At 35.9% G+C, this 72089-nt stretch overlaps 4 protein-coding genes and 2 pseudogenes across 4 annotated transcripts; 1 reads left to right on the forward strand and 5 right to left on the reverse strand.

Annotated features, from left to right (window-relative positions):
• Positions 1-16395: 16395 nt before the first annotated feature.
• LOC129251129 (uncharacterized) lies at positions 16396-18077 on the reverse strand. Its single transcript, XM_054890501.1, has 4 exons — positions 17624-18077; positions 17375-17540; positions 16752-17277; positions 16396-16681 (listed from the first exon to the last, which is right to left on the reverse strand). The coding sequence occupies exons 1-4, from the start codon at positions 18013-18015 to the stop codon at positions 16500-16502; spliced, it is 1266 nt and encodes a 421-aa protein (XP_054746476.1). The 5' UTR covers positions 18016-18077; the 3' UTR covers positions 16396-16499.
• Positions 18078-29942: 11865 nt separating this feature from the next.
• LOC129251130 (uncharacterized) lies at positions 29943-31612 on the reverse strand. The gene is made up of 4 exons (XM_054890502.1): positions 31210-31612; positions 30951-31116; positions 30335-30860; positions 29943-30209 (listed from the first exon to the last, which is right to left on the reverse strand). Exons 1-4 carry the CDS (start codon positions 31593-31595, stop codon positions 30031-30033), a joined length of 1257 nt encoding a protein of 418 aa, XP_054746477.1. The 5' UTR covers positions 31596-31612; the 3' UTR covers positions 29943-30030.
• A 6524-nt stretch (positions 31613-38136) lies between these two features.
• On the reverse strand, positions 38137-38275 carry LOC129251162 (U2 spliceosomal RNA; annotated as a pseudogene).
• Positions 38276-39013: 738 nt separating this feature from the next.
• On the reverse strand, positions 39014-39199 carry LOC129251160 (U2 spliceosomal RNA; annotated as a pseudogene).
• A 3565-nt stretch (positions 39200-42764) lies between these two features.
• Positions 42765-51162, reverse strand: LOC129251132 (uncharacterized). The gene is made up of 8 exons (XM_054890505.1): positions 50737-51162; positions 50471-50636; positions 49855-50380; positions 49554-49729; positions 44031-44419; positions 43765-43930; positions 43149-43674; positions 42765-43023 (listed from the first exon to the last, which is right to left on the reverse strand). The coding sequence occupies exons 1-8, from the start codon at positions 51120-51122 to the stop codon at positions 42845-42847; spliced, it is 2514 nt and encodes an 837-aa protein (XP_054746480.1). The 5' UTR covers positions 51123-51162; the 3' UTR covers positions 42765-42844.
• On the forward strand, positions 51156-54083 carry LOC129251133 (uncharacterized). Its single transcript, XM_054890506.1, has 3 exons — positions 51156-51185; positions 53254-53779; positions 53905-54083. The coding sequence occupies exons 1-3, from the start codon at positions 51156-51158 to the stop codon at positions 54081-54083; spliced, it is 735 nt and encodes a 244-aa protein (XP_054746481.1).
• Positions 54084-72089: the final 18006 nt, after the last annotated feature.

The raw sequence follows: 72089 nt of genomic DNA on the forward strand, positions 1-72089 counted from the left end.
CTCCAGCTAATCGCAGATATTATTGCGTTGTTTGCTGCTTAACTGTAAGTGAAGATTTTCACATTGAAGTTAAAGAGCGCAAATTAGCTGCCATCACAGCCGTTTCAGTTGTGGTGTAGATTTGGTTTCAGACGTACAGAATATACGGAAAAATAGCGGCTTCGACGGGTGTGACGTTGGATTTTAATTCTTTTGGCTGCACTTCAATATGACAATATTAATTCATATAAAATTCCTTCATGAAATCGACCTCAGGAATAATGTAGTGGGAGAACTTTCTCTGAATAAAAATAGCTCTTCATAAATAAAAAAGTACTCTTTCCTTAATAAAAATAAAAAAATGTAATATTCCTAAATAAAAAAAAAACAATTCTCCAAATACCAAAAATTTAAAAATAATAAAGGATTCTTTTGAAATAAAAGTAAATAAATAGCAAATACTTTTCCAAAACAGAAAAAAAAATTTCGATATAGAAAAAAGAAATTTCCTAAATAAAACAAAAACGTATTTTAATAAAAAACGACTATTTCTATAATAAATAAAAAAAACCATTTATTAATAAAACAAAGCCTTAAATAAAACAAACTTTTCTTAAATAATAAAAATTTCGAAATAAAAAAATTATAAAAATAAGAAAGAACATTTTTTAAATAAAAATAAATAAATAACAAGAACTTTTCGAAAACAAAAACAAAACATCTCGGTATCAAAAAAGTTTTCTTATTAAGAATAAAAAAATATAAAAAAATTCGTAAATAAAAAACAAATTTTTAATAAAAAATTACTCGTTCTAAATAAAAAAACTGTTTATTAATAATAAGGCCTTAAATAAAACGAACTTTCTTTAGCAAAAATATTTCCAAAATCAAAAACTATGAAAGGACACTTTTTAAATAAAAGTAAATAAATAACAATAACTTATCCAAAACAAAAAAAAAATATCTCGATATAAAAAAGTTTGCTTGATAAAAATAAGAAAATAAAAAAGCTTTCCTCCACAAAAAAGAAATTTCCTAAGCAAAACTTACTCTTTGGTTGGGCACCTATTGCGGCGCGTCCCAGGTGGTAGATAGGGTACGCCACAGTTATCTTCTGTGGTTAAGTAGGTCATAGCCTTGGTAAAAGCCTACTCGCGAACCAGCCTAGTTCTCGTCAACCAACAACTATGGTAGGGGGAACAACATGCTGTGCAGTGTTACTGCATGCGTGCCGTAACTGCCATAATTGCTGGCAGTGACCCATATCCACTTCGGTGGATGGCGAGAAGCCACTCGTATTAGTAGGTCATGTCTCTGCTAATACGAATGGAATAAACATGGACTCACGGGGAGAAGGCCACTTCCTTATATCAAAGGCTACCAATCCAAGGTGGAACAGCACACGCCGAGGGATGCATGGCTTAGGGTGAGCTAAGTCGCTAGTATGCGGACTCTGGGGCACCTGTCGCACCCCCAATTCGACTTACCACGGCATAGGGCTCTGGCGTGGCGAACCCCATTATTTCCCTACCAATACCTCTGGTTACGACTTTTGGCTCGTCAGCTGAGTGACCGCCCCGCAAAAATAAAATGAACAAAATAAACACAAAACAAACAACGCAACAAAAACAACAAATTCCTTCCCGACGCAGAAGACCTCTCGGCTCCACCAAACTCATGGCGGGGTCAAAAACCACCCCTTCGGTGCCGAAAGTGCTCACTAAGAGCAAAACCGTCAAAGAGACACCACCGCATTCTCTTGTGGCTTCTACTTCCTCCAAAACCGACTCGGCTGCGGAGAAGAAATCAATCACCAAAACTGTTTTGCCAGAAACTGGGAAAACTAATCGGGCAGAAGTCTCCAAAAAACCTGGCCCTCCTCATCTCCGTCGATATAGAGATAAAAGACGCGCCACTTTCCTTATGGAAAAGATCGGCAAAACCCCTGAGGAGGAGCTGTCCGACCAACAAAAGGAAACTCTTGATTGGGACCGGGAATACCTTCGGAAGTATGAGGCGTCCAAAGAAAAACCGAGTGCAGCTAAGCGGCAGCGGTCTTCAGAGGATCCTCATAGCTCCAACGACCCCAAGAAGCACAAAGCTTCCTCTGAGGTCAAAATACGCAAGTTCTGCGAAGTTGGCAGAGATAGTCTGGTCATGGCGGTGGTGGATAAGAGCCACCCTGACGGTTTCATCTCTCCATCAAACTGGAAGATTGTGGAGAGAAAGCTTCAGTTGGGCTACCTGGATGTTCTGAAGCAGAACCCAGGACCCCCTCCTTTCTGCTCTGACGCGGGATGGTTTCAGGCAAGGGTCAAGTTGATCGCGTGCTCGGATCAACGTTCTGTCAACCTGTACGGCATGGCCCTCGACCGACTCGGCGAGGTATGGCCCGGGGCGAATCTTAAGCTCGTCAATAAGAGCGAAATACCAAACCAACCACGCGGCAGAGCGAGAATACCTCTAGAGCCATCCGATCCGGAAACTATTCTGGAGCTACTGAAGATCGGAAACCCGAACCCACCCACCGAAAACTGGAGGGTAGTTAAGGTGGAAGAGCCTTCAGGAAACTCCAGGCATGTCACGCTGCTCCTGGACCAGGAAAGCGTTAAAGCACTGGACGACCGCAAGGGGATTGTGGCGTTCGGGTTCATCACCACTACCATCTGGACCTATCAGCCGAAAAATCTCCTCGCACCCAGCGAAGAGAGTACGGCGGCCCCCAAGATGGATGTCGATAAGCCTCTCTCACAAGTTTCGACGATTGAGTCCGACTCGGAATCTAACAGGGAACTTGTGGGACACTTATTTAACATTCAACTCGAGGACGAGGATAGACTTTTAGATAGCGGTGATGACGCGAACGCCACAGTCATAGCATGTTCGTCTAAAAGTGCTGCAGAATAATCTGCACCACTCTAAGGCTGCGTCGGCAGCCCTCATTCTTCGTCTCTCTGACCTCAGAGAAGACATCATTCTCATCCAAGAACCTTGGATATCAAACAATAAGATATGCGGCCTGAAAGATAGGCACAACACCTTGTTTCAAGGTGAGGCTAACGTTAGATCGCACTCTTGTATTCTCATTCGAAAACCTATTAATGCTTTTCTTCTTCCCTTTAGCAACGCTGACACCACTGCCATAGAGGTTGAAGCTGTCCACGGTCCGATTTGGATTGTGTCGGCTTACATGCCTTATGACGCAGCGGAGGCGCCTCCTCCTGAAGCAGTGAGAAGGCTCGTCAATACGGCGCATCTGATCCAGAAACGCATCATTATTGGAGCAGACGCTAATGCACATAATACTGTTTGGGGCAGTACAAACAACAACACACGAGGTGAGCAACTTTTTGATTATATTCTAGCGAATAAGCTTGATATATGTAATAGAGGTGATGTCCCTACGTTTCTTAACTCGTCTAGAAGAGAGGTACTCGATATTACTCTTGCTAGCGAATCATGTACACAACTGGTGCAGGACTGGAGCGTTGATAAGCAGCACTCTTTTTCCGACCACCAATATATAACATTCACTTTAAAAGCCGAAACGGCAAAACCCATGTAGTACCTTAACAAAAAACGTATGAATTGGATCAAATATAAAGAACATCTTGCCAATGGACTTCCTGATATCAGGCAGTTTGAAATGGCAAATAAAAACGATATCGAAAACGCTGTCAACATGATAACGAAGACGTGTCAAAGCGCAGCACGACATTCTTATCCCCTGACAAAAGCCGGAGGGAAGCATAAACCTTTTTGGTGGACTCCAGAACTTCGCAATCGAACTCGGAAACTCATTAACCAGTCTAAAATAACAGACGAATGGGAAGAATATCGACAATGTCTCAAAGACTTTAAGAAAGCTGTCAGAAGTGCAAAACGCACATCCTGGCGATCATACACTCAAGAATTAGAGAACACTTCAGAAGTAAGCAGACTACGCAAGATTCTTGCACCAAACCCAGTCTCTCCCAGTTTTATCATGACTCAAGATGGAACTTGGACTACTTCAACTGACCACACTCTTAGAGTACTTCTAGAATCTCACTTTCCAGGCTGTGTTGCCAACTTACGTGCACTTTCCAGCACTTTTCAGAGTAATTATGGGAATAGATCAGATCTAATCAGCTCTAATAGCATCTCTACAACAATACTAAGCTTTAAAAAATTTAAATCACCAGGTCCTGACAACATCATTCCAGCAGAACTTCAAGAAGGACTAGAAATTCTACTGCCTTGGTTAACAAGGATCTTTAACAAGTGTTTAAATCTGTCTTATCTTCCGACAATTTGGAAGAAATCGAAGGTAGTATTCATTCCGAAAACGGGCAAGCCTTCACACTGTAAACCAAACGACTTCAGGCCCATTAGCCTAACCTCTTTTTGCTTAAAGGCTTTTGAAAAAGTCTTAGATGAGCAAATCAAAACCCAACTTGATACTCAGTTGATCTCTGAGGCACAACATGCCTACACTAAAGGGAAATCGACTGAAACGGCACTTCATTCACTGGTGCAAACAGTGGAAACTTCCCTTCAAATAAGGAGTACTCTCTTGTCGCATTTATGGACATAGAAGGTGCTTTTAATAATATTGAACCCAACGCTATTTTGTCTGAAATTGCCAAATTGGGTATTAATTACTCCATCCGAAAGATGATCGAACAAATGCTCCAAAATAGAATAATCACTTCAGAGCTTGGGTTAAGCCGCATGAGAATGTACGCCGTCAAAGGCACTCCTCGAGGCGGAGTACTTTCACCCCTTCTCTGGAATCTCGCTGTAAACAGCTTGCTTCGAAATCTCGAAAAAGCAGGCTGCAATGTCGTAGCCTATGCAGATGATATTGCTCTCTGCGTGTCAGGCAAACACCTGAATACCCTCACTGAGCTCATGCAACGCTCAATCAATATTCTGTCAAAATGGTGCACCGAATGCGTACTAAATGCGAATCCAGCAAAGACAGATCTTGTTCTCTTCAATAGGAAACAACAATCTCCTCCACTGCAAACAATAACTTTAAAAGGGGAATCACTGCTCCTATCTGATTCAGCTAAATATCTAGGAGTTATTCTAGATAGGAAGTTGAGTTGGAAATTGAACATCGAAAACAGATGTAAAAAAGCTTCCATAGCTCTCTATACTTGTAAGAAAGCTATAGGCAAAACCTGGGGTTTTTCACCTCGGATCATTTATTGGATATATACCTCGATCATCAAACCGATACTCTTCTACGGTGTGGTTGTATGGTGGACAGCACTCGAAAAACGGTGTAGAGTAGCTATAATTGATCGAGTTCAAAGAACAGCCTGCCTCCTGATAACAGGATGCTTAAGTACAACACCTACTAAGGCTCTAAATACGTTGCTTCACTTGTTCCCTATCGATCTGGCTGGCAAAGCGATTGCAGCGAAAGCAGCGACACGCATGAATGCTATATCGAAATGGAATAAGTATCTTGGCCATTCGGCCATACTGAACAGGAACACTGTTATCTCTTCCGACATAGACTATCATGTAAGTCTTCCATCATCACCCTTGCTATTCTCCTGTTCACTCCCAACTAGGGAAGAATGGAAGACAAATCTTACCGAAATCGATGGCCCTCTGATTATATATACAGATGGTTCAAAACAAGACGGCAAAGTGGGATTTGGAATATTTTCCAATTCCCCCTCACATCAATCTATCAATTAGATTACCCGACTATTGTAGCGTATTCCAAGCGGAAGTACGCGCTATCTGATATGCTGCGAAAACTCTCTTAGAAAATAGAATATCACTAGAGGATATCCGCTTTTTCACCGACAGTCAAGCGGCCGTTCGAGCACTCAGCTTCTCTTATACCCACTCAGATGTGGTTCGATCCTGTCTCTTATCTCTTAACGAGATAAGTGTTCAGAATTCTGTCCAAGTTATCTGGATACCGGGTCACAGTGGATTCGAAGGTAACTGCAAAGCTGATGAGCTCGCAAGAGCTGGAGCTGCGCAACCGAATGTTAGTAACTTACCCACAATCCACATTCCGCTCTCAACATGTAAAATGCTCATTGATCGAGAATTTCACAGCATAGCTGATCGGAGGTGGCGAGTGGAAACTACTTGCGTTACGACCAGACAAATCTGGCCATCCTACAATCTGAAACAGACAAAAACCCTTATAAGTCTTTCGAAAGACGAACTAAGGCATATAACATCTCTTATCACCGGCCACTGCCTTTTGGGCACTCACGCACGTCGGCTCGGGGTTCCTCAAAACGACCTGTGCAGGTACTGCGAGGACGAAGATGAGGAAGTATCGAGCAGACATTTGCTGTGCAGTTGTCCCGGTCTAGCCAGAAGTCGACTCGCTCTTCTAGGCTCTCCAACAATTGACGATCTTTCAGTACTCTCGAACCTGAAAATCGAATCTCTCATCAAATTCTCGAAACGAATTAATATCTTTGACCAAAATCTACAATAAAAATCTCGGTTAGGTGGGGAAATCATATAAAATAATGAGCTCTAGGGCAACACAACGGACGCAACTTGCGGTCTATGTGACACTCCGATGCGGGGTCACCCTTAAACCAACCAACCAACCAAGTAAAACTTATTAAAATAAAAACCACTCTTTCTAAATAAAAAAATTTTATTAATAAAAAAGGCCTTAAATAAAACGAACTTTTCTTAAAAAAAAAAATTTTTTAATAAGAAAGGGATCTTTAAATAAAAATAAATAAATAACAATAACTTTTCCAAGTTTTCTAAATAAAAATATAAAAATAAAGAAAACTTTCCTAAATAAAAGAAAATTATATTAATAAAAAAGAACTCTTTCTAAATAAAAAAAAACAAACTTTTTATTAATATAAAAGGCCTTAAATAAAACTTTTCCTAATTAAAAAAAATTCTTAATAAAAAAAATTTAAAATAAAAAAGGGCACTTTTTAAATAAAAATAAATAAATAACAAAAACTTTTCCAAAACAAAACAAAAAATATTTCCATATAAAAAAAAGTGTTTTAAATAAAAGTAATTAAATAAAAAAGCTTTTTTAAAGAGTAAAATTATTTATATAAAAAAACGACTTCTAAATAAAATTACTTATGTTTGGTATACAGTTATCTTCTCTTGCAAGTTGGCCATACAATTACCTGGTATATCGCTGTGGCACCCAGCAAGATAATAGGCTGATTAGCGATCTCATTAAGAGATTGGCGACACTGTAAGACTCTTCTTGATGTTATTTGGAATGCAGCTTAGCTGTCCAATAGAATGCAGATATCTATTGATGATATTCTGTTTATCTCTAAGGCTTCATGAATAGCATTTATTTACACTTGAAAAACACTACAGTGATCCGGTAGTTTAGAGGATAAAAAGCTCAACACAATATAACCCTGATCCTACACCTGTATCCATTTTAGATCCGCTCAATTAAATCTTAACGGGTGTGTAGGGTGATGGATCTTCGTCAACCCATTCCAGTCCAGAAGGGATATTCACTGAAAAATTCCTTTCAGAGCAGGGAATGGGAGGGTAATAATCACAATCACTGTGTATATGACGTGTGACAGTTTTCCATTGTTAAAGCAAAACTGCCCGCAGAAGACATCAAGGGGTGGCCATAACTGCCTCTCTGTTTTCGTATGAATTGCACATAGCTTTGACTTTAGAGCTATGCTTAAAGGGGTTCGAAAATTTTGGGTATTTTCAGGATTTTTTTTACAATAAAAAAATAAGAAACCATTTTAAGGTTTTTAGGCTTTTATTTAAATTTTTGTACATACAGAAATGAAGAAGAAAAAAAAAAAAAATTTTAATAATTTAATAATGGCGCTGAAGTTGACCTTTCCGAAAAATTGGACCTAGACGGTATTGTCCACTTTGGCTCTTCTATTTATCTAAAACACAAATAGAATAAAAGAGAAAAATTTGATAAAATGGCGCGGTTTTGAATTAGACACTTTAAAAATCGGGGTTTTCCATTTTTTAATCAAGAAAATACGAAATAGTTGAAATAATAATATGATTCTAGTACGGACGATAGCATTTGGTGCATAACATATTAAAATTTCAGGCGATTCGGTTGAATAGTTGTTTTTTTTTAACACCAGGCCGAAAAAAATCATTTTGAGATAAATGAGTGTAATGTTTGCGGTATTTTTTTTTTGGTGGGTGAGGTAAGGCTCCAAATGTCTTCACACTTACAACGACCGTCGTCTACTGCGTCGTATGGTGTGGCCCGAAAACGATCCCTCCTCTCCTTCCGGGGAGACACGCTTCCCGGAACTGTTTGAGGTAAAGTTTGAGGTACAGGAGCACGCGCAGACCGCTCTCTTTGTGGTTAATGGGTTGTAGCAGCTATAGTATGAAAATTTCACAGTATATTCTTAAGATACTATACTTTCGAAATATCGAAAAAAAAACAATCTTTTGAAATTTCTAGACCACAGGGTCCCCTCAATAAACTGCAAAGGGCTTAAATTGCTGTTAAATTGTTGTAAAATTTGTATTATGTAGAGTAAAACTTGTATTGAATATTATTTAATTGTATTTAATTGTATATAGTATTAATTCGTTTATTTTAATTTTTATCGCTTTGGCACTGGTCATTAAGCGATGTATGTAAATCCTGGCCAAATTGTTAAACAACGTACTTAATGTCAATGGACAGATGTATAAAATAAAGGGGATAAAAAAAAAAAAAAAAAAAAATAAACTGCCAAGAATGATGTCGAAAACAATAGTCCCATGATAATTGACCTGCCCTAGTAAACATTTATAAAGCAAACTCCCTTCTCACTAATGAATTCCCGCTACTTTTTTCAAGTAACCTGTTTGCTTATACTTATGTATGTTTGTATATTACACACAAATCAGCGTAATTTAATTATTTGCTAAAATAAATATATTTGTATCAATAATGTTGTTGCTTTCGTGCTATCTATAGCTGAAACTATAACTGCGTTGTTAAAGCGTTATTTATAAATTTATTTACGTTCATATCATCATATGACAGTCTTCAAAATGAAAGAGCGGCAAATTGGAACGCATCTCACGTAGTTATCATGAAAAATGCAATACTTAAGCAGCGTTGTCAAAAGCAATCGCCAATCTTGTCTCTCCCAAATATGCGAGCGCGCGTGCACTTAATTATGTGTATATGGGTGAGTACACTCGTGTTACGCGCTAAGTCAAATACGAGCGCAAGTGTTCCCGCTCTATTCGCTAATCAACAACAAGCACAACGGCATGAAAATGCTGCGTCATTCTGAACTATTAATAATTTTCTTTATTAATTCTTGGTATTAGCGTTAGCAAAAAAACAAATCAGCATGCCGATTTTGCACAAGCCGAAGCTTAGCACTCAAACAGGTTTTAGGTTTTTTGTGAGCAGCTCTCTCATGGCAAAAAGCATACGAAGCATCAGCAGGCGTTTCTTCGTTTTCATGGTTATTATTAATTTTTATTTATCTCTTTTCTTTGTGGACAAATTTTGAATTTTAATTTTCCTTTCGATTAATAATAATTTATAATTTTTGGAAAAGTAAAGGGTGATATTTTAAGAGCTATGGTAAAATTCAGAAAAATGCATGAAATTTTTATTTAAATCGATAGTACAGTCCATATAATTTAATGTTTGAAGATTAAATAAAAATAAATAATTGGCTCGGACACTTCTGTTAGGTGCTTGGCCGAGCTCCTCCTCCTATTTGTGGTGTGCATGTTGATGTTGTTCCACAAATGGAGGGACCTACAGTTTCAAGCCGACTTCGAACGGCAGATATTTTTATGAGGAGCTTTTTCATGGCAGAAATACACTCGGAAGTTTGCCATTGCCTGCCGAGGGGCGACCGCTATTAGAAAAATGTTTTTATTAATTTTGCTTTCACCGAGATTCGAACCAACGATCTCTCTGTGAATTCCGAATGGTAATAACGCACCAACCCATTCGGCTACGGCGGCCGCCGTAGATTTGAAGATTATTTCATGCAAATGTTGGCCGCGACTGCGCTTCAAACGGTTCATCTGCTTAGGCCAATTTTGGCATACTCTTTCCAATGTTTCGGCCGGTATCTCACATATAAATGCTTTAATGTCGTCTTCCAATGCGCTAATTGAAGCAGGCTTATCTGTACAGCCATGAGCTTTAACATAGCCCCACAAAATATAATCTAAAGGCGTTATATCATGATCTGGGTGGCCAATTGACAGGTCCCGAACGTGAAATAAAATGTTCACCGAACTCCCCTCTCCACAAGTCCATTGTTACACGTGCTGTGTGGCATGTGGCACCGTCTTACTGAAACCACAACCACATGTCATGCAAGTCAGGGTCCTGCATTTTGGGCAAAAAAAAAGAGGTTGTCTGTAAAGTCGGTTTACTGACGATAGTTTAACGTGATAACGTCATAAGAAAATACTGATTGAAGGGTTGCATTTTTCAAAAGAAAATTTTAATTTTATTTGTTTGATAGATATTTTGTATGGATATAGAGAATGAGTTAACTTTAACATAAAATAATATATTGTACTTTAACATAACATAACATAACATAACATAACATAACATAACATAACATAACATAACATAACATAACATAACATAACATAACATAACATAACATAACACAACATAACATAACATAACATAACATAACATAACATAACATAACATAACACAACATAACATAACATAACATAACATAACATAACATAACATAACATAACATATCATAACATAACATAACATAACATAACATAACATAACATAACATAACATAACATAACATAACATAACATAACATAACATAACATAACATAACATAACATAACATAACATAACATAACATAACATAACATAACATAACATAACATAACATAACATAACATAACATAACATAACATAACATAACATAACATAACATAACATAACATAACATAACATAACATAACATAACATAACATAACATAACATAACATAACATAACATAACATAACATAACATAACATAACATAACATAACATAACATAACATAACATAACATAACATAACATAACATAACATAACATAACATAACATAACATAACATAACATAACATAACATAACATAACATAACATAACATAACATAACATAACATAACATAACATAACATAACATAACATAACATAACATAACATAACATAACATAACATAACATAACATAACATGACATAACATAACATAACATAACATAACATGGGTTGGTGTCGAAATTCTGTCTGTACAAAATTCTAAAAACAAAATTCTACTTTTTAAAATTCTGTTTTTTAAAATTCTGCTTTTTTAAAATTCTGCTTTTTTAAAATTCTGCTTTCTAAAATTCTGCTTTCAAAATTCTGTATTACAAAATTCTGTATTAAAATACAATGTTAACAATGTTAAAGAGATAATGTAATTATTTAATTTATTATTATTATTATTTTTTATTATTATTCGAGATATTAAATAAAAAATAATAGATAGAATCCACAGTATTTTTGCGTAGAACTCCTTTTCGCGTGGGCGGCCTTCGGCCGCGCTTCAAAAAAATAACCCTCATCAGTCCAACTCCGACTACGCAATCCACAGTATTTTTGCGTAGAACTCTTCTAAAAAAAACGAACCGCTGCGAAGTATTATTAAGAAAAGAAATGAATTAAGTCACACTAAATGTAATTGGCTAAACTAAAATATTGTTATCGCTTAAACATATATGTACATATGTATATTTATGAATTAAATGTTTATTTTGTTACTTCTTGTATGACGAAAATCACAAAACTCGAATAAAGCAGAATTTTTCGCATTAAACATGCAGAATTTTGAAAAAGCAGAACTTTAGAAAGCAGAATTTTAAAAAGCAGAATTTTAAAAAAGCAGAATTTTAAAAAGCAGAATTTTTTTGCAATTTACAGAATTTTGTCATCCAGAATTTTGTAAAACAGAATAATGACACGCTCCCCATAACATAACATAACATAACATAACATAACATAACATAACATAACATAACATAACATAACATAACATAACATAACATAACATAACATAACATAACATAACATAACATAACATAACATAACATAACATAACATAACATAACATAACATGTCATAAAGCATTCACCAACAGCTTTCATTTGATACCCATATTGTACATACACGTCCGAAGGTTACCCGGGTCCACGTTTGGCCTATATCTCGAGACCATATCTACCAATAGGTATTCAAACTATACGGAAATCATCTTCAACACCTACTTAACAATGTGTCTAAGTTTGGTTTAATTCGGTTCAAAGACACGGCGGGTCCACGTTTTGGCATATATTTCGAGACAATAGTCATCAATAGGTATGAAAATTACCCCGTATTAAAGCACTTATCAACAGCTTTCATTTGATATCCATATTGTACAAACACATTCTAGGGTCCACGTTTTGGTCTCTATCTCGAGACCCTAGTCACGGAGCGGATGGAAATACTCTGAACTAAAGCATTCAGCAACAGCTTCCATTTGATACCCATATTGTACATACACATCCGAAGGTTACCAGGGTCCACGTTTTGACCTATATCTCGAGACCCTATCTACCAATAGGTATCCAAACTATACGGAAACCATCTTCAATACCTCCTTAACAATGTGTGTAAGTTTGGTTTAATTCGGTTCAAAGACACGGCGCGAAAATTACCCCGTATTAAAGCACTTATCAACAGCTTTCATTTGATATCCATATTGTACAAACACATTCTAGGGTCCACGTTTTGGTCTCTATCTCGAGACCCTAGTCACGGAGCGGATGGAAATACTCTGAACTAAAGCATTCAGCAACAGCTTCCATTTGATACCCATATTGTACATACACAACCAAAGGTTACCCGGGTCCACGTGTTGACCTATATCTCGAAACCCCAATCACGGAGCAGCATGAAAAAATACTCTGTACTAAAGCATTCACCAACAACTTCCATTTGATACCCATATTGTACATACACATCCGAAGGTTACCCGGGTCCACGTTTTGACCTAAATCTCGAGCCCTATTTCCAAAATAAAATATAATCCATGTTACTCGTGGATGATGTAGCTTTCGAATGGTGAAAGAATTTTTAAAATCGGTCCAGTAGTTTTGAGCCTATTCATTACAAACAAACAAAGTTTTCCTCTTTATAATATTAGTATAGACAACATATCTTATAAGGTATATGGTAAATATTACCATACATTTTTTCCTTCATATATAATAAAAAAATTAATAATAATAACATTAAAACAACAGGTATTATTAACAAACTTGGTTTTATTTTAAATTCTTCAAGTGAATCAAATTAATAATAATCAATAAGAAGGCATATGCAAATACAAATACGTGAATTTATATATGTACATATGCGCATATACATACATATATATGTACGTTCACTTAAGTAGGAGAGAGCAAGATGTCGAACGTTGCCGTTCGTTTGCTTTGTTTGCTTTGTCGTTCGTTCCGCGCTTTCGCTTGCAGTTCATTCAAGGTAACGACAAATGAGCTAGGTAACGGCAAATGAGCAAGGTAACGACATATGAGCAAGGTAAAACTAATGAGCAAGGTAACACTAATGAGCAAGGTAACGACACATTTTTTCGTGCGTGCAGCCTGTTAAATCGAATTATAAGACGTTATCACGTCAAAAAGTTGGATATCATTTCACGGTAGCGCTCAACATTCACAGTTACGTTTCGATTCGCAGCATCTTTGAAGAAGTACGGTCCAATGATACCTCCAGCCCATAAACCGCACCACACTGTGACCTCTTCTGGATACATTGGTAGCTCTTGCAATTCTTCTGGCTGATCTTTACTCCAAAATCGAGAATTCTGCTATTTACGTATCCATAGATCCAAAAATGAGCTTCGTCGCAGAACACAATTTTTCGACTTTAAACTTTCTTAACAGAACACGCATTTTTATAATAAAATTCAAAGATTTGCAAGCGTTGTTCGTTTGTAAGACGATTCATGGTTAAATTATAGACCAAACTGAAGATGTTCGTCAGTGAAACAAAACACGAAACGTGCGTCAGCTGTTTAAGCCAACTCTTTAAAAAGACAATAGCTAAAAAATTACCCGGTGAAGCACAGTCGCGGATAATATTTGCATGAAATAATCTTCAAACATTAAATTATATGGACTGTACTATCGACTTAAATAAAAATTTCATGAATTTTTCTGAATTTTATGTATGTTTGTGTGAAAAACTTTCCTATAGCTCTTAAAAAATCACTCTATGTTTAAAAAAATTATACACAAGTTTAATTACAAAAAAAAATTATATTAAAATTTAAGTAGGGTTGCCACCTAATTTTTAGTATGAAATGTTTGTTGAAATAATTTTATAATTGATATCATCGTTAATAGAGTTGCCAGCTAACGTTTAATATGAAGTGTTTCCGCAAATAATTTCTTAAGAGGTTAAATAAAATAACTGAGTTAAATGCAAGTTTAAATGCAAAAAAAAAAGTATATGAAAATTTAAAATAGGGTTGCCATCTCATTTTTAGTATGAAATATTTGATTAAATCATTTCTGAAGAGTTTAAATAAAATACCTAATATCTGGGTTAATAGGGTTGCCACCTAATTTTTAATATGAAATGCCTGTTTAAATTTCTTAACAGGTTAAAAAAATAACATGTAATTCAGTTTAGTTGCAAAAAAGTTTAATTGCAAAAAAAAATAAGTCTATTAAAAATTTAAATAGGGTTGCCATCTAATTTTTATTATTAAATATTTGTTTAAATAATTTCTTCACAGTTTAAATAAAATACGCACCGGCCCATCCAGCCACAGCAGCTGCCGTATATATTACATACATATATCTACACTAATATTATAAAGAGGAAAACTTTGTTTGGTTGTAATGAATAGGCTCAAAAACTACTGGACCGATTTTAAAAATTCTTTCACGATTCGAAAGCTACATCATCCACGAGTAACATGGATTATATTTTATTTTGGAAATAGGACTCGAGATATAGGTCAAAACGGGGACCCGGGTAACCTTCGGATGTGTATGCCCAATATGGGTATCAAATGGAAGTTGTTGGTGAATACTTTAGTCCAGAGTATTTTTCATGCCGCTCCGTAACTAGGGTCTCGAGATAGAGACCAAAACGTGGACCCTAGAATGTGTTTGTACAATATGGATATCAAATGGACCCGCCGTGTCTTTGAACCGAATTAAACCAAACTTACACACATTGTTAAGTAAGTATTGAAAATGGGTTTCGTAAAGTTTGGTTGTAATTCGGAGCACTGGCAACGGGTACAGCGTTGTTTTGAACCAGCCATAATGTCGCTTACTTTTTTAACGCTTGGGGCGGAACTGAACTGTCAAATTGACAGTGTGAGTTACAATGTGTCAATATTTCTTTCTGATTTGGATGCTATAAGGAGAAAACGTAAGTGCAATATGTAAAAATTGTTTGTGAATTTTTTTGGAGTGGATTTTGGAACAGTGAATAATTTCTTACGAAATTTGAGAATTTAATGTGAAATCCGAATGAAATTATGTGTTCGTGGAAAAAAAATTTTTTTTCGTTTATTTTTTTTTGAAAAATATAAATGGATAATGGTTAAAAAAGCTCCAATGCTTAATAAAACATATAAATTGAAACGAAAAATTCATGGATGATCAGGAAAAAAGACGATTGTTTATTCATATGCGTTGATTTGAAATTTAAAAACAATCTTATTTTTTCCTGATTTTCAATTTATATTTTATATTTACTCAAAAACAAATAGATAAACAAAAAATATTGTTTATGCCAAAGCGCTTGAATAAAGAATAAAGAAATAAATAATATGAAAACCATATATTTTCTGTTCTAAACCATATCTATTCTATTTTAGTGTGCCCAGCGAAGGGGGCCGGGTTTGCTAGTTATATATATATATATATATATAATTGGCGCGTACACCCGTTTTGGGTGTTTAGCCGAGCTCCTGCTCCAATTTGAGGTGTGCGTCTTAAAGTTTTACCACAAATGGAGGGACCTACAGTTTTAAGCCGACTCCGAACATCAGATATTTTTATGAGGAGCTTTTTCATAGCAGAAATACAATCAAAGGTTTGCCATTGCCTGTCGAGGGGCGACCGCTATTAGAAAAATGTTTTTTTTAATTTTGGTGTTTCGGCGAGATTCGAACCAACGTTCTCTCTGTGAATTCCAAATGGTAGTCACGCACCAACCCATTCGGCTACGGCGGCCGCCTTACTTAAAAACTGGTTACTTTCACACCACTTTAACTAGAAATTCTCAAGTATGGTCTTGTCCATTGAAGCGGTTATGACAAAATGGAATATTTAAACATTCTAGCAGATTTAAGCGGAAGAGTTCTGAGTTAAAACCGTGCACCAATCCATTCATTTCAAACAACTAAATTCATATTTTATTTCCTTGTTCATTTATTTAAATAATAACACTAGGAACAGGCACTTTTTCTTAATGAAAATAGTCAAATCTTTTCTAATCCTCAAAATACCCTAAGTGCAGTAACTTCGGAAGCAATTCGTGCAGCTCATCAGTGTACACTTTAGCAGGATATAATGTGCGTCGGTAATCGTTGGAAGTCATCAAGTCATTCAAATTGGTTTTAGGGTCGAGGAAAGCATAAATCATTGGCAGAACACTGGTTGCTAGAAAAAACTCTAAAAAGAAAAACAACAAAAGCATTTAAATTAATTGCAATAGGCACACAGCCATCTAAAAATGTCTCACCGTAATGCTTGTGCTCCAGGAATTGTTGTCTTAATCTCACTAGTTTTGGCATTTCACCCTGAAAGCCGATTTTTTTCAAAGTGCTGCCAAAAACGGTGAAATAGTGATGTAGAATTTCGGGATAAATTTTACGCAAATCCGCGTCGAGCAGCAGGTATTGAGAGTACAATAAATCATTGACTATGGGACCTACATAGCTGACCTGGTAGTCGAGCAGCATTACGTCTTCACATTTGCCAGTAACCGGGTCATGTTTGAACATCATATTTTTCCCATGAAAATCACCATGGCACATCGCATAGTAGCCATCAGCTTTGGGTGCATCGCGGAGTTCATGAAAACCAGCCAGGCACTTTTGCAACAAATTTTTTCTAAATGGCTCGAAATACGGCACATACTGACGCAGTGCTGGTGTCTCGCTTAGAAAATCAATAAAGTTGCGAATGCCACTAGTCATCATTTCGTCGTCCATTATGTTAGGTATATCCAGCATGCTATTACAATATTTATCAAAGTAATGGGGCTCCTGTTTGATGGAAGAAAGCCATTATTAGCTCAAATATGAAATATTAATAAAGATTATAATATTATTAATAATAAAATTCCGTAATGAATTCACGCACCTCTTTGTTAATTTTATAGCTGGTGGCGTGTAATTTTGCCAGCTTAGCATAAGCCAATTTAAGTTCATCGATATTAACGAATCGGCCACGTATAACCTCATAGCCCAGCGGCACAATGTCCTCAAAAACGATTACCTTTTTCGGACTTAGCGAGTGATATAAACATCTAAATTTGAAAAAAAAAAAAACATGACATTAATTTAAAAACATATCCCGCTTCTTCGCCTTTCCCGCCTCCACTGCACTTACGCTGCCTTTAGCACCGTATCGTCGCCAGCCTCTCTCAAAATGCGCTCAAGACGCGGCAGCACTTCCGCGTACATTCCAATTTCCGTCTCGAAAATATGTGATTCGCTCACCATTTCCTTCTTGTGTCCCTCCAGCTCGGGCATTGTTTTAATAATCAAAGATCTGCTTTTAACTACATCATTTAGCCGGTAATCCAGGGCCGCACGAAACATAATACTCGCATAGTGATCGCCTTTCTGCGAAGCCGGCGATATTTTCGTTTGGATCAGCTGCAAGCCATTTGCCTTTGCTGTGTCTTCACAGTTGTATAACACTTTCAGGAAGAACTCATCGTTCAACCATTCCGGCGGTTGCAGCTCATCGTTATTGAAATGCTCTGTATTGGGTGCCATCGCTTGAACTTTTATACAAAATTTATCTACTTCTATGAGCAGCCGCCTTCTATTAAAGCACACCAAATGATGACTGCGAAAGCTTCGAATCAGCATGAGCATTTTATATTTAGATACTTTTGCATGCTTACGTGCATACATACATAAATACATATATAGATATTCACATACATACATACGTGTTATGAGTAACTAACTAAGCAAAACCGGCGTAATCAAAACTACAATGCAAATGCAAAGATTTTGGTGTTACTAAAACGCCAAGACTTGTTTTTATTTTTGTTTTGTATTCGATTCATGTGCAGTACTCTTTTATCTAGCGCGCTATCTTCAATATACAAATAAACTCTCAAGTTTATTTACTCATATTTGTATATCTTTTGCTTCAGGTGGGTTAGGAAGAGAGCGATAACGATTGACAAAACCATTGAGAGACCGGTTATCAAAAAAGTATAAAAAATAGAAATCAGCTGTCAAACCTTAATTGATATAAACTTCTACTATCATTACACTGGTTTACAATAAAAATGCACCCCAGATGCTACTATGAAATTCCTAGGTAAAATCGATATGTTTGCAATTTACCAATAGCAGCTGAAAAATAATGCAATTCTCAATTAATGGGCTATAAAGGGGTGTATGCATTACCCTTTCGAAAGGACCAATAGTTTCTGAGAAAGAAAATCATTTCAGAATTAAAATTTCAACAGGAATTACAATTTTATTTCAAAAATTTAGTTTATTAATTGTAAGTAATTATTAAAATATGGATCTAAAAATCTTAACTAATAATTTATGATTATTATTTAAAATAGCGACTTGAGTATTTTTATTTAAACATTCTTAATTTTTTTATTTATCTTTCGATTTTCTTCGTTAGTAGCTTAATTTTCTGCACTCTTCAATACAGCAGAAAAAGTTAAAAAATTTAATTAAGTACTATATATAAATTTTGATTAGTTAAAAAAAAATGTTTACCAATAAAAATTTTATTAATAATAAAAAAAAATTTTTTATTAAAAAATTATTTATAAACTTGTTTATTTAATACTTTTTTTGAAAAATGCTTACTTTTAATCCAAAATATTTATTTTTATTTTTTATTAAAATTTAAAGTTTTTTTTTTAATTATTACTACTTAAAATAACTAATTAATTAAATTTAAAAAATTTTAATGCAAACTATTTACTTTTATATATTAATTATTAAAATTTAAAATCTTTTGTTAAAAATTATTACTTAAATAATTAGATAATTGAGTTAAATAAAATTAACACTTTAAATAAAAAAAATTCTAAGTAAAAAAAAAATTTGATTAAATAAAGTTTTCGAAAAAAAAAATATTATGTAAAATATTTATATAGGTTTGTACTTGAAGCCACAGAACTCTCTGAGTCGTTGGCGGTTACCTCTGTCGCCTTCGCTTTCAAAAATATATTTATGCAGCGTCGTTATTTTGACCTTACTGCCACTGCACTGGCTACTTTTAATCAAATCGTTGAGGCATGCCATTCTTTATCCCGGTTGAGCCCCCAAAATATAGGTTTGTACTTTTATTAAAATATAAGTATTAACAAGGTAAGTTTTTACTAAGGAATAAATTAATGGTGTATTTAATTTTTTGCCCGAAATCGACCACCTTCCACGCCAGTTAAAACACGACTCTCTCGTTCGCCGTTGTTGTCAACCAGAGTAGCCAGAAACACGAGAGGGGGAGTAGGGATTACGCCATTCCCACATTTATTTCTAGTTTTTATTCAAATCTGAAAATTTTACTCAAAAATTATTTTGTAACAAAATGTATTAATTATGTTAAAAAACATTTTTCTAACATTAAACAATAAAAATTTAAATAAAAAAATTTTAATAAAGTTTTATATAACAAATAAACAAAATTTAAAGTAAAAAAAAAATTTGGTCAAATAAAGTTATCGAAAAAAAAATTATGTAAAATATTTCTTTCTAGTTTTTATTAAAACCTGAAAATTTTCGTCAAAAATTATTATTAAAAAAAATTTATGAATTATGTTAAACAACATTTTTTAACATTAAACAAAAAAATGTAAGTAAAACAATTTTAATAAAGTTTTTAAATAAACAATTTTTTTAATGGAAAATATTTATTTTTATTTTTTATTGAAATTTCAAATTTTTCTTTTATAATTTTGAATAAAAAAATTTTTAAGTAATTTTTTTTATTTAAAATATATATTTTTATTTGAATATTCTTCTAAAAATTTTTTAAATGAAAACAAAAAATTTTTAAATTTTTTTATTAAAAAAAAAGGAAAAATAAAAAGTTATTCAAATAAAAATAAATGTTTTAAGTAAAAAAAAATTACTTAAACATTTCCTCATTCAAAATTTTTTAAATAAAAGTTTCAAATATCAATAAAAAAAATATTTTTCATTAAAAAATTTTTATTTAAAAACTTTATTTAATTTTTTTTTTGTAATATTTTTTTTTTAAAGATAAAAATGATAAAAATGTTTTTCAACATATTTAATAAATTATTTTAAAAAATAATGTTTAACTAAAATTTTAAGATTTGAATAAAAACCAGAAAGAAATGTTTTTTTATTAAACAAATTTTTAATCATTATTTAATTATTAAAACTTTGTTTAATAACAAAAATCAATAAAAAATTATAAAAACAATAAAAAAAATTTTAATAAAAAAAGTTTTAAAAATAAATAAATTTTTTATTTTCATATTTAATAAAATTTTTATTTTTATTTATTTTTACAACTTTTTTTATATAAACTTTTTTTATATTAAATTTTTTTTTTAATTTTTTGTTGATTAATTAAAATTTCTTTAAATTAATTAACTACATTTTTTAAACTTTTTCTCCCAATTGAAGTCTGAAGGAAATTGAGTTACAGACGAAGAAAATCAAATGATAAATAAGGAAGTTATGAATGTTCAAATAAAGCTAACCAAGTGACGAAATGTCAAAGAATACCTTCAAGATATACGTGATTATGTGGAACCACTCTTTGTTTAGCTTAAGAACGTTAAATTGCAAATATCTTGAAAATGCCTCTGCCTCTGAGACTTTGTCGCCGTCTGTTGTGCCTTTCGTTCGCAATCGCTCTCAGCTGTTGCCTCGCCCAATTGTTGCTAGTGCAGTTGATGCTCCCTCCGGTAATGTTAAGAGCGTAAATAATAATTTACCTTCGCGTATAATTGCTTCTCAACTACCAAACTCTTCGCGGGCTCCCACTGATTCTGCCTGGGTCTCTGTTGAGACTAAAAAGAGTAGACGTAAGAAAAATCAATTACGTGTTGTTGGTTCTGGTGCGAACAACGAACTTGAGGTGGCTGTACGCTATAAGTGGCTACATTTGTCATCTTTCTCACCTACGGTGTCAACTGATGACATCATTCAGTATGTTAATAAACATGCCGGCTTAGATACGAAGCATATCTTATGTTATAAGCTTATTAAAAAAGAGACAAATGCGGACTCTCTTAGGCATATAAACTTTAAGTTAGGTGTTAGTGAACATAACTATGATGAACTACTTAAGCCTGAGATTTGGCCTGCTAATGTATCCATTCGTCCTTTTAATTTTTTAAGCAAACAAATAAATCAACCGCCGCAGAATTAGTTGTCTGTGCTTGGCCTAATAATCGAAATAATAGTCGAATTAAGATTTATTATGAAAATGCGTCCGGCATGCGTACTAAGGCAGAGCATGTACACTCCCTTAGTTCGCAGTTAGATTATGACATATTCGTTCTTGTTGAGACCTGGCTAAATGCAAGTTTTTATAACAATGAATTCTTTGACCCGAACCTATTTAATGTTTTTCGCAAAGACAGAGACGCTGCAAAAACAGGGTGCTTGCGCGGGGGTGGTATTCTTATTGCTATCAGGTGTCACTTAAACTCATTTTTGTGCCCCCTCATGAACGGTGACTCTCTACTGGATCAGATCTGCGTCTGCATAAGTAGTCCCAACTCACAAGGCTCTTTATATCTGATTGCCTCGTATTTGCCGCCTGAAAGTTCATACGAGCTGTACAAAGCGCATGTTGACAACATAGTATATCTTGTCCTAAATAATTTAAATGACAATAATTTATGTGTGTTAGGTGATTTCAACTTGAGTAAAATAAATTGGTGTGCTAGTGCCTCTAACTCTATTCTCATACCAAACAATGTAACTGCAAACCATGAATTATATCTTATTGATAATATTCTTAGTCTTAATTTATTTCAAATTAATAATTTTGTTAATTCTCTGAATAGAATCTTAGACCTCATATTTGTAAGTGATAACATAAACTACGAGATCAATGAATGTTTGAATTCCATAACTCCAAAAGGTAAGCATCATTTACCCTTAGTGCTCAAAATCGACTTTTATACTTTTGCTACAACTGCATCTGATGTCAGGCAATCATTCAATTATTCTTTATGCGATTTTGTCAATTTCAATGACTTATTACTTGACATTAATTGGGATAATTTATTTGCTGAACTCGACACATCTTGTAGTTTTTCTGCGTTTAAGTCCATTTTGTCTAAACTCTGTTTAGATAACATTCCGCTCAGAAAGAAAAAGCCCTATAAATTGCCCTGGTATTCTAGGTATCTGAAAAAGCTTAAAAATCTTAAAAATAATTACTTCAAGAAGTTTAAATCTACGAAGAATCATTTGTACTTCGTTAAATATAAGCAAGCGTTAAAGGATTTCAACGATTTAAATAAATCTCTCTATAACAGCTATATTACCAATATAGAGTTAAACATTAAAGCGAATCCCAAAATCTTCTGGAAATACATAAAATCTAGAAGGAGTAGTGCCAGTGTTCCCACTGGTATTTTTTTCGATAATAGCCAAGCGCGAACCCCAACTGAAACGGCAAACTTGTTTGCTGAATTTTTTAAATCTAATTTTGCTGACGACGAACTTGATTGCCCATCCGACTTTTCTTCTGACTTAGATTATGCCCTGAACTTTGGAGGTCTTTGCCTCTCTTCTGAGGATATTAGTAATGCTTTAACTAAATTGAAATCATCCTCTCAAACTGATGCTGATGGACTTTCAGCAGTTTTGATAAAAAACTGTCCGGCCTTCGTCTATCCCCTGAAAATTATTTTCAACAAATCTTTATCGTCGGGGTGTTTCATTGACGCATGGAAACTCTCTTTCATTACGCCCTTCTTTAAGAGTGGCAATAAAAATGACGTTAGAAATTATAGACCTATCTCTAAGCTGTCGACTATCTCCAAAATTTTTGAGCATGCGGTCTATGCAAAGCTGAGTTTTGCCGTTAAATCTTTAATTTGCCCTAATCAGCATGGGTTTATTGCTAACAGATCTACAGTATCTAATCTGGCCGTTTTTAGTGAATACTGCATTGATTCTTTCTCCGCTGGCTTCCAGGTCGACTGTATTTACACCGACTTTTCGAAAGCCTTCGACAAAGTTTCTCATAGAATCTTAGTTAAAAAATTAGCTAGTCTTGGCTTTCATTCTACATTTCTGCAATGGATAAACTCTTATTTGAGCAATAGACGCTGTGTTGTAACAATCGATGGTATTTCATCTACTTCCTTTGCTGCCATCTCAGGTGTTCCGCAAGGAAGTATCTTGGGACCGCTTTTATTTGTGTTATTTATTAATGACATCAAAAGTTGTTTCACATTTGCTAAATTTTTACTTTATGCTGATGACCTTAAGATCTTCTCAGCGATCAAGACGCAAGAGGATGCCATTAAACTTCAAGCCGATATGAATAGGCTTTATTTCTGGTGCCAGAATTCACGACTTTCGCTGAACTTATCTAAGTGCTTCCAAATCTCTTACTCTAAAACATCTAATATTTTGTGCACTAAGTACAGGATCTCGGCATGTGTCTTGCAGTGTGTTAGTGAGTTTAAGGACCTTGGCGTCATCTTCGATAACAAATTCTCTTTTAATAACCATATAAATTATATTACTTTTAAATCTTTTTCGATGCTGGGCTTCGTCAGACGGAACGCCACTAAGTTCTCTGATCCCTATACCATTAAGTTACTGTATACATCTTTTGTTAGATCTCACTTAGAATATGCTGCTTTTATTTGGAGACCTTGTAGTCAGCAAGCTATTAATAGAATCGAACGTGTGCAAAAAATATTTCTCAAATATGCCCTTCGGTCCCTGAATTTTATTGATCCCATGCCATCATATTCTGCTCGTCTCATGCTTATAAGTCTCAAGTCCTTAGAGATTCGTAGGACTATACTGTGTCTGTCTTTTACTCATAATATTATTACTGGAGTAATTGATTGTCCCTACTTATTGGAAAGAATTCGATTTAATGTTCCCCAGCGATCTCTTAGGAACTTCTACCCTTATTATAGGGGTAACTTTAAAACTACGTATGCCAGCAATGCTCCCATTACTCGTGCTTTACGGGAATTAAATGCCGTTCATAATGATGTTCTTCTTGATTTCTCGCTTTCAAGAACAGCACTTTTAAATCTTTTGAATTCTATATTATAGTTAGTTAGTAGCTAGTATAGTTTTTAAATACATAGCTTAATCTAAGCAACTTTTGTATCATAGTCTGTAAGGATTGTAATTCATAGACTTAAATAAATAAATAAATAAAAAATAAATTAACTCGATTTTCGTAATCAGCCAGCGATTCTACATAGGAAGTGAGTAGTAATTGCGCAAAAAAAGATCGAAATTTGCAAACGAGTGTTATTATTAGAGAGAAAAGTTGAAATCTTAACAAGCGCGTCGCTTTTTTTGTTTGTGGTTATAAATTTATAAATAGTTGATCAGTAACACTTAGCCGTGTCGTAAGATTGTGAAATCAAATGTGAAATTTTGTATCTCAATAAAGAGTTGGGATTCATTTTGAAAGAGAACCTAAAAACTTGCATTTGGGTGTTATGAAAAACAATCAAAAAAAGGAAAACAAATCGATTTGTTTAGAATTTAGGCCTTAACATTTTTTATTGAAAAGCACGTATGAAATCCCACGGAAAACATTTATCTTCCTATCTTTTAGACCGACAATTATTTGACTAATAATTCGCAGCAAATCAACATGTACAAAAAGATGCCGTATATCTCGAATCGAGAATGTTTTAGAAAACCTTTGATTATATTGCAAAAAAGAGTTTATGAATTACACAGGCCGACAGCATCTCAAACCCAGAAATCGGACTATATATTATCGAAGGATTTTGATGCGCTGAATCGAAATCTGGCCTTAGAATTGCTCTATCAGCTATGGTTTTCGAGATATCCTAAACTAAAAGTGCAAAAAACAACCGTTTTTGCCCATATTTGAGATTAACATATGTAGCCTTGCAGATGTTTTCTTTCACCAAAATTAAAAGAAGGCATCTTTGAATACAAGCTTTCTTTTTTCATATGGCGTTGAGTTTGCTCAAATATCATTTTTTTCGCTGAGATATCGCATTTTGAAATTTTCATGTTTCTAAATTATCCTACACCTGAAAATCGATTGAGATAACATAGACATGATATAGTCGATTACTAATTTTCTTGAATTGAGTCTTATTTTTCTTAAAATTTTGTCTCACACCATAAGTGTGCTAACTCACCAAACACTACACTATCTAACCCACGGGTACCGAGTCACACAAAGCCCTAACCCCTAAAAACCACCCCTACCATACCGCAAGCAGGCTAACCCACTTAACCCTGGAGACAGTGAGTTTGGTCACATATCTTTCTTGAAAAAAATCTTATTTTTCTTGATGTCTCATAACACAAGTAGGCTTAACCACTTAACTCCTAATCTCCATCCCTACCAAACCACAAGCGGTCGAACTTATTAAACTTCTAACTCACCGATCCCCACCTACCCTCTAAACACCAAATACCACATCTACCAAACCACAAGCAGGCTATATAACCCATCTGACTCTGGAGGAAGCGAGTTTACTCATATATTTTTCTTGGAATGAGTCTTTATTGAAATTATGTCTCACACCTTATATGGGATAACTAACCGATCCCCTATACCACCTGACCCCGACCTACCTACCATCGAACCTTTAGAAGCCATCCCTAACAAACTACAAGCAGCTCAACCCACCTGACCTTAGAAAAATCAGTGTAGCCGCATATTTCTTTTGCGATAAGTCTTATTTTTCTCGAAATTAAATCCCACACTCCAAGTGATGTAACCCGTCGATTCCCTAAGGCACATAACGCTTATTATCTACTTATCCTTTTTGGAGTTTTAAAGTTCTTTCATTCAAATAAATTTGTTGGTAACAGCTGATTTCGTACCCAAAGGTTAGATAGTGTAGGGGTGTGGTGAGTCAGCACACTTATGGTGTGAGACAAAATTTTAAGAAAAATAAGACTCAATTCAAGAAAATTAGTAATCGACTATATCATGTCTATGTTATATCAATCGATTTTCAGGTGTAGGAAAATTTAGAAACATGAAAATTTCAAAATGCGATATCTCAACGAAAAAAATTATATTTGAGCAAACTCAACGCCATTTGAAAATAGAAGGCTTGTATTTAAAGATGCCATCCTTTAATTTTGGTGAAAGAAAACATCTGCAAGGCTACATAACCTCAAATATGTGCAAAAACGGTGTTTTTTGCACTTTTAGGTTAGGATATCTCGAAAACCAGAGCTGATAGAGCAATTCTAAGGCCAGATTTGGATTCAGCGCATCATAAACCTTCGGAAATATATAGTCTGGTTTCTGGGTCTGAATGTTGGTTAAATTTTGTCGGCCTGTGTTATTCAAATCCAAGCTGGTAGAGAAATCATAGCTCAATGAAGCTCGTCCTAGACGACCATTAACATCAACTGATAAACATCACGTCTAGGATGTAAAAGATTTTTGTGCTCGAAAATAGACGATTGATCATTAAAGGCCTCCAAATTAGTTGGAAAGATGTTTCTTGCCTGACAAAAGTGAAATCTAGTTTGGAGCCAATACCGTTCAATGTTTTGGAAATGCATCAGCTTACACTGCGTTGATTCTTCTTGAGAATTTCCGTAAAAATTGCAACAAATACTATTCCATAGTCACCGCACTTGCCTGCTTTCTGATCGTGTGACTCTTTCGAAGCAATTGTGAAATAAAAATTGTAATCTGAATTAGAATGCATTATCGTAAAGCAGGGGGATTTGGTACCCGTACGGCTCGACGAAGTCTCGTTTATCACAAAACAAAAAAAAAAAACAGAAGTAGACGAACATCAAACTTTTTTATTTACTGCTGCGAAATTAATTGAAAGTACGTTCCAAGAGAAAAAAGCTCATCATAAAAATCCTTTAACAAATCATTAACATTCAAAGGGTTTTATTTATTTATTTTATTTGTTTATCAAACACACAACCAAAAAGGTATGAAGGTGTGAAGTTATACACGTAGAAATAGCAGAGAAGAGAAGAGATAAAAAGAAAGACAGACGTAGATATTAGATATTAGCAACACAAAGTGATGTAGCAGTTTCCTTCCAAAGCGCGTTGTGCTTCAGATTATTTTGATTTTCAGTGGTAGGAGGTTCCAAAGACGGACAGAAAGGACAAAGAACTAACGTTCTGATAAAATGCAACTGAACTTCCCACCAAGTAAGTTAGGCATGACATTTTGAAAGGCGGATTAATTGGAAAACTAATGATTGCTCTAAGGATTAGCCACCCCACACAAAACACGAAAATCATCAATTCAATATCGATGCTTAAAAGGATCTCTCGCATTTTTGTGAATGGTTCAGCAGTACATAAGCTCCAAACAGAACAAAAATATGCTCAATTTCTTAAACTGTATATAAGATAAAAATTATTATAAAATACAAAAAAAAAAAAATAAATAATTAAGAACTTGATCTGTTTTGCTATTTGTGTCTAATATGGAACATATAGGGTGGCCCATGTAAAATTTGCATTTTGAATCGGCTATAAAAAAAAACTAATTAATATTTTTTGAAACTTTTTTTTTTATTTTGAAGATTACTCAATCATCATTTATGAATAAAAAATAATATCGTTCAAATGACTGCCACGACTGACTTTACAGTAGGCCATTCGATCAACCCAATTTTTGAGCACATTTTCGATTGTTTGGGCTCCAATTTCATGAATGGCAACTTCAATTTCGTGTTTTAAAGCATCACTCGTCTCTGGATGGTTCGCATAGCATTTGCCCTTAACGGCTCCCCACAAAAAATAGTCCAATGGGTTTAAATCACAGCTCCGAGGCGGCCAATTGATATCGGAATTTCGGCTGATTATTCGGTTTTCAAAAACGGTAGCCTAAAGTTCGAGTGTAACTGTGGTAGTGTGACAAGTTGCACCGTCCTGTTGAGACCAAATGGCGTCCATGGAAACAGAAACTCGATGGGCATGTCACGGTAACGCTCACCATTTCCTGTAACCGCGGCTCCTCGCTCATTTTCGAAAAAAATGGCCCGATGATGCCGCCAGACCAAAAACCGCACCAAACAGTGACTCGTTGTGGATGCATTTGCTTCTCTACAGTAACGTCTGGATTTTCTGAGCCCCAAATCCGACAATTTTGCTTATTGACGTAGCCACCGATGTGAAAATGAGCTTCATCAGAAAAGATGATTTTTCGGTAAAAATGCTCATCTCCGGTCGGAGTAGAAGAGTCACCACTTTGGAAATAGGTTTTCAATATGTCCCAATTTTGTTCAAGCGTATTGCGTCCCATTTCGTAAATGTCAAACCTTTAAGTAAATTATAAACATATTTGGCATGTCATTTGTGTTACCATTCTCAAAAAAATAGGTGGTTCAAAAAGCAAACGCTCTATGGCCCACCTTTATATTCAAGTGTACACTTTTTGCTGTGACTTACTGTAGGCATATGCTTTGCTGTATTAGACTACTTACCATGCCCAAACATGGTTTCTTTCTAGAGTTCGCACATATTACTCATTGGCTAATAAGCCCCGGGTCTAACACAGAGATGGCAGTAGTTTTATTGAATTCACCTCTTTTTCAGTTTGTACTAACCTTAAAAAGACAGCTGTTAAGCTTCCATGATATTTTATTTATTGGTCATGAGTTACTAAGCGGAGAGTGACGCTACTTTTGTTATTTTCAAAACAATGTATCAAAAAGAATTTCGTGTTTTAATATTACACTGCTTCAGATGGAAAACAAAATACCCTTCAACCAAACCAATGTCTTGAGAACTGTTACGAAGATCCCGCTCCATCAGAAGCAACAATAAAACGATGCTTTGCTAACTTCAAATATGGTCGTAGAGCCACCGATGGTGCACAAGGCAGTGGGCGTGCAACTGATGCGATGACCCCAGAAAACATCAAGAATCCACAAAATCGTTTTGAATGATCGGAAAGGAAAGATGGCATGAGTTAGCTGACATAGTGAAGATATTAGAAAGTATAAAAAGAAGATAACTTAAGTCATTCAAAACAATGGCAAAATTATATGAATTAACTTCGAATTGCTCCCACATCCACTGTATTCGCCGGATTTGGCTACCAACGACTACTGGCTTTTCGCAGCCCAAAAAAACTGCGCTCCCGTAAGAAAATGCGCTCGAGTGAAGAGATTATCGCTGAAACTGAGGCAAAAAACAAATCGTTCTACAAAAGTGGTATTGAAATGTTAGAGCGACGCTAGAATGATTGCCTTATTCTTGATGGAAATCTCGTTGATCAATAAAGCTAATTTTGAAATAAAAAAAATTACGCGTTTTCTGTGTTAGGTGCGGCACATTTCATTTGTTCCACAATTCTAATTTGAGGTACTACTGGAATTTTCTTTCAATGAATTCATTCAAAAAATCCAATTGTAGTTATACTGTGTGGATATTGTGAAGCTCACAGGCTGCATACATATTAATCCTCGCACTAAACTTCTCACTGAAATGCCATGAAATAAAGTAAATAACAGCCGAATTTATTAGGATTATGTGGCAAAATTTAATTGTATTAATATCCCAGAAAATCATATATACAAACTCCCAAAGTTTACGTTTTTCATTACATATTAGATCGAAGATTTATTAATCATCAAAGTAACCCAAGTGCAAGAAACGCGGCAAATGTTCCTCCAAATACTCCACGTAGCTCTTTGACTTGTATATATTGCGACGAAATTCTTCGGACGTCATCAGCGCTTCAACCTCGGTCTTTTCTTCTACTGCGAACCACATGGGCAAAAAAGTGGTTAAAAGGAAGAACTCTGATAAGAAATGAGGAAATATAAGTTGTTTGGTTTGCAATAAAATAAGTATAGATAATAGAATTTTCTTATCAATTAACGATTTATTTGAAATGCAATTTGATATTAATGTGGTGATTACTCACCGAAGCACTTGTGACGTCTATGCTGTGCATGTAGTTGTGTGATGGTCGGCAGTGGACCCTTGAAACCAATTTTTTTTAAAGTATCGATGAAATTGGTGAAATAACTGTACAAGAAAGCTGGAAATTGCAAGCGCAGATTTGCACCCAAAATGAAGTAAAGTGAATATATCAAATCGTTCACAATTGGACCAACATAGCCGATTTGAAAATCCAAGAGCAAAACATCCACCAATGCGCCAGTTTCTTTATTGTGCTTAAACATCATATTTTTGGAATGAAAGTCACCATGACAAAGCACATACTGTGAATTCGGTTGAGGTGCTTCACGAAACTCAATGAACGATGCACGACATTTTTCTAAAAGTTTCGGCTCTAGGGCCTCAAAGTATGGCAAATATTCATGTAGCGAAGGTGTTTGTCTCAGCATATTAACGAAGTTGGTAATGCCATCTGTTACGAACCGCTGCTCTGCTATGTTAGACATACTGAGCATGCCACGCTCGAACTTGTCAAAATAGTGCGGCTCCTGTAGAGATTCAAATGAAATTTATTAAATTAAATAAAACTTAATTGGCACCTGGCATAATAAATTTCAAATACTGTGCCTGCCACTGACCTCCAAATTGATTTTGTAGCTTATGGCATGCCACTTGGCCAACTTGGCATACGCGGCCTTCACTTCTTCCGCGTTGAGTACGCGCCCTCGCACCACTTCATAGCCCTTAGGTACTAAGTCTTCGAAGACAATTATTTTCTTCGGTTGCAAAGCGTGATATAAACAGCTGCAAATATAATAAATTTTGTTTCAAACTAATATACGTTCACGCGTATTGTTATGCTCTTTTTTTTTTTTTTTTTTGCTATCAACCACTTACGGTGCTTTGAGCACTGTGTCATCGCCCACGGCGCGCAAAATCTTTTCGAAACGTGGTATCACTTCCGTGTACATGATGATCTCTTTTTCGAAAATATCCGTCTTGCCTAACATTTCCTTCTTGTGTCCGTCGTTTTCGGGCATCGTTTTCATAATCACAGATTTGGACTTGTGCACGCCCTCCAACTCATAGTCCAGTTGCGCGCGAAACATTACACTGGCATAGTGATCACCCTTCATGGAGGCTGGCGAAATTTTTGCACTACGCATTTTCAGTTTACTTCCTTTGCCCTCACAGCTTGTCAACACCTTTAAGAAGAAATCGTCATTCATCCATTCTGGTGCCTGCAATTCGTCGGCATTGAAGTCTTCTGTATTTGAGGACATTTTCTAAATACGTTTCGCTCGATTGCTACAAAAATGCAATGTTTTTTCAAAGAACTTAGAACTGTAACTGAACTGCAACTGAACAAAATTGCAGCTCATCATTCGAAATAGTTGTGTAAGAAATGTTCATGTAACAAAGTAAAAGTTTTCTCTAATGTTTTCTCTATTCACTCTCTATCGCTTGCATTTTTTACATTGAAAAGCTTTAACATTTTTTGCATTGATAATGGCTCGATGCAGTTAGCTATCGAAATACGAAAATATGATATTATTTAATAAGTAAAAGTTTGACCAACGCATGCATGCACTGGGTGTTCTTTTAGCTGCATGGGAACTATCGATATCAATAACTATGATTTGACAGCTGAGAATGACAAAATATGTTGACATTTCAGTTCTTTGCAGTTTGGCAAGACATCATGAAATGTTTAAATACAGAGCAATGCTTCCAAATGGAAATTTACTTCGAAAAAAAAAAAATAATAATAATAATCTGTTCGCGCAGTTCTTAGAGCGTTGGCTGCATAATCGGCCTTATTTCTTTCGAAATGAGGAAGCGACTACTGAATGAAATTTTGTTTCCGAAAATTGATCTATTAAACATCGACGACATTTGGCTCCTACAAAATGGCTCAACTTGGCATAAGCGCAATTAGCAATCTTCTTCTTTTTAATTGGCGCTATAACCGCTTACGCGATTTTGGCCGAGTTTAACAAAGCGCGCCAGTCGTTTCTTTCGCGTGCTAACCGGCGCCAGTTGGACACACCAAGTTGTATCCATTCGGATGGCATGACCCAGCCAACGTAGCCACTGAATCTTTATTCGCTGCGCTATGTTTATGTCGTCGTAAAGCTCATATAGCTCATCGCTCCATCGTCTGCGATATTCGCTGCTGCCAACGTGCACAGGTCGAAAAATCGTACGCAGAATCTTTCTCTCGAACACTCCAAGCCTCGCTTCATCGGATGTTGTCATCGTCCACGCTTCTGCGCCGTACGTTAGGACGGGCATGATGAGAGTCTTGTAGAGTGTTAGTTTTGTTCGTCGAGAGAGGACTTTACTGCTCAGTTGCCTACTTAGTCCAAAGTAGCACTTGTTGGCAAGAGAGATTCTACGTTGGATTTCAAGGCTGACATTGAATGCTGGTTCCTAAATAAACGAAGTCTTTTACAACCTCGAAATTATAACTGTCTACAGCGACGTGGGTGCAGATATGCGAGTGCGTCGACTGTTTGTTTGAAGACAGGAGGTACTTCGTTTTGTCCTCGTTCACCACCAAACCCATTCGCTTTGCCTCTTTATCCAGTTTGGAGAAGGCAGAACTAACAGCGCGGTTGTTAAGGCCGATAATGTCAATATCATCGGCATACGCCAACAGTTGAACGCTCTTATAAAAAATAAATTAGCAATCACTTTGTTGAAATATTCAAGCCACCATTGACGCTAGACGGCCGGATTTATTGACAAAACGTCAAAAATGCGACTGATCGAATGGACCATGAAACTCGTAGTCGTGGCGGGTATATGCGGGATATCCTATTAAAAAATAAATCCCTTGAAATATTTTATAAGCGTACAACAAAAAAAAAAATACATTTTAACAATATTTTTGTTTTGTATTATAATTTTAAGTTATGGAGCTATTAAAAAACAATCGAATTTGAAAGGATGAAACTGGATTTTAGGCTAACTACTTTTTTGAATTGCTGTGTACGTAATTAGTATTGGCTTGTTGGTTGTGGTGCTCCCCGTGTGCCTACCCGGCATTCAATAATAGTCCGGGAGCGAGGGGTCATTTTTACCTCGTCTTTTCATGCCGATTGATTTTAATACTGAAGGCAGACGCCATCCAATGGATGACGAAACCAACCGTCAGCTGGTCCAGTAGCGGTGGGTACGTGCGTGGGATGCTGCGAAACGTGTCGAAATAAATTTTTAACAACTCATTTAATACCGGCTGAAATTTTTTGGAGAGGTACTAAATTCTGCTTTTCAAAATTGTTTTGGATGAAAATTCTGTAAAAATCAAAAAAAAAAAAAACTGTCCAGCCTAAACTCTTTTGGTTCAATATTTTGCATTTAAAATTCTGTATGATCAAAATGATGGAAAACTGAAATTCTGTATATTAAAATTCTGAAATCAAAATTATTTTCGATCAAAATGCTGTAAAAATATAACCAAATAAGCAGATAACCTGATAAGCACGCTTACCTGAATAGCACATTTATTTTATGAATAATGGAATTCTGATTTTATATTAACAATGGTATATATACATACGTCAATTAAAGAAAAATTCAAAAATTCATTCAAAACAAAAGTTATTACATATAATGGCGAAACAATTATTATATATTATTGTATTATTAAATTTTTAGCAATTCGCTTTAGAAAAGAAACATGCCTTAATATAAGCCATTTTTTTGTTATTCTTTTAATTCTGTTGTTTGCTTTTACAGCCTTCTTCGTTTGACTAATTTTGTGACCATTTTGATTTTTGCTAGTTGTGCTTTCGCACAAACCAGCTCGCCTTTTAGATCATTAATTAGTTTGTACAACCCTGAGTTTCGTTTCCCAACAATAACTTTTAGCCGACGATGCCAAGCTTCAATACTGTTTTGCCTTCTGGGGAAAGCGATATTGGACTCATCGTCCAATCCATCGACTCACTGACCAAAATTTTGGTGGGTATTTTGGCTGGGAGTTGTCTCGAGCTATGTAATTTCTTTCAAACCACGAGCAAAACTGTTTTGTATCTTCGTCTTCAAGAGTACTATAAAATTGATTATAGTACTCAGAGACTTCGTCGTCAGGCAAAAAAGCCAGAGCTCTTAACATTCTAATATGTAAGGAAAAATATGAATCATTTCCATATTTCTGAACCAATTTGCAAACAAAAATAATTAAATATTCAGTACTTTATGGTAGTTGGGATGAAATGAAAGAAAAAAAATGAAAGAACCATCCTTGCAATCTCGTATCGGGAAAATATTTTTTGGCAGCCGATATAATACTTATCTCAAAGTCACTGAGGATTCGTTTTGGATTTAATTGTATGCCATATCCTCGAGCAAATTCAATGAGCTCAATGAAAAACGTCTGATAGCTGGTAAGTGATTTTCTGCTCATAATGCAGAATACGAGAGGTATTATTTGCCCTTCAACCTGACCATGTATGGAAAAGAGTTGTCGCATAAATGTAGGCACCACATCGAAAGTGCCATCCAGGATCCAACAGTCGCTTTCATCAAGCAATTTCAATGATGATTTAGTACCACATATAATCATACATTCATTGTGGAAATATTTTTCTGACAAAATAAAAAGTTCATTTTCCAAAACATACAAACTTAATGGAAAATCTATTTCTTCTATCGAATTTGGTTCACGAAGTCCTACTTTCGCTCTTTTTATCCTGTTAATTTTTTGCTTTTGAACACTTTTTGTGGGTAAATAGTCACGGCTGACGGAAACGGTCTCAGCAACAGATTTCTGGATTATTTGGCTAGTAGTCAGCAAGCTTGATTTCGCCAACTTTTTCACCAAATTATTAGCTTTTACGACATTGACCTCATCTGGAAACGGTTCATGGGAGTGATCCTTTGAATACTTCGTAATCGTATGCACATTTTCAATAAGTGTTGTAACAAGACGCGAACGACATTTCTTTTGTATTCTTTTAGAACAGGCCCAATTATATGTTTTTTTTGTAGATCGCTCCAAATAAAAAAAAATATCCGTCAACACAGAGCATATCTTTACTTTTATTAGACTAAACAAGAGAGACTTTCGCCATATTAAACACAGTAAATATTTATTTATACAAAAACTTTTATTATTTCTTTAAATTTGTAATTTCCTCAAACTTGATTCATACACGTTGGCCAGCCACTATCAATAGAACTAATCGAAACTCTCTTTGTAAATTTATTATATTTGACCTGCTGTAAACGAGAAGCAAAAACAAAAGACCGCTGGGTTTGGTTCTGTCGTTGTCGTATTGTGTTTCCTTAAATTTTACAACAAAAAAACGTGCAATGAAAGAATGGGAATTGATTAATACAGTTAGGTATTTGAACGAAGTAAATATTGCAATTATTCTACAATATTTTTTAGCACGGTTGCTCGAATTTCATTCACATTGTTTCTGAAGCTACTATGTACATTTGCCTTATGTAAATCTGTTTTGATAATATAGGAAACCATATGGGTCAAGACAAGTCATGTATTGGCAGTATTTTGTTTTGCGCACTTTTTTTATTTATCCATATGCTCTTCCGATTTTTCAATACAGAATTTTGCAATGCAGAATTTTGACAATACATAATTTTGATTTACAAAATTTAAAATTACAGTGTTCCGCAATACAGAACAGAACATTACAGAATTTTGCATTACAGAATTTTCTATGGATAAGTTCGTGCGGTTTTACAACAGATGGCGTAACTTGATTATTATTCCATCGATCCACATTTCCAAACATTCATTGGAGAGCTACTGTCGTAAGGCACAAACGTCAGTATAAGTTTTTTATTTGAAGCGTAAACAACAATATTTTTACCACACTTGAAAATGTCGAATTTCGTGCCAAATAATGTGTTTTTGCGGGGAATTCTTTAATATGAAGAAAAAAGCAGCCGAAAGTCATCGTATCTTGGTGGAAGTTTATGGTGAGCATGCTCTAGCTAAGCGAACGTGCCAGAAGTGGTTTGCACGCTTTAAAAGTGGTGATTTTGGCCGCGCCGCCAAAGTTCATGGATACCGAATTGGAGGAATTGCTCGATCAAGATCCGGCTCAAACGCAAGAAGAGGTTGCAAAAACTTTGGGAGTTGATCAATCAACCATTTCCAAACGTTTAAAAGCCATGGGAATGATCCGAAATTCAAATTTCGAAAAAAAACCGCACGAACTTATTCATAGACCTATTAAAAACATATTACTTAAAATTTTTTTTACTAAACATTTTTTAAATAAAAATTCAAATTTCAATAAAAAAAAAATAAATATTTTTCATTAAAAAAAAATTTTTTATTTAAAAACATTATTAAACTTTTTTTTAATCTTTTTTGTTTAATATTAAAAATGTTAAAATTGTTTTTGTATTTTATATAATAAGTTTTTACTAAAATTTTCAGATTTGAATGAAAACTAGAAATACATGTTTTTTATTAAACAGATTTTTAATTATTTAAAATTTTGTATACGAACTTTTTATCCTTATTTATTTTTAAAACTTTTTTATTTAAATGTTTTTTAGTAAGCATTCCGTTTTTAATTTTTTCTTGATTAATTAAAATATGTTAAAGTAATTAACTAAATTTTTTTAAACTTTTTCTCCTAATTGAAGTCTGAAGAAAATTGAGCTACAGACGAAGAAAATCAAATGATAAATAAGGAAGTTAAATAAATAAATAAATAATTGGCGCGTACACTTCTGTTAGGTGTTTGGCCGAGCTCCTCCTCCTATTTGTGGTGTGCGTCTTGATGTTGTTCCACAAATGGAGGGACCTACAGTTTCAAGCCGACTCCGAACGGCAAATATTTTTAAGAGGAGCTTTTTCATGGCAGAAATACACTCGGAGGTTTGCCATTGCCTGCCGAGGGGCGACCGCTATTAGAAAAATGTTTTTTTTTTTTTATTAATTGTGCTTTCACCGAGATTCGAACCAATGACCTCTCTGTGAATTCCGAATGGTAATCACGCACCAACCCATTCGGCTACGGCGGCCGCCAACCCTACGGCAAATAAGGAGGTTATGCATGTCCAATACCCAAGTAGCGAAATCTCTATGTATGCATACCTTCAAGATATACGTGATTATGTGGAACCACTCTTTGTTTAGCTTAAGAATGTTAAATTGCAAATATCTCGAAAATGTTTCCCTAAAAAAAATTAACTCGATTTTCGTAATCAGCCAACGATTCTACATAGGAAGTGAGTCGTGATAGCTCAAAAAAAAGATAAAAATTTGTAAACCAGCGTTATTACTTATAAATTTTTAAACGTTGATCAGTAACGCTTAGCCGTGTCGTAAGATTGTGAAATCAAATGTGAAATTTTGTATCTCAAAAAAGATTTGGGAATCATTTTGAAAGAGAACCTGAAAACTTGCATTTGAGTGTTATGAAAAAACAATCAAAACAAGGAAAAAAAAAAATACGTGTCTAACGGTTAGACGCGATAGAAGTGAAACCTTCCGTAAAACAAACTGAGAGAGAATGAGACGAAAGCAGCATTAGGAGCGGGATAATTATAGGTTCATTATAATATTGCTATAAAGTTCATATTTTATTTTCTTCATTTTATTATTATTCATCCTCAATGTTTTCAATTTCAACAAATGATACGAGTGGCTTATGATAGATAAAATATGATACAAATGCTTTGGTTTCGATGTTGTCAAAAAAAAAAAAAATACCCAAACGGACCGAAGAAACAGACTTACAAATTTCTTCCATTTTCGTCTACTTGTATTCATATAAAAATTTATGTCTCTTCCCACCAAAGCTAAATGTATTTGTATATTTCTTCTTGTATTTATTCAAGGCCGAAATCCCGGCGGTACTGCAATACCGGGCCAACCCGTGGCAGAGGTGGAGCAAGCCCCTAAAACACTCCGCCCATTTCCAAAAATTAGTTTAACACTTTGATCTTAGCCATAAGACCGAGAAGCGATAACCATACACAACCAACAAACTACCTTGTCATTACATTTTCTAATAAACCTTTTGAGAATTACAAGCTCACAAAAATTAATGTACGAAATATTTAAACCGATTCACTTAAACACGGCGAGCTGTTTGATTTCATGTTCGTGCCTGTGTATGTGCATTTGTGCGTTCATATCGCCACAGTTCATGACTACCAGCCTTGGCTGAGCACAGTAAGAAAATGTAGTCGAGCGTATATATGTATGTATGTACGTTAGTGTGTTTGTACGATTGTGCTCTGCGCTCAGCTTTGTGTCGATTTTACTGTGCGCTGCGCAGGTTGGGGTATTCTTGCAGAATTTAAAGATGATTCACACACTGTCGACCGACTGGGTACAGTTGTCACAAGTGATGATATGTATAATTTTTATATGAAAAATCAAGGCGAATCTTTTGAAGGTGGTAGCAATAACACAGCTGATTTGTTATTTTTTTCTTCCGCCGTGTACATTTGGATGTCAACACAAAATTGAATTACGAAACGTTTTACTTAGCTTAGTGTATGAATTCACCTTGGAAAATATTCAATTTTCTTCTATAATCAATTTTAATAAAAAAAAAACTGTTTTCAATAAATAATCAGAAATGTCCTACAATGAAAATTTCACTTCAAAAAAAATTCTATTTTCGTCTACTTGTATTCATATAAAAATTTATGGCTCTTCCCACCAAAGTTAAATGTATTAGTATATTTCTTCTTGTATTTATTCAAGGCCGAAATCCCGGCGGTACTGCAATACCGGGTCAACCCGTGGCAGAGGTGGAGCAAGCCCTTAAAACACTCCGCCCATTTCCAAAAATCAGTTTAACATTTGTTGTCCTCCGACGGAGGATCTATCAGATGTTAAGCTGGTAAGAACAGATACCACACTACCTACTTCAATAGATTTTCTAATAAACCTTTTGAGAATTACACGCTCACAAAAATTATTTATATCAACATATAATATAACGCTTCGTAACTAAATAACTTTTAGGCCAGCGACGACAGCATGGCGCGGCAGCCGAGCGACTAGCAATGTGAGCTTCCGATCCAAAATCCTTGGTTCGAATCACAAGAAAAAATACAAGTTATTTAGTTCGTCGCTACGTTTATATCAACATATAATATAACGCTTCGTAGCCAAGAGGGTCGCTTTTTCGTTTCACTTTTCCTCAAATCACTCCCAACGATTCTAAAGAAGTTTTCACTTCAAAAATATCTATTTGTTTAGAATTTAGGTCTTAAAATTTTTTATTAAAAAGCGCGTATGAAATCCCACGGAAAACATGTATCTTCTTTTTTTTTAGACCGACAATTATTTGACGACATGCACAAAAAGTTGCCGTTATAACATGGCAACCACTCAATGAAGTTTCTGCTTGAGTGGAATTTAGAATGTTGCAGAGCGTCTTTGTTTATGTCGGGAAAACCAGTTTGCAAATTATACAATTCCAGGCAGGTAGATAAATCATAGAAATGAAGCTCGTCCTGGTCGAGAAACAACAATTCCACTATTGAAAGGCCTCCAAACCAGTAGGAAAGATGTTTTTTTGCCTGAAAAAAGTAAAATCACGTTTGGATTCTGATTGTGTGACTTTTTATTCTTCGCTTTTCGACAAAATTTAGCGATAAAAATTGGAATCGCAATAAGAATTCTCGAAACCGATGGCCGCAATGGTTTCAAGAATTGAGAAATCATTCGCGTGAATGTATAGTATTATAGCGGGACAGGAGGAGGTTTTTTTCCACTAAAGTTTTGGGCGCCTCTAATGAAGGTAGAGTCAGGTTAATCAGAAAAACAAACTGAGTAAAACAAAATCATCATTAAAATCCTTCGACAAATCGTTGACATTCGATAGTTTTGAAAGGTGGTTTATTTGGAGAACTACTGATTGCCCTAAGGATTAGCCATGGCGCACATGACACTAAACGCATCAACTCAATATCGATGTTTACAAGAATCAGTTATTTAGGTGAATGATTTAAAAGTACATAAACTTCTAATAACCAAACCAAAAAAAATGTATATCTTTTCTGTCGCGCTTGGAACATTTTTTAAGTTCTTGCACATATCGGGTGTTTGTTAGCTGCATGAGAACTATCGATGTAGATACCTATGGTTTAGCAGCTGAGAATGGCAAGTTGTGTTGACATATCTTTTCAGTAAAGTCTTCAAGCCATCAATTCGGATTATGTTTATGCTCTATACACTGAATTCTCTCCTTTTTTTCAACTAAGAAATATTTATTTTTCACTTGCCAGAGTAATTATTTGTTTCAGCGGGACTCCTTTTCTGCCTGCTATAAAAGCGGTCAGCTTACCTCATATAAAAGTGTTTAGGGGTGATTTTTTATTATATCAAGTTAAATGCAGAAAGCAAATGTAATTTAAATTAAATGATTCAATTCAAATTCGCCCTTATATTTTCGATAAAAGCTTGAAAGAGTAAAGAAAAGGCTAGGCTATACCATAAACCCCTCATTCGCTTCAAAAGCATCAATTTTATAATATAAAGGGTTAAGTTACAAAGGCCGGTGTTGATTTTGCATAAAATACAATTTTTTTAGGAAATTATTATCATGTTTCTTTATTATGATAATATTGGTATAGTTCAATTACGTGCGGAACAAAATATAGGCCAACTGTCCACCGCAGCTTCGGCGGCACACCTCCATCCGATGGTCCAAATTTTCGATGACTCTGGGGCATAATTGAGGTTCCATGCCGTTAATGTGCCGTATTATCTCATCCTTTAGCTCTTGAATTGTTGCTGGCTTATCGACGTACACCTTTTCTTTCAAATAACCCCAAAGAAAGAAGTCCAACGGTGTCGCTGACGTTTAGGTGTGATTCACATTCAACATCGGCCCTTGAAATTTAACCACTGTTTATTTCACAACTAACAAAAACCTGTTTATAAAAAACGAAATATCAGATTTGCTTTCACGACAGGAATATCTATTTTTTTTTTTGTTTATATGTGGCAATACATTCATTGTGGCAACACGGCACGTTTTACACGTCACGACAGTCAAATGCGTTGCCGCAGCGTACGCAACATACCCATTGTGACAGGCCTCTTACTATCCATAAACAAAGAAAAAAGATTGGTACCGTTTCCCCATCGGAATTATACAATTTATTTCATTTAATTAAATAAGGTTTAGGGCCCTTGACCTCATTTGCATATAAAATAATATTCTTCATGTATTTAAGAACATTTGTAAGACACTTACCAACAGTAAATTGTTCAAACAGTAAGAGAAACAATTTCTGATATGTGATAACAGCAATAATTTGCGTTTTAGTATGAGGAATCTGTAAGCGATGTAAATATCATATCTACACCTACATCCAACCGGCTAATAGCGCCTTGGGCTCATTGTTTATGCGTTCGAAATTTGTCAGGAAACGCTTGGCTTCTCTCTCAATTGCATCCGAATACTTCGATGTTAGGCTCATTTGGGTTCCCGGTTATACCGGCATTGAGGGAGCTGGCTAGATAGGGGACCCTGGAGATGATTTCTTCACAAAATTAGAGCATTGGGGTTGCCCTGAGAACTTGTGGTTTACTACTGAAAAATTGGAGCTGAGTCAACTCAGCGAGCGCTGGGATAGTGCGCAAACGTGACGAGATCCTTCTGGCCAGTGGTAGATCGGGCGTGCCCATGGGAACTTTAAGGGAACTCTAAGGCTAATAAAGTTGCAGATATCGAATTTGGTACGTATACTAAAGGGACATTGCCCGACTTGCGATTGCTTCAAGTCTTTTCTACAGAAGTTGCCTGGAGGATGAGGTGGAATCAGCTTAGCACCTTCTTCTCAGCTGCACTGCTCTAGTCGGGCAAAGATTTAAACATCCAGGCTCTCACTTTTTTGCTATATCTGCGTATAATGGGCGTTTAAATATCCCTTCTGGTGAAATTCTGGTAGCTTGAAGTGGCTAATATGTAGGTAAATTGCCATTGTGGGTCATCATCTTCTAATCTGAAAGTCCCTTCACTCTTTTTCTTCCACCTGACTGACTCCTTTTCATGGTATAGTATCACAACAGAGGAATTTTGAATATTTATCCAAGTGAGCCACCTGCAAGGGTGGCCATTTATCCTAACCTAACCTCATTCTTATAGTTTATTGATAGCACTACGAGGTATTGCTCAAAGGCGGTTTGTCACTGTCCCACCAGTGAGAAAAATCTTTTTCTATCATATGGGGATCCATATCCTGAGAGTCGAACCCGCATGCAAGCACAAACAATGGCCGCGATATAAATATGCAATTCTTATAATTTACTACTGGAATCTTCTTTCAGTGAATTCACTCAAAAAATCCAAATTTTTGTAATGGAAGCTCACAGCTGCGTGCATATTAATATTCCCACTAAAGTTCTCACTGAAATGCCATGAAATATAAGTGACTAAGAGACGCATTTCCTAAGATTACAGCAGGATTATGTGGCAAAATTTAATTTTATTATATTAATATCCAAGAAATTCATATATACAAATTCACATATTTTACATTTTCCATTACATATTAGATCGAAGATTTATTAATCATCAAAGTAACCCAAATGCAACAAACGCGGCAAAAGTTCCTCCAAGTACTCCACGTAGCCCTTTAACTTGTACATATTGCGACGAAATTCTTCGGACGTCATCAGCGCTTCAACCTCGGCCTTTTCTTCTATTGCGAACCACATGGGCAAAAAAGTGGTTAAGAGGAAGAACTCTGATAAGAAATGAGGAAATATAATTTGCTTGCTTTGCAATAAAATAAGTATAGATAATAGAATTTTCTTATCAATTAACGATTTATTTGAAATGCAATTTGATATTTAAGTGCTGATTACTCACCGAAGCACTTGTGGCGTCTATGCTGCGCATGTAGTTGTGTGATGGTCGGCAGTGGGCCCTTGAAACCAATTTTTTTTAAAGTATCGATGAAATTGGTGAAATAACTGTACAAAAAAGCTGGAAATTGCAAGCGCAGATTTGCATCCAAAATGCAGTAAAGTGAATATATCAAATCGTTCACAATTGGACCAACATAGCCGATTTGAAAATCCAAGAGCAAAACATCCACCAATGCGCCAGTTTCTTTATTGTGCTTAAACATCATATTTTTGGAATGAAAGTCACCATGACAAAGCACATACTGTGAATTCGGTTGAGGTGCTTCACGAAACTCAACGAACGATGCACGACATTTTTCTAAAAGTTTCGGCTCTAGGGCCTCAAAGTATGGCAAATATTCATGTAGCGAAGGTGTTTGTCTCAGCATATTAACGAAGTTGGTAATACCATCTGTTACGAAACGCTCCTCTGCTACGTTGGACATACTGAGCATGCCACGCTCGAACTTGTCAAAATAGTGCGGCTCCTGTAGAGATGCAAATGAAATTTATTAAATTAAATAAAACTTAATTGGCACCCGGCATAATAAATTTCAAATACTGCGCTTGCCACTGACCTCCAAATTGATTTTGTAGCTTATGGCATGCCACTTTGCCAACTTGGCATATGCGGCCTTCACTTCGTCCGCGTTGAGTGTGCGGCCTCGCACCACTTCATAGCCCTTAGGTACTAAGTCTTCGAAGACAATTATTTTCTTCGGTTGCAAAGCGTGATATAAACAGCTGCAAATATAATAAATTTTGTTTCAAACTAATATACGTTAACGCGGATTGCTATTCTCTTTTTTTTTTGTTTTTTTTTTTTGTGTTATCAGTCACTTACGGTGCCTTGAGCACTGTGTCATCGCCCACGGCGCGCAAAATCTTTTCGAAACGTGGTAACACTTCCGTGTACATGATGATTTCTTTTTCGAAAATATCCGTCTTGCCTAACATTTCCTTCTTGTGCCCGTCGTTTTCAGGCATCGTTTTCATAATCACAGATTTGGACTTGTGCACGCCCTCCAATTCATAGTCCAGTTGCGCGCGAAACATTACACTGGCATAGTGATCACCCTTCATGGAGGCTGGTGAAATTTTTGCACTACGCATTTTTATTTTAGTTCCTTTGCCTTCACAGCTTGTCAAGACTTTTAAGAAGAAATCGTCATTCATCCATTCTGGTGCCTGCAATTCGTCGGCATTGAAGTCTTCTGTATTGGAGGACATTTTCTAAATGCGTTTCGCTCGATTCCTAAAAAAATGCAATGTTTTTTCAAGGAACTTAGAACTGTAACTGAACTGCAACTGAACAAAATTGCAGCTCATCATTCTAAATAGTTGTGTAAAAAATGTTCATGTAACTAAGTAAAAGTTTTCTCTAATGTTTTCTCTATTCACTCTCTATCGCTTGCATTTTTTACATTGAAAAGCTTTAAAATTTTTTGCACTGATAATGGCTCGAAGCAGTTAGCTATCGAAAATATGGGAATATGAAATAATATTTACATTAAAAAGTAACTAACTTGACATATAAACCTAAGAATTAACATTGCCGCAAATGTGTCGTTATATAGAAACAAATTCTTTTAAGCTTGCAAACCGTTACCATAACCAAATTTAACTTTTTATTATTTTCACCGCTATTATTTTCACCGCTAGCAGCAGTACATAAGTTTTTATTTTGGCTACCATCTAACCGGCAGACCAACTCCCAATAAACGTCATCAGAGGAGGTTGACTAACAAATACTATAAAATCAGTTTTTTACCCATCTATCAAATATGTTCTCATAAAGCCTTCAATCAGTCATTGGCGTGCCGCTTAAGCAACAATTCTCATCTGCCTGAAATGGCACTCGCTTGGTGATCGCCACTTTTAATTGGCAAATTTAGGAGAACATATACCTGTAAAATTAAAAAGAAAAGTCTTTTTCTTTTTTCATACAATGTTAATACATATAACGTCCCCTTTCTGTGTTAACCTCGTATCTACAAAATCATAATTTTCAGTAAATCGGTAAAAGTGTTTAGAGTTACTTAACTTCTATGAAAAGTTATAACTTATTTGATACGATAATTATAGTAGATACGAGGTTTTTGAATTCAAACATGTAGATACGAGAAAAATCGAAATGCTCTGTTTTGTTTTGTTTCACGTAACAGGAGTGCTAAAGAGTGTTTTCCGCTGAAAATATCAATTTCGAAAAAATGAAGTTACGAGGTTAACACAGAAAGGGAACGATAATCGTTTAAGAATATGCCAAAAAATTGTTAGATGGTAAACTTGTGTATTTCTTATATTATAGATCGTCAACCGTGACGGCTCTATTCTTTGTGTTCGAGCTCTGGGAGAGGTATAGTTACATTGTATTCAAACTTTAGACGCATTTTTCTCAAAACTATATTTTTCGAATTGGCGTTCACGATAACTCGGAAAGTTATTGACCGATCTAATTGAAATTTTGCACACATCTTTTTTATGATATTTTGATTTTTATGTGAATTTACAAGTTTTTGAAAATTTTTCGAAAAAATAATTTTTTCGAAGCAAAAATAGAAAAATTCGCCCCAAAATTAATTTTTTTAAGCATTTTATTTTTTTTAAGCATTCTTATATAAATTATGAGATTAATAAATAAACAAATTTTTGGTATTTTGTATTCAGGTCACTGACGCCGATGCTACAATGAGAAGCCCCGCTGCGACCTTCCTGGAATGATTAATGATTAAAATAAAAAAAAAATTATATTGATTTAATGTTTGAATAAACTGTATGCCAATTTTGAGAAAAATATATTGACTTCTTCACTTTAAATAATTTTAATGAAAATCAGGGAAAATATGGCCGTTTATAGGTATTTGCCCCCTTGATTCAACTTTTTTTATCGTCAAATTTTTATTTTCTTGTTCTCATTGCTGTTCCGCATAATAATAACAAAATCTTCATTCCATTGTTGGCGTCCAACTCATCTTCATTGAAAGCTTCGTGGTTTGTTGTAACTTTTTAGACTGCTCTCGCTCTCTGCATATATTTCATGTTTTCAAAGCTTTTATGATACTTAGTAGTGATAGTTGTGAAATTTCGTTTGTTTACGAAAGAGAGAGCTGAATAGAAGGCAAAACGCGACTGCTCGAAAACTTCTCATTGCTCTTGATCTTGCAAGCGTATTGGTCAATGTCGCGAAATTCTGGTTATCTATTTTTTTTCGAGTACTAATTGAAAAAAGCAGATAATAAATATTAATTTCACAAATTGCGCTGCGCACTGAGAAAAATATATTGTGCCGCATTTTATATTAGGGTGCCAGGTGCCATTTGAATTTAATTTAATTTAATAAATTTCATTTGCATCTCTACAGGAGCCCCATTATTTTGACAAGTTCGATCGTGGCATGCTCAGTATGTCCAACGTAGCAGAGGAGCGTTTCGTAACAGATGGCATTACGAACTTCGTTAATATGCTGAGACAAACACCTTCGCTACATGAATATTTGCCATACTTTGAGGCCCTAGAGCCGAAACTTTTAGAAAAATGTCGTGCATCGTTCATTGAGTTTCGTGAAGCACCTCAACCGAATTCACAGTATGTGCTTTGTCATGGTGACTTTCATTCCAAAAATATGATGTTTAAGCACAATAAAGAAACTGGCGCATTGGTGGATGTTTTGCTCTTGGATTTTCAAATCGGCTATGTTGGTCCAATTGTGAACGATTTGATATATTCACTTTACTGCATTTTGGATGCAAATCTGCGCTTGCAATTTCCAGCTTTTTTGTACAGTTATTTCACCAATTTCATCGATACTTTAAAAAAAATTGGTTTCAAGGGTCCACTGCCGACCATCACACAACTACATGCGCAGCATAGACGCCACAAGTGCTTCGGTGAGTAATCAGCACTTAAATATCAAATTGCATTTCAAATAAATCGTTAATTGATAAGAAAATTCTATTATCTATACTTATTTTATTGCAAACCAAACAACTTATATTTCCTCATTTCTTATCAGAGTTCTTCCTTTTAACCACTTTTTTGCCCATGTGGTTCGAAATAGAAGAAAAGGCCGAGGTTGAAGCGCTGATGACGTCCGAAGAATTTCGTCGCAATATGTACAAGTTAAAGGGCTACGTGGAGTACTTGGAGGAACTTTTGCCGCGTTTGTTGCATTTGGGTTACTTTGATGATTAATAAATCTTTGATGATTAATAAATCAATTCAAATTCGCCCTTATATTTTCGATAAAAGCTTGAAAGAGTAAAGAAAAGGCTAGGCTATACCATAAACCCCTCATTCGCTTCAAAAGCATCAATTTTATAATATAAAGGGTTAAGTTACAAAGGCCGGTGTTGATTTTGCATAAAATACAATTTTTTTAGGAAATTATTATCATGTTTCTTTATTATGATAATATTGGTATAGTTCAATTACGTGCGGAACAAAATATAGGCCAACTGTCCACCGCAGCTTCGGCGGCACACCTCCATCCGATGGTCCAAATTTTCGATGACTCTGGGGCATAATTGAGGTTCCATGCCGTTAATGTGCCGTATTATCTCATCCTTTAGCTCTTGAATTGTTGCTGGCTTATCGACGTACACCTTTTCTTTCAAATAACCCCAAAGAAAGAAGTCCAACGGTGTCGCTGACGTTTAGGTGTGATTCACATTCAACATCGGCCCTTGAAATTTAACCACTGTTTATTTCACAACTAACAAAAACCTGTTTATAAAAAACGAAATATCAGATTTGCTTTCACGACAGGAATATCTATTTTTTTTTTTGTTTATATGTGGCAATACATTCATTGTGGCAACACGGCACGTTTTACACGTCACGACAGTCAAATGCGTTGCCGCAGCGTACGCAACATACCCATTGTGACAGGCCTCTTACTATCCATAAACAAAGAAAAAAGATTGGTACCGTTTCCCCATCGGAATTATACAATTTATTTCATTTAATTAAATAAGGTTTAGGGCCCTTGACCTCATTTGCATATAAAATAATATTCTTCATGTATTTAAGAACATTTGTAAGACACTTACCAACAGTAAATTGTTCAAACAGTAAGAGAAACAATTTCTGATATGTGATAACAGCAATAATTTGCGTTTTAGTATGAGGAATCTGTAAGCGATGTAAATATCATATCTACACCTACATCCAACCGGCTAATAGCGCCTTGGGCTCATTGTTTATGCGTTCGAAATTTGTCAGGAAACGCTTGGCTTCTCTCTCAATTGCATCCGAATACTTCGATGTTAGGCTCATTTGGGTTCCCGGTTATACCGGCATTGAGGGAGCTGGCTAGATAGGGGACCCTGGAGATGATTTCTTCACAAAATTAGAGCATTGGGGTTGCCCTGAGAACTTGTGGTTTACTACTGAAAAATTGGAGCTGAGTCAACTCAGCGAGCGCTGGGATAGTGCGCAAACGTGACGAGATCCTTCTGGCCAGTGGTAGATCGGGCGTGCCCATGGGAACTTTAAGGGAACTCTAAGGCTAATAAAGTTGCAGATATCGAATTTGGTACGTATACTAAAGGGACATTGCCCGACTTGCGATTGCTTCAAGTCTTTTCTACAGAAGTTGCCTGGAGGATGAGGTGGAATCAGCTTAGCACCTTCTTCTCAGCTGCACTGCTCTAGTCGGGCAAAGATTTAAACATCCAGGCTCTCACTTTTTTGCTATATCTGCGTATAATGGGCGTTTAAATATCCCTTCTGGTGAAATTCTGGTAGCTTGAAGTGGCTAATATGTAGGTAAATTGCCATTGTGGGTCATCATCTTCTAATCTGAAAGTCCCTTCACTCTTTTTCTTCCACCTGACTGACTCCTTTTCATGGTATAGTATCACAACAGAGGAATTTTGAATATTTATCCAAGTGAGCCACCTGCAAGGGTGGCCATTTATCCTAACCTAACCTCATTCTTATAGTTTATTGATAGCACTACGAGGTATTGCTCAAAGGCGGTTTGTCACTGTCCCACCAGTGAGAAAAATCTTTTTCTATCATATGGGGATCCATATCCTGAGAGTCGAACCCGCATGCAAGCACAAACAATGGCCGCGATATAAATATGCAATTCTTATAATTTACTACTGGAATCTTCTTTCAGTGAATTCACTCAAAAAATCCAAATTTTTGTAATGGAAGCTCACAGCTGCGTGCATATTAATATTCCCACTAAAGTTCTCACTGAAATGCCATGAAATATAAGTGACTAAGAGACGCATTTCCTAAGATTACAGCAGGATTATGTGGCAAAATTTAATTTTATTATATTAATATCCAAGAAATTCATATATACAAATTCACATATTTTACATTTTCCATTACATATTAGATCGAAGATTTATTAATCATCAAAGTAACCCAAATGCAACAAACGCGGCAAAAGTTCCTCCAAGTACTCCACGTAGCCCTTTAACTTGTACATATTGCGACGAAATTCTTCGGACGTCATCAGCGCTTCAACCTCGGCCTTTTCTTCTATTGCGAACCACATGGGCAAAAAAGTGGTTAAGAGGAAGAACTCTGATAAGAAATGAGGAAATATAATTTGCTTGCTTTGCAATAAAATAAGTATAGATAATAGAATTTTCTTATCAATTAACGATTTATTTGAAATGCAATTTGATATTTAAGTGCTGATTACTCACCGAAGCACTTGTGGCGTCTATGCTGCGCATGTAGTTGTGTGATGGTCGGCAGTGGGCCCTTGAAACCAATTTTTTTTAAAGTATCGATGAAATTGGTGAAATAACTGTACAAAAAAGCTGGAAATTGCAAGCGCAGATTTGCATCCAAAATGCAGTAAAGTGAATATATCAAATCGTTCACAATTGGACCAACATAGCCGATTTGAAAATCCAAGAGCAAAACATCCACCAATGCGCCAGTTTCTTTATTGTGCTTAAACATCATATTTTTGGAATGAAAGTCACCATGACAAAGCACATACTGTGAATTCGGTTGAGGTGCTTCACGAAACTCAACGAACGATGCACGACATTTTTCTAAAAGTTTCGGCTCTAGGGCCTCAAAGTATGGCAAATATTCATGTAGCGAAGGTGTTTGTCTCAGCATATTAACGAAGTTGGTAATACCATCTGTTACGAAACGCTCCTCTGCTACGTTGGACATACTGAGCATGCCACGCTCGAACTTGTCAAAATAGTGCGGCTCCTGTAGAGATGCAAATGAAATTTATTAAATTAAATAAAACTTAATTGGCACCCGGCATAATAAATTTCAAATACTGCGCTTGCCACTGACCTCCAAATTGATTTTGTAGCTTATGGCATGCCACTTTGCCAACTTGGCATATGCGGCCTTCACTTCGTCCGCGTTGAGTGTGCGGCCTCGCACCACTTCATAGCCCTTAGGTACTAAGTCTTCGAAGACAATTATTTTCTTCGGTTGCAAAGCGTGATATAAACAGCTGCAAATATAATAAATTTTGTTTCAAACTAATATACGTTAACGCGGATTGCTATTCTCTTTTTTTTTTGTTTTTTTTTTTTGTGTTATCAGTCACTTACGGTGCCTTGAGCACTGTGTCATCGCCCACGGCGCGCAAAATCTTTTCGAAACGTGGTAACACTTCCGTGTACATGATGATTTCTTTTTCGAAAATATCCGTCTTGCCTAACATTTCCTTCTTGTGCCCGTCGTTTTCAGGCATCGTTTTCATAATCACAGATTTGGACTTGTGCACGCCCTCCAATTCATAGTCCAGTTGCGCGCGAAACATTACACTGGCATAGTGATCACCCTTCATGGAGGCTGGTGAAATTTTTGCACTACGCATTTTTATTTTAGTTCCTTTGCCTTCACAGCTTGTCAAGACTTTTAAGAAGAAATCGTCATTCATCCATTCTGGTGCCTGCAATTCGTCGGCATTGAAGTCTTCTGTATTGGAGGACATTTTCTAAATGCGTTTCGCTCGATTCCTAAAAAAATGCAATGTTTTTTCAAGGAACTTAGAACTGTAACTGAACTGCAACTGAACAAAATTGCAGCTCATCATTCTAAATAGTTGTGTAAAAAATGTTCATGTAACTAAGTAAAAGTTTTCTCTAATGTTTTCTCTATTCACTCTCTATCGCTTGCATTTTTTACATTGAAAAGCTTTAAAATTTTTTGCACTGATAATGGCTCGAAGCAGTTAGCTATCGAAAATATGGGAATATGAAATAATATTTACATTAAAAAGTAACTAACTTGACATATAAACCTAAGAATTAACATTGCCGCAAATGTGTCGTTATATAGAAACAAATTCTTTTAAGCTTGCAAACCGTTACCATAACCAAATTTAACTTTTTATTATTTTCACCGCTATTATTTTCACCGCTAGCAGCAGTACATAAGTTTTTATTTTGGCTACCATCTAACCGGCAGACCAACTCCCAATAAACGTCATCAGAGGAGGTTGACTAACAAATACTATAAAATCAGTTTTTTACCCATCTATCAAATATGTTCTCATAAAGCCTTCAATCAGTCATTGGCGTGCCGCTTAAGCAACAATTCTCATCTGCCTGAAATGGCACTCGCTTGGTGATCGCCACTTTTAATTGGCAAATTTAGGAGAACATATACCTGTAAAATTAAAAAGAAAAGTTTTTTTCTTTTTTCATACAATGTTAATACATATAACGTCCCCTTTCTGTGTTAACCTCGTATCTACAAAATCATAATTTTCAGTAAATCGGTAAAAGTGTTTAGAGTTACTTAACTTCTATGAAAAGTTATAACTTATTTGATACGATAATTATAGTAGATACGAGGTTTTTGAATTCAAACATGTAGATACGAGAAAAATCGAAATGCTCTGTTTTGTTTTGTTTCACGTAACAGGAGTGCTAAAGAGTGTTTTCCGCTGAAAATATCAATTTCGAAAAAATGAAGTTACGAGGTTAACACAGAAAGGGAACGATAATCGTTTAAGAATATGCCAAAAAATTGTTAGATGGTAAACTTGTGTATTTCTTATATTATAGATCGTCAACCGTGACGGCTCTATTCTTTGTGTTCGAGCTCTGGGAGAGGTATAGTTACATTGTATTCAAACTTTAGACGCATTTTTCTCAAAACTATATTTTTCGAATTGGCGTTCACGATAACTCGGAAAGTTATTGACCGATCTAATTGAAATTTTGCACACATCTTTTTTATGATATTTTGATTTTTATGTGAATTTACAAGTTTTTGAAAATTTTTCGAAAAAATAATTTTTTCGAAGCAAAAATAGAAAAATTCGCCCCAAAATTAATTTTTTTAAGCATTTTATTTTTTTTAAGCATTCTTATATAAATTATGAGATTAATAAATAAACAAATTTTTGGTATTTTGTATTCAGGTCACTGACGCCGATGCTACAATGAGAAGCCCCGCTGCGACCTTCCTGGAATGATTAATGATTAAAATAAAAAAAAAATTATATTGATTTAATGTTTGAATAAACTGTATGCCAATTTTGAGAAAAATATATTGACTTCTTCACTTTAAATAATTTTAATGAAAATCAGGGAAAATATGGCCGTTTATAGGTATTTGCCCCCTTGATTCAACTTTTTTTATCGTCAAATTTTTATTTTCTTGTTCTCATTGCTGTTCCGCATAATAATAACAAAATCTTCATTCCATTGTTGGCGTCCAACTCATCTTCATTGAAAGCTTCGTGGTTTGTTGTAACTTTTTAGACTGCTCTCGCTCTCTGCATATATTTCATGTTTTCAAAGCTTTTATGATACTTAGTAGTGATAGTTGTGAAATTTCGTTTGTTTACGAAAGAGAGAGCTGAATAGAAGGCAAAACGCGACTGCTCGAAAACTTCTCATTGCTCTTGATCTTGCAAGCGTATTGGTCAATGTCGCGAAATTCTGGTTATCTATTTTTTTTCGAGTACTAATTGAAAAAAGCAGATAATAAATATTAATTTCACAAATTGCGCTGCGCACTGAGAAAAATATATTGTGCCGCATTTTATATTAGGGTGCCAGGTGCCATTTGAATTTAATTTAATTTAATAAATTTCATTTGCATCTCTACAGGAGCCCCATTATTTTGACAAGTTCGATCGTGGCATGCTCAGTATGTCCAACGTAGCAGAGGAGCGTTTCGTAACAGATGGCATTACGAACTTCGTTAATATGCTGAGACAAACACCTTCGCTACATGAATATTTGCCATACTTTGAGGCCCTAGAGCCGAAACTTTTAGAAAAATGTCGTGCATCGTTCATTGAGTTTCGTGAAGCACCTCAACCGAATTCACAGTATGTGCTTTGTCATGGTGACTTTCATTCCAAAAATATGATGTTTAAGCACAATAAAGAAACTGGCGCATTGGTGGATGTTTTGCTCTTGGATTTTCAAATCGGCTATGTTGGTCCAATTGTGAACGATTTGATATATTCACTTTACTGCATTTTGGATGCAAATCTGCGCTTGCAATTTCCAGCTTTTTTGTACAGTTATTTCACCAATTTCATCGATACTTTAAAAAAAATTGGTTTCAAGGGTCCACTGCCGACCATCACACAACTACATGCGCAGCATAGACGCCACAAGTGCTTCGGTGAGTAATCAGCACTTAAATATCAAATTGCATTTCAAATAAATCGTTAATTGATAAGAAAATTCTATTATCTATACTTATTTTATTGCAAACCAAACAACTTATATTTCCTCATTTCTTATCAGAGTTCTTCCTTTTAACCACTTTTTTGCCCATGTGGTTCGAAATAGAAGAAAAGGCCGAGGTTGAAGCGCTGATGACGTCCGAAGAATTTCGTCGCAATATGTACAAGTTAAAGGGCTACGTGGAGTACTTGGAGGAACTTTTGCCGCGTTTGTTGCATTTGGGTTACTTTGATGATTAATAAATCTTTGATCTAAGATGTAATGGAAAATGTAAAATGTAAAATATGTGAATTTGTATATATGAATTTCTGGGATATTCAGACAATTAAATTTTGCCACATAATCCTAATAAATTCGTCTGTTATTCACTTTATTTCATGGCATTTTAAAGAGAACTTTAGTGCGAGGATTAATATGTATGCAGCCTGTGAGCTTCACAATATCCATACAGTATAACTACTTATACTTATACTTATACTTATACTTATACTTATACTTATACTTATACTTATACTTATACTTATACTTATACTTATACTTATACTTATACTTATACTTATACTTATACTTATACTTATACTTATACTTATACTTATACTTATACTTATACTTATACTTATACTTATACTTATACTTATACTTATACTTATACTTATACTTATACTTATACTTATACTTATACTTATACTTATACTTATACTTATACTTATACTTATACTTATACTTATACTTATACTTATACTTATACTTATACTTATACTTATACTTATACTTATACTTATACTTATACTTATACTTATACTTATACTTATACTTATACTTATACTTATACTTATACTTATACTTATACTTATACTTATACTTATACTTATACTTATACTTATACTTATACTTATACCTATACTTATACTTATACTTATACTTATACTTATACTTATACTTATACTTATACTTATACTTATACTTATACTTACACTTATACTTATACTTATACTTATCCCCGTACGTATTTCGGTTTCATCTGGTTCACACATTACGTACAAATAATGAATATTCATAGTGCTCTTATATTTGTTTTTTTTTTTCAACATAAAATTAATGCAAATTTTGACATAATTGATTTTTTCTTTTAATTATTTTCATATAAATCACTTGAAAGAGCAATATTGTTTTTTTTTTATATTGTAAGGCCACTTTTTTCCGGTTGATTGAGTGCAATGGTGAAAAGTAAAAGCACTCTTCCGTGCATTGAATTCAGCATAAATTAAAAATTGAATTATAGACAACCATTTCAGCATGCGAATAGTATTATACTTATAAATAAAATTAATTAAAAATCGAATACTTTTATTAAATATTTAATTACTCACCTTGATGTGTACATATTTCTTTATGTAGCTACAAATGAAGTAATTTTGTACAAAAATCAATACTATGCTAATGTATATGGGGATGTATGTATGCATGTGTACATACAAGCATATACTCATATACAGTTGTTGTAGCTAAGTATGTCACGCATATCTGAATATTAAAATGATTTTATTAAATAAATAAACACTCATATATGCACACATACTCGTACATAAATTATGTAAAATGAAATTCGACTCACATTTATTGCTTTTGAAGTGAAGTTGAGATGAGAAAGTGAGTTGAAGTGAGGAAGTGTCTCACAGCGTTGGTTGTTCCCTTGACACGCTATGCTCTACATTTCGACTGCTGACAACTAACTTTAATTTCTCATTAAAACAAGTGACGTTTCAGTGATCTTGATCAAATTCGTTCCTTTTCGAATATGTTGAGGAAACTCGACGGACACGACGGCCTCGTTTTTAATACACTTTTATTAGCTTGGGTTGTATGTATGTATGTATGTATGTATGTATGTATGTATGTAACGGAATCTTTGAGCTTAATTTTCACTGGCTTCTAAAAATCGGATCGACTTGAAATTTTGCACACCTATCATGGACCGATGACAATGCAATAATTTGATAAAAGTTTTGCATTATCCTTATTAGGATTGCCAGGATTAATATTTTCTTTTTTTACCTGTGGGCAAAAAGTAAGGTGAATTTGGTTGTAAAATGAAAAATCTTTATTTATTCTTGTAAATCAGTTTCTCAGGCTCCCTCCACGAAATAAGTTTTCCATCCCGATTACTTCTTTATCACGGCCGATAACTGCATAGCTTTAGACTCACAGTCGATAAGAAAGGAATTAAATATAACACGAACTGACTGCAATGATAACAATAATTTTCATTCATAATAAAAAAAAAATAGTTTAAAGAAACTAAAAAACATGCTTTTTTGCTAATCGAACTAAAAAGTAGAAAATAAATTTTAATGACCAAGAGACCTATAATGAAGTAATAGCAAATCGAACGATCAGTCATAGTCAACTACCTCAGAACAGAATTATAACAAAAATTAAAATACAAATAGAGTAATTCAAATTAGAGTTAAAAGCGTGGGATGCATTTTGCTTCACTTTCATAATCCTCTGTACATAAGTAGTTGCCAATAGAATGATTGTAATATTTACTATATCAAGCATCCCACGCTTTTAACTCTAATTTGAATTACTCTATTTGTACCTTAATTTTTGTTATAATTCTGTTCTGAGGTAGTTGACTATGACTGATCGTTCGATTTGCTATTACTTCATTATAGGTCCCTTTATCATTAAAATTTATTTTCTACTTTTTAGTTCGATTAGCAATAAAAGCGTGTTTTTTAGTTTTTTTAAACTATTTTTTATTTTTTATTTCCGTACGAGTAGCTAAAAGACTCTGGTAAATATGCTCTCGAACATCACTTTCAGGCTTACAACGTTACTGATCCTCGATGTGCTACATGTTTCAATATAAGACCTGCATACAATTTTTTTTATAATCACAAATAAAAATAATAATAAAATAATAAATAATTGGCGCATACATCCTTTTTGGGTGTTTGACCGAGCTCCTTCTCCTCTTTGTGTGCGTGTTGTTGTTTGATGTTGTTCCACAAATGGAGGACTTATAGTTTTAAGCCGACTCCGAACGGCAAATGGTGTTTTATTAGAAGGTTTTTCATGGCAGAAATTCACTCGGAGTTTTGCGATTATCTGCCGAGAGGCGACTGCTATTAGAAATCACTTTTTCTATTATTTGAGGTGCATGCAAGGAAATTCGAACCTACGCACTCCCGACGTGTTTGGGCAATCGTTAAGCAAAAACTCGAGGGAGAATATGTGAACGATCAAATAGCTATGAAGGAAAAAACCTACTGATTTAAAGGCGATTACCTCCACAACTTGCGCAGAAATTAAGGCAAAGTATGGCTTGAAGGTGTAACACCATTATAGTTAATGATGGCGGTTATTCATTTTGTGGGATATATAGCATATAATAAATAAGAGACTTACCAATGCCGTTTATTAGAATCGATTTGGTCCAACAGCTTCTAGTTAGAGACAAATCATAGACTATTAGACTATTAGCTGTTAATATCATACAAGGTGAAGTCCAATAAATGTCAAATGTTTTTGATGGCGCCATCTTCTAAATGAGTTAATCCGTTGGAAGTTACATCCTTAGCTGAGTTCCGGTGAAAGCTTGGTGACATTCGGTTCAGTGAAAGCGAAGTTATTGCGTCTAAAGTGTCGGTATGTTTGTGTTATTGGTACAAAAAGGAGTTTCGAACAAAGACCTAATATCAATTTTTGTTTTAAAATCGGTAAAACGTTTTCCGAAACATTTGAATTGATGAAAAAAGTTTATGATGCGATGATTGTCTCTATCTTGTGCCAAAGCTCATGAGTGGTTTACACGTTTCAGAGATGGTTGTGAGCATATACATAAATGACAATGAACATACCCAAAGTCAGTAATCATCGAAAACTCCATCGAAATTGTTCGTAAATTTATTAAAAATGAAACAAAATCATCGTTGAAATGCATGGAATCGGAGTTGCATATCTTCAAAACATCGATTTATCGCATTCTAACTGGTCATTTGGACTTACGAAAGGTCTGTGCACGTTTCGTTCCGAAAAAGTTAATTGAGGACCAAAAATTTCTCAAAATTTAACATTTGAAAGACCTCTTTAAAGAGGCGAGAAAAGACGGGAACTTCCTTTAAAACTTTGTAACTGGTGATGAAACGTGGTGTTTCCAACAGGAACCGAAACTAAGCGCCGAACTAAAGTGCCGAATGAGTGCCGAATGGAAGGTCCCAGACGAGCCACCACTTAAAAAATCGCGTTTGGAGAAGTCAAAAATCAAGTCGATGCTTATTTGTTTTTACGATTCCATAGGAATTGTCCACAAGGAGTTCGTGCCAACGGGGCAAACCGTCAATGCATTTTTCTATCTGGGCGTTTTGAAGCGATTGTCGCATCGCATTCGTCGAATTTGCTCTGAATACCGCGCAGGAGGAAGCTGGCAATTATTGCACGACAATGCACCATCGCATCGGTCCACTTTTGTGAATGATTTTTTTACTAGAAATCGCATTTGAAACCATCAATCACTCGCCTTATTCACCTAATATGGTTTCCTGTGACTTCTTCCTATTCGAAAAATTGCATTTGGCGATGAAAGGAAACCATTTTGCGTCCGTAGAGGCCATCCAAAAGGCTTGTACCGACATCCAGATAGATATTCCGGTCATAGACCTGAAACACTCTTTCGAAAAGCTTTTAGATCGCGCAAAACAGTGAATCGAGGCTAGAGCGGACTATTTTGAATAAGTAAACTCAAAGTTATCAGAACAAAGCTAATGCCGTTTCTGTTTGAGCGCATTATTACCAACGTCGTGTAGGAATTTCGGCGAATTCGCACACATAGTTTTTATAAATTTATTCTTCCGACACACACAAATATTGGATATGCCCAAATTTTTTTGTAAGAATATCTCCTTGCACTATTTCTCCTATTTTGCATTTGACCCACGTAAATTACGATAAATTTTAAACTAAGTTTAACTGAATGAATTTTCGAATAAAACACTTTTGCACAAAAGTGGAATAATCTGAGCTTGAAATTTCAAATTTAGAAATTGCTTACTGCTGATTTACTGCTTTATAAGATTTGTAGCATAACTTCTCCAGTACTAAGTAGTATGCATGATAAACTATCTAGTATAAGGTGTGGCAATTAAGTTCGGGAATTGGTCAGCAAAACCTAGCGAATTAAGTTATGGGCAAAATTTTATTATCAATCGTCTTTCTGTAACTTTAGTACTCGACATACAGTTGGGATTTTTTTAAATATGATTTGGTAATTTCTGCAGTTGGTTTGACAGCTATTCCCAACGAATATTTAATGTGTCTAAATAAACACCCTTTATATACGTATCTACACATATGTACATACCTGCTTACATTATAGTGATTTAATTAATGGTTGCTCTTTAATGGCGTGCACTTCATAAGCGGATTAAGTAATTATTCACTTTTTTGTATTTTATAGGAAAATTAAACAAAAACATATACACAAATGTATTTGTTATTGTTACATAAATAGGTCAATAATTCAATTGCATATGTTTTGCATAATTTATAGATTTGCCAGTGTCTTACGCAAATAAATACAGCTCTGTGGGCGCTTACTGCGAAGGAGAAGAGGCATGCAATTTGGTAGCAGTGAAGCAGTGAAAAACAAAAAAACTCCTTTAGAAACATGCAAATTTGTTTAAAAAATTTAAGCCCACAATAGTTTAAAGCTAAATTATCAGACATTTTTTTTTGTTTTTAATTTTTTTAATCATTTATTAACTCTTCAGAATGTAACTGTGAGCAATCAGAACCACATTTTATTTAATAGTTTCGAACATATTAGGTATTGAAATAAGTTTCCGTGCTTTCTTAGCCAAAATTACGAACTAATTAATCAATTAAATAAAATATGATATTTTGTGAGGTATGTTGCATTAGAAGCTACAACTTTACTCCATCTTTCAGGCCGCATACGGAATCCTCTGATGAAAAATTCGCGTTCTTTTGACTTCATCCATTCATTGAGCCAGTTTGCGATGCTCTCGTCAGAAGGGAACCGCTCTCCAGTAAGGGCTGACTGTATTGATCGTAAGAGATGCTAATCTGAAGGTGGAAATTTCCCAGACGGCAGGGGGCAAAATTTCGCAATTCAGTCACTCTAAACGTTTCTGGACCATCTTAGCAACGTGTGACCTGGCGTTGTCATGCAGGAAAATCAGTTTGTCATGTCTATCGTCCCATTCTGGCCGCTTTTCTTTGAGAGCTCGATTCAAATGCATTACGCATTAGCTGCAGTCAGTAACGATCGCCAGTGATGGTTTCAGATGGTTTAAGAAGTTCATGATAGATGACACTCTTCGGATCCCATTAATCCCACCAGATGCACAACATAACCATTGAAGCATGCATCAGTTTTTTCGCTGTCGATGGTCCTGGTTCACCTGGGAGGCTTCAATATTTTCCATGCTTAGGGTTATCAAAATAGATCAATTTTTCATCGCCAGTGACGATGAGATGCAGAAAACCTTTTTTTTCTGCCGTTCGAGAAGCATCTCACACGTCACCAAACGTTTCTCGTTATCCCTCTCTCACTCAATTGAAGTGCCCCTTCGCGATCTTTATCACTCACGTCGAAATTGCCACTTTGGAAGCGTAGAAATCACTCTTTATAAGATGTATTTGATGGATTGATGGATGGATGATTACCGTGAATATTGATCCATATACGACACGTTTTAGCTGCACTTTTCTTTAAAAGGTAATAATGAAGCAAGACTTCACACAAATGCTGTTTTTTCGGGACGAACGCAGACATTTTTGACGTCAGGTAACAAGGGATATCTACGCTTCAACTACTGCGATCGAGACCTCACATATAGACCCTCAAACCACCCGTATATTATTAGAACGCGCACAAAAATATGATAGTATCAGCAGCGATACCTCTTTTACGAGGGCAGAAACTTATTCCCATACTCAATATATTAAATATATCACCAATAAGTCCAATTTGAATGAACCGCTTGCACATCTATATAAAGAAAGTCATGTTAGTTACACTATTTATAACTCGAGAACGGCTGAACCAATTTGGCTGAAAATTGGTGGAGAGGTAACTTAGAACCAGGAGACGGACATAGGATACTTTTTATCCCCTTCGAACGCATTTCCGTGAAGTCACTATGAAATGTGGTATAACAAAAACGCATCTGGTATGGAATAACAAAACGCAAACGATAACTAAACGTAATTTTGTCTATGGTTAAGTAAAAATTTTATAATATAAATTTTGTCAGAAACATCATTATCAATGCCGCGACCAAGACGATCGAATCTTTCCCGACAAAGCTGTAATGGAAGAAGCATACGAAACATTGCGAATGAAACGACTGAAGAAGTACAAAGAATTGCCCGTGAAGAGCGCCGCGTTAGTATGGCTCGACTTCGTGCTTCTCAATCACAAGAGCAAAGCGAGGCAGCCCGTGAAACGGCTCGGTTGGCAATGCGAAATCGCCGAGCGAATAACAGAGATCAACAAGTAGATAATTTTCGTCGCACAAGAAGAGAATTATCAAGTGCTTTGAAGCGAGCAGCGTTTCGATATGATTGCAACACTGATTACTGCTTGCATCCTAGCGTTTGCATTGGGCCAATGAACGTTGTGTGCGAGTATTGTGGGACATTCAAGTTTTTCGGAGAAACGCTCGGATTGTGCTGCCATAGTGGAAGAGTGAAATTGTCATTATTGACTTTTTTGGAGGCGCAATGATTTTACTGTCTAACGACTTTCGCCAATCACTGCCGGTAATTCCAAGATCAACGGCTGCTGACGAAATAAACGCTTGCCTCAAATCATCGAATGGCGCAATGTGAAGAAACTTCCACTGACAACAAACATGAGAGTTGCATTACTTAATGTTACATTTACTGAAGATTTCTCTGAGCAATTACTGACTATCGGTAATGATCGAGCACCTGTCGACGAATCGAGTGGATTGATTTCATTTCCTCAGTATTTCAGTAACTTTGTCTCATCGAACGACGAACTTATCAATAAAGTATTCCCAAACATCATTAATAACTGCAAAAATAACGAATGGTTGAATGGGCGAGCAATTTTAGCGGCTAAGAATAAAGATGTAGATGACCTAAGCTACATAATTCAAAATGATATCATTGGACCAATGCATTCATTCAAATCCATTGACTGTGTAACAAATGAAGATGAAGCCACCAACTATCCAACTAAATTTTTAAACTCCTTGGATGTGCCTGGCTTACCACCGCTCAATTTACGTCTAAAGTTGGCTCCGTAGTAATCATGCTTCGAAACATAAGCCCACCAAAACTTTGCAACGGTACGCGTTTGGTGGTAAATAAATTTATGAACAATTTGATGTACGCGACGATACTCAAAGGAAAATTCGAAAGTGAAGAAGTTCACATTCCGAGGATCCCAAAAATCCCAACCGATCTTCCGTTTGAGTTTAAAAGGCTTCAATTTCCGATCCGTCTTGCATTCGCCATGACCATTAACAAATCACAAAGCCAATCCTTGAAAGTTTGTGGTCTGAATCTAGAAAATCAATGTTTCTTACATGGGCAATTATATGTGGCATGTTCACGAGTCGGAAAACCATCTATTAAAGCTTCATTGAAATACTTGATTAATAAAAAAATTAACTTAATAAAATCAAAAATTTGCTTTTTTATTGCATCTATGGCGGAAAAAAGTTCGTCGGGTCATCTAGTTACTCATATAAGCCAGTCAAATCAATTTTGTTAAAATCTAGATACATTCTCTTCTGTTCTCTCCTTTTCTCTTTTAAGTCAAAACTTCTTCTGGAGGGGACTATGTTGAAAATTGAAAACAAATTCCTCGAAAAAATGGTTCCTTCATTTCTACCACGGGTACATATTGAGCCCCCATTAAGTATCCGTTTTCTTCTAAACGCGAAAGAAAAATATTTCATTTTCAAAGCTAACAATGTTTTTTAATTCTTCAATTTGAATACGATTTTATGAGTTACTTTTTCAAACTCTACGAAGATTCTACACATAAACTGCAATGGTACCAAACTTTTTCTCCATATTGCATAACAGCTTTATTTTATACAGCAATTGTTTGCACTTCTATACTTTAGCTATTGTGTTTGTACTTTAAATTACGTCCACAAATTTCAGTTCAGGCTGACCACCAGCAACAAACACTAAACCTATGAGAGTTCAGCAAAAGTGTTTGCCTCAGTATAACTCAACTCAATACTTCTGACCGATGTTTATGACCTCAAAGACATGAATGTCAGCAGTGAAAATGTGAGAGAAATTTAAGACTGGCAAAGAAACATAAAGCAATGTCGCTGCTGTTGTTTCCTCCAGCGATCGCTGCAGGCTATGCTATAATTTGTCATATGAATCAGAGGAGCCACATACGCACACATACAAAGAAGTGCATACCCTGCAGGATAAGGCCAGTAGGTAAGCAATCCAGTTCAGATATTGGCATTTAATATAATTTTTTGTTCAGTATTATTATTATTAGTACACCGTCGCTTTAAGTCAAGGGGGGTTCATTTTAGATGTATGGAATTTTAATTTGAAATAAAACAACGAAAATTCTAATTGATTGAGGAACCGTTATAATTTTTGTGTTCACTTCAACTGCACCGTAATTAGGCCATCCGTAAATACTTGTTTCGTATGACTCACTGGAGGACTTCGGCCGGTATCTCGTGAATAACTTTAGTAATGTTGGCTTCCAATGCCTCAATCGAAGCTGGTTTCTCTCAAAGCATTTAGATTTTACCTACCACCACAAATAAAAGTTCTAAGGTCACCACACGATCTTGGTCACCAATCTACTGGCCCGAGACGAGAGATAAATTGCTCACCGAAACAACAACGCAGTAAATCCATTGCTTCACGGGCTGTATGAAAAGTAGTGCCATCTTGTTGGAACAGAGGTCACTGGCTTCAATTTCCCACATTCGGCGTCAAAAAGTCGTTTATCACTGCGCGACATTCACTGTTACATTGGCGCCAGCTTCGTTTTTTAACAAATATTGGCCGATGATTTCTCCGGCAAAAAAGGCAGCACCATATGCTAGTTTCCAATGGATGTAATGACTGTTCTTGAATGGTTTCTGTTTGCTGTTCAGACAAAATATGACAATTTTTTTACTGTCGTAGCCATGAAACCAACAATGGGCGACATCGCTGAACAAAATTTGGTCCCAAAATGCGCATCTGCATCGAGTTTTCCATGAGACCAATAACTGAAATTATGACGCTATGGAAGATCGGTCGCCTTCAAATCTTGGACTAGCTGTGTTTAATACGCTTGTAAATCAACAACTTTGCGGCCATAAGAAAAGCCAAGTTCTTGAGATCGGCGCCGAATCGATTCCTTTGGGGCATTGGTAAAATTTCTCATTTACAGCCGCAATATTATCTTCACTTTTGGCTGTACGTGGTCTAATCGGTTGAGTACTACGAAGGGTGCCTTTTATATGTCGGGATTTGGCAACCCTGGTATTGCAATCTGGCAACTGACAGCTGTATCGCAAAGTTTGACATTTTTTGGCTTTTACGTACTCAGAATGTTTTTAAATACCAGCGATATTTGTGTTGTTTACAGTAACTTAAAAGATTAATTTCGGTCCAAAAATGGAATTAAATCGTGAACATTTTCATGCGAATATTTTTTACAACTTTCGACGTATGAGCCCGAAAGTAAGCAGCAGTCGACTGTATGGGTGTTTAAGATGAGCCAAATCCAACAAAAGTGGTCGCCTGTTTTTTCGGAAAAACTGGACATGTCGCAACCGTACCACTAGAACAACCCAGAACAGTAAATTCTGAGTGGTACACAACCATTTGTTTGCCAGTTGTCTTCCAAGAAATTAGGAAAACCAATCGCCAAAGACGGATCACTCTTCACCAGGACAATGCGAGCTCTCACACATCGGCTCAAACAACTGCATTTTTGAGCACCCAAAACATCGAATTAATGGGTCATCCGCCGTATAGTCCTGACTTGGCACCGATTGACTTCTTTTTATTCCCGTACGTAAAAAACAAACTGAGAAGTCAACGGTTTTCGACACCTGAAGAAGCGGTTGCGGCATTCGGAATGCATGCTTTGGAGGTACCTCATTCAGAGTGGCAAAAGTGCTTCGACAATTGGTTCAAACGCATGCAAAAATTTGTTTTTGTTCTCTAATCCCGATATATAAAAGGCACCCCTCGTATTCAATAGTGTAAAATTATTCCCAATTTTCCCGTTTTTTTTGTTGTTTTTGGCGGTGAGACTGGGGTTTTTTGGTTTTTTTTTTTTGCAGTGAGGTTGGGTTAAAAATGCCTTCGCACCAAACAGTAACCGTCGCTACTACGTGTGTTGTGTTGCCACTAAAAATATCCCTCCTCTTCTCTTAAATTTTTTCCTCCATCTTGGGACTGCTTTCTCATTGCTTCGAGGTAGAGGGCCAAGACGGCGTCCTAAGAAGAACACATTGACTTACTCATCCTGCGTTTAGCACCGCCTATTTTGAGAAACCTAAATGCTCAATGCTCTTCAGCATAAGTTTCCATTTCACGCTTCTTTTTTCGGATAATATCCTCCACAAAATTTGCGACGGCATTCCAGTTTTCTGCGCCTATCATAATTTTCACGATAGTTTCTTCAGGTGTAAATACACCAATAGCTCGTTGCAGATCTGCTCTCTCTACGTTCCACCTCTCGCATTTAAAGAAGGTGTGCTCCGCATCATAGTGTTCAGCATCCCCATATATGCAGTTTGGTAGGCTCACTTTTCCCATTCGCCAGAAATACTTGCGAAAGGACCCATGTCCGGACAAAAACTGAGTGAGATAATAGTTAACCTCACCGTGCTTTCTTTCCACCCACTTTTTTAGATCGGGTATTAGTCTCGCTGTCTATCTACCGTACCGTTCAGAGTTGCATCTTGCCAGCGAAAGTGTGAGAGTTTGAATTCTAATATCGGAGAAGCGTAGGATTCCGTTTGCGCTCTTGTGCTAGAATATCTATAGAGATAGCTCCGCTGGTAACTAAAATTTTTTGCCTTTGATTTGCCGTATAGGGCGTTCGGTAGGACGGTTGTGTATTTACACACCATAATTTGACATTAGTCACGCGTGACTTTATGAGGAGCTTTTTCATGGCAGAAATACACCCGGAGGTTGCCATTGTCTGCCGAGGGGCGATCGCTATTAGAAACCGAGTTTCGAACCTACGTTCTGTTCTCTCTGAATTCCGAAGAGTAGTCATGAATCAACCCATTCAGTGACGTGAAAATATTTTACCCTCCAACTATCTAGGGCCACTTGCTAATATGGAAAATTACAGCACATGAAATGTTCACAACTAGCATTCTCCCTGCAGGGTATGTACGCAAGCGCGCACGCACATTCACAAAAGTATTTATATAAGCACACTCATAAGTCATTACTAGTACACATATTACCATAATTCATTGGTGTCCTTACCCACAATTATATAATATATCAACTTTCAAGCACTTCACATGCACTCCTTTTTACACTGCCACCCGCCTCTCGCTCCATCACTCTCTCACACCATCTCCCACTCCTTCTGTTATAGACATATTTACACAACTACTTAGACTTGTGAGTGTGAATTTGTTGGTGTGTGTGTGTGAATTGTGGGTAATAAATATTAATATTTGTAATTTGTACGTTTTATGGCTGCTGTTTTTTTTCTCTGCTTCATGCGGCTTTCTTTTACTCGTTCGGCAATTGTTGTCCTCTTTCTGACATTGTTGTTGTTGTTGCAGTTATTATTGTTAAGCCTTTTGACTTACAACAATGCGCGATGATAATTTATGAGTTACATGTGTGAATATTGTACAGTGACAGGTAAAAACTGCTGCTGTACACACAGACACACACACTCACATACATACGTAGACGCATACGCATACAGTGGGTTGCCAAATTATTGAGGACAGTCTCAAATAAATGTATTTTTTGGGTATTTGGCTAAAATTATTAAATTAAACACGAAATTTTCCATTAAATTACGTTTTATATGATAAGAAAAACGCCTTAGAAAATTATGCGCACAATAAAAAATATAAAAAACACTGTAAAATATAGTAAAAAAAAATTTTATTTTATTTTAATTTTTATTACATCTTAGGAATCAGTATTTTGTAACATTTCCCTTAGCCTCAATAAGGGCTTCTAACCGCCTGGGCATAGTTTGTATGCATTTTTTGGCACTTTCATTTATTTTAGGGTTGTGATGCCAAACCTCTATCAGCTTTTCTATCAGTCTTACCATGGTTTCTATCATTTCTTTGGAAATCTCAGCTTTGTTGTTCTCCCAAAGATTTTCTATGGGATTCATATCCGGAGAATTGCCCGGCCAAGGTAAGACTGGAATGTTATGGTCTTTCAAGAACTTGATAATACTTCTGGCTTTATGACACGGCGCCGAATCGTGCATAAACATGAAACGAAATTTGAAAAGGTCGAGCCAAGGAGCACCAGGAGATTTGGTGGCTCTTAAAACACTCAGGCTAAAAAGCCCATTTTATTTAAAACTCTGGAAAGGGGGTTGATAGTCAAGGAGGGAAGGAGAAAAGTATCAGAGAAAGAGATAGGAAAGAATAGAAACAGAGATAGAGATAGTTAGTCCTGTGAGAATTTTCCAGATTCTTTGGTAAATCTGTGAGTTTCCTCCAGTTTTAGAGAACGAATATGACACATTCTCATAACATCGGAACCCAACAATCGTAGCCGCGCTCTAGCAAAGGCAGGACACTCACCGAGAAAGCGCTAAGTGCTATCCGCCTCCTCCAAGCACGACAGGCACATTGGGTCCCCAATTATTCCAATGGTGGTCATATGCTGACCCCATGGGCTGTGTCCTGTAATAATACCGACCATTAAACGAACGTCTTTCCATCCAAGTTTTAGTAGTTTAGTTTGACAGTTTTCTGTTCGGACTTGTCACAAAACACTTTACAGTTCTGCAGCGTCCTAGATCGGACCATCGCTCTTCATGTAAATTGCATACATAATCGCTGATCCAATTCATGATTCCTGCGGAACTGATTCCGATTATTGGCTCTGGCCACTGTGGGGGCACCGCTGATCCACGGTTGGCCAATTCATGGCCAATTTCGTTTCCTTGAACACCGGAGTGTCCTGGAACCCATATAAGTACAAGCCTGTTTTGTCTTGCGACAGAATTGAGCTTCTTCTTACATTCTTGAATAATCTTTGGGATTTGCTTTGCGTTCTCTAAGGCCTTCAGTGCAGCCTGACTGTCACTGTAAACTCCAATCTCGATCTCCTCTCGATTATTCATTCGGCTACTTTGAGGATGGCAAAAACTTCTGTTTTGCATAAACATGAAGCATTCACCATCCTGGAATCATTCCCTCAGCGATTCCTGAAGCACTTCTTTATATAGGTCTTGTTTTATTGTCCTCTGAACAATGTAGAGGCGTCCAACACCCTTGGCACTGATAACTGACGTCACCATTATTTTTATGGGGTGTTTAACCTCCCCACTATGCAGTCAGTGTGGTATTTCTCAGCTGGGCGCCTTCTGACGAAGCCACTTTTGCCGCTTGAAATTTCCGAAGTAAATTCATCTGAGAAGCACACCTGAAAAAATTTAATAAAATTTAAAAGTAGTTTCGAAATGAATGTTTGTCAATTGCTAGTAGACAAACAGACCATATTCCATTCCTCAACAGTCATTTGGCGGTGATCCCGAGCCCAGGCTAGTCGCATCCTCTTCATGACTTGAGTCAGGCGGGATTTCTTTACTGGACGACGTTCTGTTAAGCCTTCCTCGCGAAATCTTCGCTGCACGGTTCTTTTGGAAATGGATATGCCCGACTCTTGAACTAGCTGGGTTAACAAACGAGCGCTTTTTGTTTGTTCTTTGGTTTTCCAAACATATGCCTCGAATTTTTTTGTCTGAACGTGGCGTCGTCGTACGTTTTCTTCCGCTGTTGCCTTTTCCCTTAGGCGACAGAGGCAAGTTGTTGTCCAAATTTATTTTTATTATATTAACTACTGATTTAGAAACACCTGGCATTTCTGCTATCTTCCTTTGGGCGGTGTATTGTCATCAAGAAAAATTATTTTCTGACGGCGATCGGCATATTCTAAGCGTTTTCGGAGTATAGCGCTGCTCAAATCGGCCAATTGTCGTTAGTAGCGTGCACCGTTAACTGTTTCACCTGGTTTTAATAGCTCGCACCAAATAATACCACGCTGATCCCAGAAAACACACACATTACCTTGCGGCCGAAGCGATTTGGTTTGGCCGTTGTTTTTGGCTTGTGGCCGGGTGGACCATACGATCGTTTACGCTTGGGATTGGAGAAATACACACATTTTTCATCACCCGTAACGATTCGATGCAAAAAAGACTTTCTTTTGAACTGGGAGAGCAGCATTTCACAAGTGGTTTTTCTATGTCCGGAAATCGTAGTTTGAAGGCACGAAATTCGACATTTTTTAGGAGCGACAAAAATGCATTGTTGACAGATGACAGACGACGAAAAAAACAAGACATTTGGGAAGATCTAAAAATACTCGTAGCGCCATCTATGGACTAATAGCTGAAAGTCTCCTTTCATACCTGGTAAACTGCAGCCAAGTACATCGGAAGAAAGCAAAAAATTTGCTGTAACTAATAATTTGGCACTGTACATTCACACTAATACCCAGACAAATGCACATTAAAGCCAAAAAAAGGAAATAAAAAAATTGCATTGTCACAGCCACTAGCAGCAGCAACACCAACAAAGAATTAAGATAAAATTGTTGTAGCTGTTGTACTTGCGTGTTTTTACTGGTTTTTCCAGTTGTTATGAACTTGTGCGCGTAGGTATGTTTGCTTGTTTGTTTACTTGTATGCAACAGAAAATTTCATTATGATTTCGTATGCGAAAAATGTCAGGCATGCAAAACAATAAAATGCCCTAACATAAATTATGTCAGTCACATGAAACCGGCTATGGGATGTTGGAAAATTAAAAGGGAAATACCTGTCACACATATGTTTTCCGATAATACGACTTTGTATGTGTGTATGTGTGTGTGTGGCAACTACTTTTATTGCTATGAATGAGTTAAAAGTTATTTATTGCACTACTTCCTATGCACCGCTTAAAAATATAAAACAAATTTAACTCCTTTTGACAAAACGCAATGGGTTAGGTGTTTGGGAATATCCTTCTTGAAAGCTTTGAAAGACGGAATCAAGCATATATTAAGGCTATCCTTACTTTGTGGGCTGTAACTCTTTCTAACTAGGTGCTTACACGGGTCAGTTGTCTAAAGACAATAAATAGTAATATCCCTTTCTCTGTGGTGGACCATAGCTTTATCAACAACCTTCCTCCAATTCATTTTCTCTCTTGCCTTATTTCTCCAACTACGAACTTTCATCGCTTTTAAGTCTGCTTCTATGTCATCAAGCCATTTATTTCTTGATCCGCGTCTCTTTCTTCCTGCTACTGGACGCAAAGTAAACACCTTTTTTCGGATTCTTTCGTTGGGCATTCTTATGATATGGCCATGATCCATCTAATCCGCTGTGCTTTAATAAAACGTTTTAAATGCGATACGTGCCGTTTTTAAGTCGAATAGGACCGTAGATTTTTCTCACATGGTTCTTTGAAATCGCAAGTGGGTAGTTGAAGTGGTTGAAGTGCCAGTCTGGCCCTCCTTAAGTAGCACTAGAGCGCCGTTCTGATACCATTTGGAGAGCTCCAACAGGCAGATATCTACATACAGTCACCCATAGCTGTTGATGTAATGGAAAATAATGACGAGATTAAGGTTGGCGCACTGCCCCAGGCGATCGAAGAAAGGTGCACCCAGTGATCTTAGTCGTCTAGCTGTCAAACCTTGACATTGACAGAGAAAATGCTCATTAGTCTCCTTCTCTGTACCCACAGCTTCGTGTGCGCTGACAGTCTAATGGTCTGTAAAACGATCGAGTTTGACAATTGAATGGCGTGGAGTCCAGAGAACTTTCTGCGTTCAGCGTTTATTGTACTGGGGCCAAAGGGTTCTCGAAATAGCATACGAAGAAAGGGAGCTCCATCTCTTCAGCGCTTTCCTGAGAACTAAGTTGTGCAATTCCTTTTAACAACTATCAGCGGGATGTCGATGCCCGGACAGGAGATCTCTGAAACCAATTCAGTCGACCCCTTCCAGGCAAGCATTTTACATACCTTTACAAAAAAAAACTCTCTCATTGCCTCCGACTTTTCGAAGGCAGTAAAAATGAAATTGGGAGATTACTTGACGTGCGCGGCCGATTCGGCGACATTTCGTTGTTAATAGTTTGCGAAAGAAAACAAAAGCTAAAGCGGGCAATTCGGAGAAATCTTTTTCCTTTTACTGCACGCGGCTGAGCATTGGGCTAAAATAATTTTTTAAGTGGTTGAGTCATAAGTAAAAAAGCAATTTCATCGATTCTCAAAGTTAGCCTTCCTCATTTCTATTAAAGACGTTCGAGCGATTAATAGAGGCCTTTATAAGGGAAAACTTGCCACCGTGGCTACTCGCGAGATCTCAACATGCATAATTTAAAGGTAGATCCACAGAGACAGTAGAGAGACAATAGAGTAGAGAGACAATAGAGAATAAGGAGTATTCTCCGGTAGCCTTCCTAGACATAGAGGGCGCTTTCAACGACATCATACCGGAGGCCATAACAAGCGCGCTGTCTGATTTAGGTGTCGCCGAGGGCCTTGTGAAATTCACGGAACAGTTGCTACTAGGCAGTTTCGTAATTTCGACGTTCGACCCCTCGACGATACGCAGATCCGTCAAGAGGGGCACTCGTCAGGGCGGTGTACTTTCTCCTCTGCTGTGGATTCTGACAATGAATCAATTGTTGAAGAATCTAGAGGAAAGGAGGATACACATAGTGGCCTACGCAGACGATGTTGCAATATTAATAAGAGGGAAATTCCCAGATACCATCTGCAGCATAATGCAAAATGCTTTGAACGATGTAAGCCGGTGGGCTGCATCGAGTGGTCTTGGGATAAATCCCAACAAAACAGAACTAATCATGTTAACCAGAAAACACAGGATGCCTGTTCTAAGCCCCCCAGCCTTGAAGGAATCACACTGTCAATTGGAGAATAGGCAAAGTACCTAGGACTAGTATTAGATAGGAAGCTTTCGCGGAAACAAACTAAGATTAGACTAAGACTAGTAATAGAGTAAAAAAA

Source organism: Anastrepha obliqua, unplaced genomic scaffold, assembly GCF_027943255.1.
Source record: "Anastrepha obliqua isolate idAnaObli1 unplaced genomic scaffold, idAnaObli1_1.0 ptg000005lb, whole genome shotgun sequence".
NCBI classification, from domain to species: Eukaryota; Metazoa; Arthropoda; class Insecta; order Diptera; family Tephritidae; genus Anastrepha; species Anastrepha obliqua.

Coding starts and splice junctions, on each gene's coding strand:
- LOC129251129 (XM_054890501.1), bottom strand. CDS start 18,015: ATGGCACCCAATACAGAGCATTTCAATAACGATGAGCTGCAACCGCCG. Junction 17,278..17,374: donor GCTATAAAATTAACAAAGAG/GTGCGTGAATTC, acceptor TCCATCAAACAG/GAGCCCCATTACTTTGATAA. Junction 16,682..16,751: donor CCTGGAGCACAAGCATTACG/GTGAGACATTTT, acceptor TTTTCTTTTTAG/AGTTTTTTCTAGCAACCAGT.
- LOC129251130 (XM_054890502.1), bottom strand. CDS start 31,595: ATGTCCTCAAATACAGAAGACTTCAATGCCGACGAATTGCAGGCACCA. Junction 30,861..30,950: donor GCTACAAAATCAATTTGGAG/GTCAGTGGCAGG, acceptor GAATCTCTACAG/GAGCCGCACTATTTTGACAA. Junction 30,210..30,334: donor TAGACGTCACAAGTGCTTCG/GTGAGTAATCAC, acceptor ATTTCTTATCAG/AGTTCTTCCTTTTAACCACT.
- LOC129251132 (XM_054890505.1), bottom strand. CDS start 51,122: ATGTCCTCCAATACAGAAGACTTCAATGCCGACGAATTGCAGGCACCA. Junction 49,730..49,854: donor TAGACGCCACAAGTGCTTCG/GTGAGTAATCAG, acceptor ATTTCTTATCAG/AGTTCTTCCTCTTAACCACT. Junction 44,420..49,553: donor ATTTGGGTTACTTTGATGAT/TAATAAATCTTC, acceptor AAACGCATTTAG/AAAATGTCCTCCAATACAGA.
- LOC129251133 (XM_054890506.1), top strand. CDS start 51,156: ATGCAATGTTTTTTCAAGGAACTTAGAACT. Junction 51,186..53,253: donor TTTTCAAGGAACTTAGAACT/GTAACTGAACTG, acceptor GCATCTCTACAG/GAGCCCCATTATTTTGACAA. Junction 53,780..53,904: donor TAGACGCCACAAGTGCTTCG/GTGAGTAATCAG, acceptor ATTTCTTATCAG/AGTTCTTCCTTTTAACCACT.